General features: G+C 44.4%; 1 protein-coding gene and 1 pseudogene across 2 annotated transcripts; both read left to right on the top strand.

Annotated features, from left to right (window-relative positions):
- Nucleotides 1–17936: 17936 nt before the first annotated feature.
- On the top strand, nucleotides 17937–18887 carry LOC309558373 (olfactory receptor 8G17-like; the record flags this gene model as incomplete). The annotated part of the gene is made up of 1 exon (XM_082261449.1): nucleotides 17937–18887. One exon carries the CDS (start codon nucleotides 17937–17939, stop codon nucleotides 18885–18887), a length of 951 nt encoding a protein of 316 aa, XP_082117575.1.
- Nucleotides 18888–56739: 37852 nt separating this feature from the next.
- LOC309558372 (olfactory receptor 5B12-like) lies at nucleotides 56740–57716 on the top strand (annotated as a pseudogene). The gene has a single exon. The product of its transcript is annotated as an olfactory receptor 5B12-like (transcript).
- The last annotated feature ends 14373 nt before the right edge of the window (nucleotides 57717–72089 follow it).

Raw genomic sequence — 72089 nt, 5'->3', positions numbered from 1 at the left:
AAACATTACTGACAATACAAAAATGTGAAAAAAAATGTCATGGGGTCCCCCCTAATTAATACCAGGCCCTTTTGGTCTGGTATGGATTTTAAGGGGAACCCCTCACCAAAAATGAAAAAAGAAACGACATGGGGTCCCCCCCAAAATCCATATCAGACCCACACTATATAAGGCTGCTTACATGGCAGCCGGGTGTAGTCTGTTAGAGGACGAGATAGGGGTGAGATTAGGCAAGTAGATATAGGCATACCCCGTTTTAAGTACACTCACTTTACGTACACTCGCAAGTACGGACACAGCCTGGTCAGCTTGGCATGGCATTACTCCCAGTTTTTAACATTGGCGTCTATGGGAAATCTCGGTCAGCTTGACATGGCACTACTCCCAAACCATAGGTGACAGGGATACCAAACTTAGGGAGCAATGTGAGGAGACTCAGGACTACAACATATCCTATTTGTGGCCAGCCAGCTTGCCTAGGAAATGAAAAAAGGCATTGCTTCACTTTAAGTACATTTTCATTTAACATACATGCTCTGGTCCCATTGTGTACTTAAAAGCGGGGTATGCCTGTAGTGGATTGTGCGTATAAATCAACCAGTTCAGTGTATATATCAGCTAGTGCAGTATATATCAGCTAGTGAAGTATATATATCAGCCAAGTCCAGTGTATATATCCACCAGTGCAGTGTATATATCAGCCATTGCAGGGTAGTGTAGGGCTGATTCTTATGTGTACTGCAGTCAGTTTTATGCTGTGTTGTGATTGTAGTGCGGCCACTGAAGTGTATTGTATACAACACGTCTGTGTCACCCCACTGATATCTTTTTTTTTTCATTGATATATATATTTTTTTTTTTCTTTTCAATTTTTTTTTCAGCAGCATCAGTTTCTGTTGCTGCAATATTAGTACTCCCCATTCTTTGTTGCAGGTGCTAGTGCGTCCTTCTGCGTCAGCAGCAGGGTTTTTTTTGTGGCGCAGCAGCACTAATAATATTAAGGGCATCATTGCTGTACCCCCTTGTGCATCTCAGGCACTATTCCTTCTGCTCCAGAAGCGGGTGTTTTGTTTTGGTGGCACAACAGCACTAATAATATTTAGGGCAAAATTGCTGCCCCCCCTTGTGCATCTCAGACGCTATTCTTTCTGCTCCAGAAAAGTGGGTAGTTTTTTTTGTGGCGCACTGGCACTAATAAGATGTAGGGCATCATTTCTGCCTGCCCCCCGTTTGCGTCTCAGGTGCTATTCCTTCTGCTCCAGAAGTGGGTGTTTTTTTTTGGTGGCGCACCAGCACTAACAATATTTAGGGCACAATAGCTGCCCCCCCCTGTGCATCTCAGACGCTAGTCCTTCTGCTCCAGAAGTGGGTGTTTTGTTTTTTTGGTGACGCACTGGCACTAATAATATTTAGGGCATTATTGCTCCCCCCCCCTTGTGCATCTCAGACGCTATTCCTTCTGCTCCAGAAGTTGGTGATTTTTTGGATGGCCCAGCAGCGCTAATAATATTTAGGGCACAATTTCTGTGCCCCCCCACCCCCTGTGCATCTCAGGCACTATTCCTTCTGCCTCAGCAGGGGTTTCTTTTTTTTTTTTTTTTTTGCCTTTATTAATTTTTTTCTTTAGTAATAAAAAATATATAATAAAACGGTTTATAGTGCACCAAGCACAAAAGTATTGCACCCAAGCATCATATTTCCCTCCCACATTCTATAATAAAAAGTTATAAACCCCCCTAAAAAATCCCAATCATGTCCAAAAGGCAAACAAGGAGAGTCAGATACTCACAAGCCACTAAAAGAGGGCAAGCAGCCTCTGTGTCCACAGTGAAAAGTGGTGGTCACGAACATGGTGCATTCTCTGCAGGCGGGGCAGGCTTGTCCTTTTTTTGCAGTGCTGGCCGTGTTATTAAGCCACAACATGCAGAAGAGTTAGTGGAGTGGATAACTAAGCTGTCCTCATCCTCCTTGTCCTCTGTCACACAGGCTCATACTAGTTTGCCTTCCACCGCAGCTGCCAAAGCGGCCCTTTCTATAGGCTCCTTGTCTACAGCTACTCCTTCCATAGCCTCACAATCATGCAGGAGTCAACTGAATTATTTGATCATAGTGTCAGTTACATGATGCTGAAGGATGCGCAGCAATTTGAATGCTCTGATGTTGGTTACCAGGTTGATGAAGGGAATAACATGAGTCCAGAGAGAGGGGGTGACAATGATGGACAAGAAACTAGCAGTCATGTTGCCACAGCTGCAGCATACTGCCAAGTTTGCTCTAGTGACAAGGAGGGAGGGGATGATGAGGTCACTTACTGTACTTGGGTGCCTGAGAGAATAGAGGAGAAAAGTGAGGAGGAGAAGGAGGAGGTGACACAACTCCAACGAGGCAGGGTGTGTTCCAGGGGCATCCTTAAGGGTAGCCACCCTACTGCATCACACCGCAGAGCTCAACCAGTTCATTGGTGTGGGCTAATTTCAACACGTGTGCAGTAGGCCACAGTGTTGCTGTTTTGCAATCTTTGTTTGAAGCGGATCAAGAGTGGCCAGAACACCAGCTGCTTGGGCACCACATGCTTGACAAGACATATGATGACATGCCATGCAGTCCCTTGGCAACAGCACCTGAAAGACCAACATCATAAAAAAAGCATACTTCACCTTTCTCCTCACCTGGGATCTCAACCCCTACTATACCTCATGTCTTCTCAAAAACCTGCACTAAGAGGGGTGATGGTATAGCAATGAGTGCCACAGATACTTGCTCCCAGTGTGCTAGCAGTACACCACCTGTTGACCAGCAGGCAGATTTTGCTACCCCAGTTGCTGAACCGTAAAAAAAATAAAAAAATACTGTCCCAACCATCCAAATGCTCAGCATCTAAATGCTAGCTTGGCCAAATTGCTAGCACTACATCTGTTAGACTCTGCCCTCTTTCGTGAATTTGCGGCATGTATGTACCACAGTGGCAGGTTCCAAAAAAACATTTATTTTCGCATAAGGCCATTCCGGCTCTCTACCATCATGTGGAAGGTAGTGTTTTGGCCTCGTTGTACAGAGCAGTCAGCAGGAAAGTTTACATTTCTGCTGATACTTGGTCCAGCAGGCATGGACAGGGACATTACATTTCTTTCACGGCGCACTGGGTAACTATGCTGGCAGCTGGGAAGGATGCACGACAGGGTTCAGCGCTGGAGCTTGTTCTGCCACCATGCCTCCAAAAAGCTGGTGCTGATTTTGCCACATCTGTTTACTCCACCCCCTCCTTTTCTTCTTCCTCTATGTCCTCTTTTGCTGAATTGTCCTCTGAACAAGCAATGCTACCTAAGCCTTCAAGGGGCTACGCAAGCAATAAGGCTAAAAGATGCCATGCAGTGCTTCAGTTGGTCTGTCTAGGGGACAGTAACCACACCAGGGCAGAGATTCTGTCAGATCTGCAGGGGCAGGCTCTGAGGTGGTTGACGCCATAGCAGAGCAGCTTGAGTCAGGAATGGTTGTATGCAACAATGGCACCAACCTTCTCTCTGCCTACCGACAGGGACGCTTGGCACATGTCCTGAGTCTGGTGGTGCAGTGTTTTTCCTGAATAGGTACCCAGGCTTACAAGATCTTCTGAGGCAGGCCAGAAAAGTCTGTGGCCATTTCTGGCGGTCATACAATGACAGTGCTCAGCTATCTGACATTCAATGAGAATTCAACCTGCCCACCAACCGCCTCATTTGTGACATTCCCTCCAGGTGGAACTCAACATTGGCAATGCTGCAGCAGCTGCACATGCAGCATAGGGCCATCAATGAATACCTGTGTGAGTATGGCACATGGACAGGCTCAGGGGAGCTTGGCTTCTTTTCGCCGCACCAGTGGCTGCTGATAAAGGATGCATGCACTGTCCTGTGACCATTTGAGGAGGCCAAAAGGATGGTGAGTCACGAAAAAGCATGCATCAGTGGCACTGTCCCTCTAGTCTTCCTGCTGGAGCACATGCTTTGTGAAATCATGGACAGGGCATTTGAGGCAGAACAGCGGGAGGAAGAGGAGGACTTCCTTTCCTCACAAGTCCCCCTTTATGCAGATAACATTCCTGCAGGGCCACAAAACACACAGGAGGAAGAGGAGGAGCAGGAGGATTGTGGAAGCATGGATGTAGAGGATAACATACAGCAGTCTTCAAGGGATGGTTTTCTTTCCCAAGAAACCCCGGGAGTTGTACATGGCTGGGGAGAGGTTGCTCCTGACAATGTCATTCTTAGTGACCCAGAGGACTCAGAATCTCATGTCTCCTCAAACATACGTTGCATGGGCTCCCTGATTCTGCAAAACCTGTGAAAGGACCAGAAGATTTGTGGTATCAAGGAGAGGGATTATTACTGGTTGGCAACCCTTATTGATCCACGTTACAAGGGTAAAGTTGCAGAGCTCATTCTGCCTTCACAGAGGGAGCAGAGGATGAAACATCTTGAGGATGCCTTGAAGAAAAATTTGTGTAACACCTTTCCAGACGCTGGGAGGTTAACATTTTCTGGACGTAATTCTGAGGCATTGTTCAGCCATAGGAAGAGCAGTGGAGAAAGCGGACGGCTGACCGATGCCTTTAAACAATTATTTTTTTTTTTTTAAACAATTCTTTAGTACTGAGCGATACCCAGGGCTGTTAGGTTAAAACAGCCATCGGCAGTGTCTCCATAATATGGTGCATGATTATCTAGGGGCAAGAGCAGACTTGGAGACCTTTCCAACTGAGCATTCACTTGGTTAATGGGTCTTGAGGATGGACAACTGGCCAGAACTTGCTCAATATGCTACTGGTCTGCTCTGCTTCCAGTGTTATTTCCAAATGGACATTCAGTGCTGCTGGAGGTTTTGTGACAGACAAAAGAGTGCATCTGTCCACAGACTCTGTTGACCAGCTGACTTTTATCAAAATGAATCAGTCCTGGATCAACAGCAGCTATCAAGCCCCTGATGCTGATGTAACTGATTCAATTTGCTAGGGGTCTGCCATCCCTTGAAGACTGCACATGCTGCCTATCCTATTCCTGAATCTTGATTATGCTAGCTTCCAACAATGTTTTTAGCTTAGGGCACCACCAACACCCAAGGCCCAATTTTTCTGCACCTGTATGACAGGTGCATGCAATTTCAATTTTGTATCAAATTTTTACAGCAGGGCCCCTTTCTGCGCCCAGCAAGAGTAAATGCGATGGGTTGTGGTGTTCAGGCACCAAAAACACCGGAGGCCCAGCTTTTCTGCACCTGTATGACAAGTTCATGCAATTTCAATTTTGTATCTAATTTTTTTTACAGCAGAGCTCGTTCCGGTGCCCTGCAAGTTTTTTTCTTTTTTATAATTTTGGCGTACCAGATCCAAATCCATACCAAACCCGAAGGGATTGGGGGGACCTACACCATTTTTTTTTTTAAATTTCTTTTATCTGTATTGCTAGGAGCCGACAATAGAATACAGCCGCAAGCAAGTTTAAATTATATTTTTTCCTTTAGAAATGTCAATATTGCTGTAGCAAGATCTATACATCGTACAGATGTGCAACTTAGCAGGCACATTAAGGGGACCCCCCAGGCACATTATTTAAAGTAATTTTTCATTTTTACTTTAAGCATCATAAAAATCACTGCTCCCGTAAAAAACAGTTGTTTTAAAAAAACATTTTTGCATTGATACATGTCCTCCAGGGCAGTACCCAGACCCCCATACTCTTTTTTTGGGCAATAACTTGCATTTAAGCCTTTACAATGAGGACTTTTGATTTTTCTTGTTCGACTTCCATAGACTTCAATGGAGTTTGAATGTTCCCCTGTTCGCTGTGTTCTGGTGCAAATCAAACAGGGTGGTGTTCGGCTCATCACTAGATATGATCACCATGTATAAATACATAAGGGGGGATATGATCACTATGTATAAATACATAAGGGGGGATATGATCACTATGTATAAATACATAAGGGGGGATATGATCACTATGTATAAATACATAAGGGGGGATATGATCACCATGTATTATTACATAAGAGGGGATATGATCACCATGTATAAATACATAAGGGGGGTATGATCTGCATGTATAAATACATAAGGGGGGATATGATCCCCATGTATGAATACATAAGGAGTGATATGATCACCATGTATAAATACATAAGGTGGAATATGAGATGAAAGGGTAAAGATTAATAAATCAGTTATTTATTTCTAAAGGCCCAAGGCGTGTGTCGTTGAGGGAAAATTAATTCCGATGATGTTTGATTTTCTGTAGAGATTAATCTTACAGAGGATCCGTGTTTTAAATTAATCTCAGATGAACACAGAGCCGATCTCCCCCCTGTGTGCTCCGGGGGTGTCAGGGGGAATTTCTCTATTATAAATATATGAATGTGCGGAGAATGAAATTATATTGTGACCAGAAATGTCACATAGATTTTCTGATATTGTCATTTACCTTTCCTCATAAATATGTCTACATCGGACTTCTAGCACTGAGCTGAGCCTTCCAGAGGAGACTCCCCTCCCTTCCCCCCTCTTCTATCAGAATTTACCTCTGCCGGGGGGATCACTGAAAAATCTGGGCTAGGAGCTAAAACAAGGAAAATTCTTCATTTTACCAGTCTGGCCATTCACAGGTATTTATTTCCTTCATTATTTGTTGTACAGGTACGTTACATTTCACTCATTGTTTCATTTGTAAAACCGACTCATCCCAATTGTTGTCATCTGTAAATGTCTGAAATAAAATAATGGATACAGAATGTTTTTTTTTTTTACAGCTAAACTCCTTCATAATACATGACACCGTTTACATTGATTGATTTGGTCTCAGATCAGGAAATATGTTAAATATTTTTAAGATACAGGACAGGTAAAGAGTCACATTTTATTTTATTTATTTTATTTTTGTTACTATTGATCCAACACAATCATATTGTACATATCAGTAAGTGATTGACATAAGATGCAGTGTAACATATTGGACACATATTTTTTTTTTCATGTACAAGTTAATAATTATGATGCTATTGTCACTCTCTACACATTGTATCCTCATGTGTTCTTTGATTTATGGAAACATGAATTAATAATCTATAAAAAAGTTTAATTTCTGGGTTTTTATATCTCATGTGGTTATTTCCTGTGTTTAATCTTTCACTGGATATATAAATAAAGTGTTAAATATTTTATGGGATGTGACTATACCATTGTATTTAACTATGTCTTTATGTGCTATTCATGTTATAAGTTTATTTGTAATGTTTTTTTTTTTTTTATGAAAAACCAATGAAATTATTTTGGATTAAAAAAAAAAGTTTTAAATATTGACATGGGACTCATTTTATGTCCTTATTTATTTTTCATTTATACAGCTGCAAGAAAAATTATGTGAACCCTTTGGAATGATATGGATTTCTGCACAAATTGGTCATAAAATGTAATCTGATCATCATCATCTAAGTCACAACAATAGACAATCATAGTCTGCTTAAACTAATAACACAAAAATAATGAAATGTTGCCATGTTTTTATTGAACACACCATGTAAACATTCACAGTGCAGGTGCAAAAAGTATGTGAACCCTTGGATTTAATAACTGGTTGAACCTCCTTTGGCAGCAATAACTTCAACCAAACGTTTCCTGTAGTTGCAGATCAGATGTGCACAACGGTCAGGAGTAATTCTTGACCATTCCTCTTTACAGAATAGTTTCAGTTCAGCAATATTCTTGGGATGTCTGAAGTGAATCGCTTTCTTGAGGTCATGCCACAGCATCTCAATCGGGTTGAGGTCGGGACTCTGACTGGGCCACTTCAGAAGGCGTATTTTCTTCTGTTTAAGCCATTCTGTTGTTGATTTACCTCTATGCTTTGGGTCATTGTCCTGTTGCAACACCAATCTTCTGTTGAGCTTCGGCTGGTAGACAGATGGCCTTAAGTTCTCCTGCAAAATGTCTTGATAAACTTGTGAATTCATTTTTCCTTCGATGATAGCAATCTGTCCAGGCCCTGACGCAGCAAAGCAGCCCCAAACCATGATGCCCCCACCATGATGCCCCCACCACCATACTTCACAGTTGGGATGATGTTTTGATGTTGGTGTTCTGTGCCTCTTTTTCGCCACACATAGTGTTGTGTTTTTCTTCCAAACAACTCAACTTTGGTTTCATCTGGCCACAGAATATTTTGCCAGTACTGCTGTGGAACTTCCAGGTGCTCTTGTGCAAACTGTAAATGTTTCATTCTTTGTGTGTTATTAGCTTAAGCAGACTGTGACTGTCTATTGTTGTGACTTAGATGATGATGATCAAATCACATTTTATGACCAATTTGTGCAGAAATCCATATCATTCCAAAGGGTTCACATACTTTTTCTTGCAGCTGTATATTATTATCTTCATATTTAGTGATCTGAGCATTTTATTTTTTTCATTTGTAGAGTTTTGTAGAGTTTTGTAGAGGGAGGCTCTTAGTTACATTGATAATGATAAATAACACTTTGATCCCGACTCATTAAATTACAAACATTGATAAATACTGTTTCAGGCATTCTAAAATAAAAGGGGACCTGTCATGAGCGAATATGGAAGGCTGCTTTTGCTGAGTTCTTCTCTAACAATTATGCTGATGATTTGAATATGATTCTGAGTTGCTGACCCATAACATGTAGAGGGATAATTATTTCTGACACTCCTCTCATGATGCCTAAAGCATGCTTGTTCCAGGTCTGTGCTTTGTCATGTCTTTAGCACATTTTAATGTGGAAATAACTACTTCTCTCCTGTAGGATGTCATATGTCGTTGTGGACTTGATCTAGATAATGGGTGTGGCTACTGGCATTCTCCAGATACAGTGGGTACGGAAAGTATACAGACCCCCTTAAATTTTTCACTCTTTGTTATATTGCAGCCATTTGCTAAAATCATTTAAGTTCATTCTACTTCCTCATGAATGTACACATAGCACCCCATACTGACAGAAAAACACAGAATTGTTGACATTGTTGCAGATTTATTAAAAAAGAAAAACTGAAATATCACATGGTCCTAAGTATTCAGACCCTTTGCTCAGTATTTAGTAGAAGCCCCCTTTTGATCTAATACAGCCAGGAGTCTTTTTGGGAAAGATGCAACAAGTCTTTCACACCTGGATTTGGGGATCCTCTGCCATTCCTCCTTGCAGATCCTCTCCAGTTCTGTCAGGTTGGATGGTAAACGTTGGTGGACAGCCATTTTTAGGTCTCTCCAGAGATGCTCAATTGGGTTTAAGTCAGGGCTCTGGCTGGGCCATTCAAGAACAGTCACGGAGTTGTTGTGAAGCCACTCCTTCGTTATTTTAGCTATGTGCTTAGGGTCATTGTCTTGTTGGAAGGTAAACCTTCGGCCCAGTCTGAGGTCCAGAGCACTCTGGAGAAGGTTTTTGTCCAGGTTATCCCTGTACTTGGCCGCATTCATCTTTCCCTCGATTGCAACCAGTCGTCCTGTCCCTGCAGCTGAAAAACACCCCCACAGCATGATGCTGCCACCACCATGCTTCACTGTTGGGACTGTAGTGGACAGGTGATGAGCAGTGCCTGGTTTTCTCCACACATACCGCTTAGAATTAAGGCCAAAAAGTTCTAGTCTCACCAGACCAGAGAATCTTATTTCTCACCATCTTGGAGTCCTTCAGGTGTTTTTTTTAGCAAACTCCATGCAGGCTTTCATGTGTCTTACACTGAGGAGAGGCTTCCGTCGGGCCACTCTGCCATAAAGCCCCGACTGGTGGAGGGCTGCAGTGATGGTTGACTTTCTACAACTTTCTCCCATCTCCTGACTGCATCTCTGGAGCTCAGCCACAGTGATCTTTGGGTTCTTCTTTACCTCTCTCACCAAGGCTCTTCTCCCCCGATAGCTCAGTTTGGCCAGAAGGCCAGCTCTAGGAAGGGTTCTGGTCATCCCAAACGTCTTCCATTTGAGGATTATGGAGGCCACTGTGCTCTTAGGAACCTTAAGTGCAGCAGAAATCTTTTTGTAACCTTGGCCAGATCTGTGCCTTGCCACAATTCTGTCTCTGAGCTCTTCAGGCAGTTCCTTTGACCTCATGATTCTTATTTGCTCTGACATGCATTGTGATCTGGAAGGTCTTATATAGACAGGTGTGTGGCTTTCCTAATCAAGTCCAATCAGTATAATCAAACACAGCTGGACTCAAATGAAGGTGTAGAACCATCTCAAGGATGATCAGAAGAAATGGAAAGCACCTGAGTTAAATATATGAGTGTCACAGCAAAGGGTTTGAATACTTAGGACCATGTGATATTTCAGTTTTTCTTTTTTAATAAATCTGCAACAATGTCAACAATTCTGTGTTTTTCTGTCAGTATGGGGTGCTATGTGTACATTCATGAGGAAGAAGAATGAACTTAAATGATTTTAGCAAATGGCTGCAATATAACAAAGAGTGAAAAATTTAAGGGGGTCTGAATACTTTCCGTACCCACTGTATCTTTCTTTTCAGCCAGCAATTTCCTCACTTGTTAAAGCCATCCTAGTGGATGATTAGTTATTGGATTTTTTTACAGGTAGCGGGAGGGGACAATCCCCCTCCCACTGCCAAAGGGCCCCTCTCCGGGCTCTCTTGTGTGATCGGCGAGCTGGAAATCCGATCTGGCGGTGGGGAGTTACCATAGAGCTGACCATGGATCAGATGGTGCCTGGCCATCTCTATGATCCTGAGAGGCAAGAAGTGATGTCATGACGTCAATTCCAGAGCTGGCAGATGAAACACTGCTTTTTTTTCCCTGGAAAGCAGAGACTGATTATTTTTTTTTTTAATTCATGCTTTCCAGGGTAGACAAAATATCTGTGGTATTATTCCACAAGTGTGCACGTGTGTGACGTGTTTTGTAACTTTTTACTCAGTGTAACCCAAATTATTACTGACTGTGGAAACTTCACACTGGACCTCATGCAACTTGGTGTCACGGAACCATGAACCAGACGTACAACAACAGATAAGTGAAAATAAGAAAGCTTTATTGAAAAACAAGCTATAAAGCAAAAGTCCAAACGGATGGCGAAACCGATGCAGAGTCTTTGCGAAGCCAGGGGTCAGGAACCAGGAGGGTAGTCAGATGAAGCCGGGATCAGGAACCAGCAGGGTAGTCAGACGAAGCCAGGATCAGGAACCAGCAGGGTAGTCAGACGAAGCCAGGATCAGGAACCAGCAGGGTGGTCAGACGAAGCCAGGAACAGGAACCAGAAGCAGCAGCAGTCTTAGAAGCATGTGAACACAGGAGGACCAAGCAGGGAACTGAAGCCACAGACCTCCTATATATATGAGCTAGGCATCCAGCTCCTCCCAGTGGGAAGGAGGAGCCGCAGGGTGGGAGGCTACAAGAAACCCAGAAACCAAGATGGCTGCCAGCACATGTCAAACGAAGGAGAACAGCAAGAAGGTAAGACCATGACAGTACCTCCCCCTCAAGGGCCCCTCCTCCGCGGAGTAAAGAACGGTTTCTGAGGGAAGCGTGCGTGGAAGGCTCGGAGCAAGGCAGGAGCATGGACATCTGCGGAGGGAACCCAGGAACGCTCCTCTGGACCATAACCACGCCAATGAACCAAAAACTGCACCCGACCGCGGACCAGGCGTGAGTCCAGGATATTGCTCACCTCATACTCCTCACGATTGCCCACTCGGACCGGACGAGGCCGAGGAACCGAGGAAGTGAAACGATTACACACCAGTGGCTTCAACAGGGAGACATGAAACACGTTGGAGATCCGCATGCCAGGAGGAAGCGCAAGGGCATAGGCTACCGGGTTTACCCTGCGAAGCACTCGGAAGGGACCAACAAAGCGAGGCGCCAGCTTGGGAGTGGGCACTCGAAGGTTGAGGTTGCGGGTGGACAACCATACACGGTCTCCGGCCTGGTAGGAAGGAGCAGGCGCTCGTCTGCGATCAGCCTGGAGTCTCTGGCGCTGCGCAGAGACCTCAAGGGACTTCTGGATCCGTACCCAAGAAGCACGTAGGACGGAAAGGTGATCCTCCACAGCCGGAATATCCTGGGGAGAGAATACCTCTGGTAACACGGCAGGTTGGAACCCATAGTTGGCCATGAAGGGAGACATCCCAGAGGAAGAGTTCACCGCCGTGTTCCTGGCAAACTCAGCCCAAGGCAGGAGGTCAACCCAATTGTCTTGGTGATCGGAGACATAGCAACGAAGGAATTGCTCCAAGGCCTGATTGGATCGTTCTGCGGCCCCATTGGACTGAGGGTGGTAGGCCGAGGAGAAGGAGAGATGAATCCCCAACTGGGAGCAAAAGGCGCGCCAGAACCTGGACACAAACTGACTCCCCCGATCCGACACAATCTCCTTGGGCAAACCGTGCAACAAGAAGACCGCCTTGGCAAAAATCGTGGCCAACTCCTGTGCAGAGGGTAACTTCTTGAGAGGAACACAGTGGCACATTTTGGAAAACCGATCCACAATCATGAGAATGACCGTATGGCCTCGGGATGCAGGGAGGTCCACAATGAAATCCATCCCCAGGTGTGACCATGGGCGCTCCCCGGTGGCTAAGGGTTGCAGAAGGCCCAACGGAAGGTGCCGAGGGGACTTACTCTGGGCACAAACGGAGCATGCCGCTACATATGCGGCGATGTCGGAACGTAGGGAAGGCCACCAGAACAGACGTGAAACAGCCCAGGACAGCTGATTCTTTCCAGGATGCCCCGCGGTCTTGGAGTTATGGTAGGTTCGCAACAACCGAGTGCGCAACTCCTCAGGCACAAAACATCTGCCGTTGGGTCTCCCAGAGGGAGCACCAGATTGAGCCGCCAAAATCTGCTCACCCAGGGGAGAGGTCAGGCTGGTGCGAATGGCGGCCAGGATCTGATTCGGAGGTATGACCGAAGTCGGAATCGACTCCTCCCTGGACAGGTCGGAGTACTGCCGTGATAAGGCATCCGCCCTGATGTTCTTGGAACCGGGTAGGTAGGAGACCACGTAATTAAAACGTGACAAGAACAGAGCCCATCTGGCCTGACGTGGTGTCAATCTCTTGGCCTCAGAGAGGTAGGTCAGATTCTTGTGGTCCGTCAGGATGAGGACCGGAACCACCGAACCCTCGAGCAAGTGCCTCCATTCTTTAAGAGCCTGCACGATGGCCAATAACTCCCTGTCACCAATCTGGTAGTTTCACTCCGCGGAAGACAGTTTCCGGGAGTAAAACCCACAAGGAAGCAGAGGACCCTCTGGTGTTCTACGCTGAGACAGAAGGGCGCCTACTCCCGTCTCAGACGCGTCCACCTCGAGGACAAAGGGCAACCCAGGGTTGGGATGCGACAGAATCGGAGCCGACACAAAGGCGGACTTTAGAGCCTCAAAAGCTCGGATGGCCTCGGGCGGCCAGACCTGGGAATTACTGCCCCTCCTGGTCAGATCCGTGAGAGGCTTGGCTAGCATGGAAAAGTCCCTGATGAACTTCCGATAATAATTGGCGAAGCCCAAAAAGCGCTGCAGGGAGCGAAGACCACTGGGCTGGGACCACTGTAAGACAGCCGAAACCTTCTCAGGATCCATGGAGAACCCCTCAGCGGAAATGATGTAACCTAAGAAGGTTACCTGGGATCGGTGAAATTCGCATTTCTCAAGCTTACCGAACAGCTTGTTCTCTCGTAACCGTTGCAACACTCGTTTGACATCCAGAATGTGGGTCTCCATGGACTCAGAATATACCAAGATGTCATCCAAATAGACCACCACACACTGCTGCAACAGGTCACGGAAAACATTGTTGATGAATTCCTGAAAGACTGCGGGCGCATTGCACAGCCCAAAGGGCATAACCAAGGATTCATAATGACCGGTCCTGGTGTTAAACGTGGTCTTCCACTCATCGCCCGCCTTGATCCTTACGAGGTTATATGCCGCCCTCAGGTCGAGTTTGGTAAAGACCGTGGCCCCTTTAAGGCGATCGAACAGCTCGAAAATCAAGGGTATCGGGTAAGCGTTCTTGATCGTGATGCGATTGAGACCCCTGTAATCGATGCAAGGCCTCAACTCACCGCCCTTCTTTTTCACAAAGAAAAATCCAGCCCCTGCCGGGGACGAGGATTTGCGAATGTGTCCGCGTGAAAGCGCCTCCCTCACGTACTCCTCCATGGCCTCATTCTCCGCTACCGACAGTGGATAGACTTTGCCACGAGGAGGAACGGCACCAGATTGTAACTCGATGGCACAATCGTATGGGCGGTGCGGAGGTAGGGCAACCGCGCGCACCTTATCGAATACATCCCGGTACTCCTCGTATTCAGGGGGCAACAGAGAGTCCGAGGAAGTACACAGCAACTTGACAGGCCCATGGATGCAACTAGCCCCACACTGCGGTGACCACGAGAGGATCTCAGCCGATCTCCAATCGAAAGTCGGATTATGCTTCTGGAGCCAGGGGTACCCCAAGACCACCGAGTAGTGTGGAGACGAAATAACCTGGAAGCAGACCGACTCTCTGTGGACGGCACCAATGGCTAACCCCACTGGAAGGGTCTCATGAGTCACGTGTGGCGGCAGAAGGGGTCTGCCGTCTATCGCCTCAAGAGCCAGAGGAGAACCTCGAGCCTGCAGAGGAATGGAAATGGCGGCAGCGAACACACTATCAATGAACAAACCACCAGCACCAGAGTCCACCAACGCCTGGGTCGTCACCGAGCCCCCGACCCAGGAGAGGACAACAGTGATCAGTGGTTTGTCAACACGGGAAACCGGGGACGAGGAGACTCCACCCAAGATCTGCCCCCGACAGGATCTCAGGTGCGAGCGTTTCCCGGACGGTTCGGACATGCCAACCGAAAATGCCCACCGAGACCACAGTACATGCATCGGCCCTCGCGTCTCCGGAGTACCCTCTCCCCCTCGGACAGGCGAGCAAACCCCAGCTGCATGGGTTCACCCCCAGACAAGTCATCCCCAGGAGGCGTGGGAGGAGAGGGAGGCACGGGTGGGACAGCAAAGGTAGGCGCCAATCTGTTAGGAGGCCTCCGCAGACTCTCCTTAAAGGAAGGTCTCTCCCTGAGTCTGGTGTCAATCAAAATCAGGAAAGAAATAAGAGACTCGAGCTCCACTGGTAGGTCCTTAGCTGCAACCTCATCCTTCAAGGCATCCGAGAGACCATGAGAGAAAGCAGCGACCAGAGCCTCATTATTCCAGCCCACCTCTGCTGCCAGGGTACGAAACTCAATGGCGTATTCAGCTACGGATCGTGAACCCTGTCTGATGGACATAAGGAGCTTCGCAGCAGAGGCAGCACGAGCCGGCACATCGAATACCTTCCGAAGAGAAGCAACAAAACCGGAAAACTCGGCAACCACCGGATTGTTGTTCTCCCATAAAGGGCTGGCCCAGGCCAAGGCCTTGTCCGAGAGCAGCGAGATTAAGAAGCCCACCTTTGATCTCTCAGTAGGAAAGGCATGTGGCAGCAACTCGAAATAAATGCCCACCTGGTTAAGGAAACCTCGGCACTGAGTTGGCTCTCCCCCAAAGCGCTGTGGAAGGGGGGCAGAACCGGACATACCCCGAAACACCGCAGGCGCAACAACAGGTGTCGGGATAGACTCTGGCGCAACAACCGGAGCGGCAGTAGGAGCGGGCCCAGGAGCGACAACCAACCCATCGGCAACGGGAGCGAAATGAGCCGTGCGTTCAAGCAGGGTTTGCAACGCCACGGCGAACTGACCCAACAGGTGATCCTGCTGATCAAGTCTGGCAACCAGCGTGGGTAGTGAGGATGGCCCTGTACCGTCAGAATTCATGGCCTGTGGTACCGTGCGTTCAAGCAGGGTTTGCAACGCCACGGCGAACCGACCCAACAGGTGATCCTGCTGATCAAGTCTGGCAACCAGCGTGTGTAGCGAGGATGACCCTGTACCGTCAGAATTCATGGCTTGGTCCTAATGTCACGGAACCATGAACCAGACGTACAACAACAGATAAGTGAAAATAAGAAAGCTTTATTGAAAAACAAGCTATAAAGCAAAAGTCCAAACGGATGGCGAAACCGATGCAGAGTCTTTGAGAAGCCAGGGGTCAGGAACCAGGAGGGTAGTCAGACGAAGCCAGGAACAGGAACCAGAAGCAGCAGCAGTCTTAGAAGCATGTGAACACAGGAGGACCAAGCAGGGAACTGAAGCCACAGACCTCCTATATATATGAGCTAGGCATCCAGCTCCTCCCAGTGGGAAGGAGGAGCCGCAGGGTGGGAGGCTACAAGAAACCCAGAAACCAAGATGGCCGCCAGCACATGTCAAACGAAGGAGAACAGCAAGAAGGTAAGACCATGACACTTGGTTTCTGTGCCTCGCCACTCTTCCTCACATGGACTTCCTCACACAGTACTTTTTCCACAGTCAGTGATGATTGGGGAGCCATTTCATCTGCTTGTGTTGGTCCACTGTGTTTTATCAAGTCCAAAGTCAGTGCAGCCCTCTAGCAGGAAATTCTAGAGTGCTTCGTGCTTCCCTCTACTGACCAGCTTTATGGAGATGCTGATTTCATTTTCCAGCAGGACTTGCCACCTGCCCACACTGCCAAAACAAACTACCAATACCTGGTCACATGATCATGGGATCACTGTGCTTGATTGGCCAGCAAACTCGCCTGACTTAAACCCCATTGAGAATCTGTGGGGTATTGTCAAGAGGAAGATAAGAGACACCAGACCCAACAATACAGATGAGCTGAAGGCTGCTATCAAAGCAGCCTTAACACCTCAGCAGTGCCACAGGCTGATCGCCTCCATGCCAGGCTGCATTGATGCAGTAATTCATGCAAAAGGATCCCCCCACCAAGTATTGTATGCATACTATACTTTACATTAACCTTCCTAGCAGTATTCCCGAGTGTGGCTCAGGGTTAAATTTCAGTGCCTAAATCGGTAAGCCCGAGCGTTGTATCTTGGCGGTGTGCGGCGGCGGATCTTCCTCCCGATGCTCTCTATGCCACGGCTTCCGTCTCCTGCGACGTGACGTTCGCAGGGGGGTGGAACCGGCGGCAAATTCAAAAGTAAAACACACCAAACACACTGATACATTGCAAAATAAAATAAATTCACATTAGTTTGCCCCCCAGTGCCCTTTCCTGCAGTTTTACTGTACTTTTTATGTATGTATATATATATATATATATATATATTATATATATATATATATATACACATTTTAGTATGCCAACATTTCTGTATTAAAAATCTTTATCTTTTTTTATTGGTCTCATGTAATATTCTAATTTTCTGAGATACTGAATTTTGGGGTGTCACTAGCTGTAAGCCATACTCATCAAAATTAAAAAGAAATTTTGAAAGAAATGAAATGCTTGAAATGTATCACTCTGTGTGTGCGTAACGTATCTTTATACAGTACAATATGTGAGTTTCACTTCTTAAATTGAATTTCTAAAAGAATTAACTTTTTAATGACATTTTAATTTTATGAGATTCACCTGTATAATAATCATTTTTTCAGGTAAGGCCTAAGTCAAATTTTTTTTCAGATGCGGCAGGAATAGGTGACTTTTCTCTGTCTCTTGAATAATGGGCAATGGACATTACATTCTGCCAATATCTAAGAATTTCAGTGAAGAATTTTAACATTTAAAATCTCTGATAGCAGCAAGAAACGGTTCATGTTTTCAATGCCCAATTTCATTCAACATCTTAACTTCCGCTGAAAGAATTTCTCTCTTTATTATTTTAGATTTTTAAAAATCAAGTCTTTCTTTAAGTCACAGAATAGAGCCAATTGTATTTTATTTGCAGGTCTTCCTTATTGTTCCTAAAAACAAGAAGAAAGTAGAAATTCAAAATTAATGTCTTATTTCTGTAGTGTTTTGGATGATTAACAACTCAAACATATCAAAGTATAACTTTTATTTTCCTCTTTAAAACAATATATTGGAATGGGAAATCAGACAATACTGAATGAATTATTCCTCTCTGGACTGTCTGACCTTCCGGATCTTCAGCTCCCTCTCTTTCTCTTCTTCCTTTTCATCTATATTCTGACATTAATCTGGAATTTGCTGATCATTGTCCTCGTAGTCACCAGCTCGCGCCTACATGTTCCTATGTATTTCTTCCTTGGGAATCTGGCTGGTTTGGACCTCTGCTGTTCCTCAGTTACTGTCCCACGAATGTTATTTGACCTTTATGCTCAAAGAAGAAAGATTGCCTTAACAGCTTGTATATTCCAATTCTTTTTATTTTTTTTCTTTGCTTGTACTGAGGCTCTCCTTTTGACTATCATGTCCTATGATCGATATACTGCCATTTGTCAGCCATTACATTACATACAGATCATAAGCTGGAAAGTGTGTGTACAGTTGGCATCCATTGTTTGGCTTCTTGGTTTTACCCATTCTTTAGTTCACACAATATTTGCCTTAAAATTAACATTTTGTAAATCAGATATTATAGAAAGCTTCTTCTGTGACCTTCCCCAGTTGTTGCGGATCTCCTGCAGTGACATCTACATCAACATTCTGCTCATTTTTCTCTTGGGTGGATTAATTGTAGTTGGTGCTTTAACACTGACCATCCTGTCCTATGTCTCTATATTCAGAATTGTCATAAGAATGCAAGTTAAAAGTAAAATGAGTAAAGTTTTCTCTACTTGCACCTCCCACCTGACAGTGGTCTTCATATTTTATTGCTCTTCTGTCTTTACTTACTTCCGGCCAAGCCCTAATCATCATTTTGCTGGTGACAAAGTGGCATCTGTCTTTTACACAGTGATTGTTCCTCTCCTTAATCCTCTGATCTACAGTCTGAGGAACCAGGATTTCAGAGCAGCATTTCACAATGGTTTTAGGAAAATTGTCTCCATCACAATAGAAAATACATTCAAATGAAATCCCAATTTGTACAAATTATCAAGAAACCGAATTACCTTTGTATGACCTGTGTTGAAAATTCTGTAAAAAGCTGCTTACTTTGATCTGTTTCTCTAGGAAAAAATACTATTCTGAAGATTATTTTAGTTTATAGACTAAAGATTATTTTTGGAGTTTGAAATAATTAAAACCCAAGAGTTTTTACATTTATTTATTTTTTGTCCCATTGGTGACATTTTCCTTCATTTCTTGTGTCAGAGTAAAAAAAGAAAGTTAAAATAAATATTGCCAAAGTAAGAGGAAATCCACACATAGACATTTGTCTCCAGAACAGAAGATCCTATTAGGAGATAGAGATGTGCACTTCGTAAAAATGTATTTAGCTTTGTTTCAGATTTGTTCATAAAGTTATTATTTTCATTTCATCATATTCATTATGTTAGAATGATTTGTTTTTTAGAATAATTTCATATGTATTTCTTTTTTAAGGATATCCCATTAACTTTACCCTACTCTTCACCACAAAATCGGTAATCGCCAGGAAATAGCCAGTCATTTTGCAGACTACAATGGGGGACTTCATACTTTACGAGACCATCAAATGCCTTAAACCACAATTGAGGACACGCAAGACTTCTTCAGGCAGTTACACCATTCCGCACTCTCAGATTTCCCGACTCCAACTACTAAATGTCCCCTTTACAACTTCAGAAATTGAAAAAGTCATCAAGACCCTACCCGATGGGAAGTCACAAGGCCCTTATGGCTTCTTCAATTAATATTTAAACATTTTCATCAAAGTCCTGTCCCCACACATGCAAAGAGTTTTTGCCAAAGCTGCCCTTACTTCATTATTTTCCACGGAGATGATAAAACCTTACATTCTTACTTTACCCAAACCAGGGTAAGATCCTACGACACCAGCCAACTTCAGACCAATTTCATTTCTAAACACAAACATCAAAGTCTATACCAAACTTCTGGCCAAATGCTTAACAGACATAATTACTTCTTTAAAGCAACAAGACCAGATGGGTTTTGTAAGGGGTAGGTAGACCACAGACATCACCAGAAGGATCTTGAACATGCATTATGCTGTAAAAAACCGAACGCCTTCTCTGCTGCTTTCCATAGATGGGTTCATTGGCAATACATGTCACTGGTATTACCCAAGTTCGGATTTCAAGGGTCCATACTGTCTGCTATTTTAGCGCTGTAAGCTTTCCTGATGGCACACGTCTATACATCTGGCTTTCTTTCCAAAATATTCTACATTTCTAATGGAACTCGACAGGTTTGCCCCCTCTCCCCTACCATCTTCAATGTAATCATTGAACCCATGGCTGAGATAATTTGTTTGCACCCCCTTATCATGGGTTTCAATTTCTAGTCTAGATCACATCTGATCAATCTGTTTGCAGATGATGTTATCCTTATAATGACCTGACCAACCCGCTAACTTCCCTCTCACATGCTGACCAGGTATAATCAAGCTTCAGCACTGTATCTTATTACAGGGTCAACTTCACAAAGTACCTCATGTTAGATCTGGGAATTCAGATTACCACCAAACAAAAACTCCAACATATGTTACCTTTTACATGGAGCTCACAGGGGATACCTTACTTAACTATTACACTGACTGTCACCTCCTCCTCCCTAGGTGCGTTTAAATTCAAGCCACTCCCTGCAAAACTTGAAAGCCAACTTAGAAACATATCACAACATAATCTCTCTCGCTCAAAATTACAATTCTGCACCAAATCCTGTATGTATTCCAGGTCCTGCTTATTCCCATACTCACTCTCTATTTTATCACCCTGTCAAGACTTCTGCAGAAATGTATTTGGAAAGACAAAAAAGCCAGATGCTCCCATTCAAATCTGATTTTACACAAGTCTGTTGGAGGTGCATGAATGGTTGATATCCAAGACTACTATTGGGTGGACAGACTGGACCAAATACAGCATTGGTTCAGAGGCTCTGGCAAACCCCTGTGGCTACACATTGAAACAGCCATGGCTGTCACACACAACCTTCCTTTGCTTCTTCTGACCTACGGAGACAATGGGATATTTCTACTCTATAACCACCTTTCCAGACATCCCTACAGGCCTGGCATCACCTAAATAGACAAAAAAGCTGTGATCCCCATGCTTCTCACTAGTTTGCTTTACAATTACTGTCTAAACTATGTACAAGATTTCATACATGACTCCAGGCCTAAGAGTTTGGAGACTTTGGTCAGGGAATTCAGTCCTCCAAGATAAGTGCACTTCACATGCTCCCGTATTTTACACTTTTTACACAAACATCCCATTCCAGAACTATGCATCCATGATAAGGCATGGCAATTCTATACATGTTTTACTAAGTAAAACAATTTACAGTATAGGCTACTCTTTAGGAAGACAGGTACGATCTTAAAGTGATAAACCGATCAAAACACTTTCTTTACTCCAAATCAATGGCAATAAGCCTTCTGAGAAATCCATAGAGCGATGCATTGCATCAATTACTGGGAGCTGATATTTAAAATTGTCAATGGATGGTACCTCACACCTTAAAGGCTAGCCAAACTCTTCCCAACCACTTCCCCCTATGCTGGCATGGCTGCGACCAGGTAGAACACTTGCTATACGCTTTGTGGGATTGCCCTAGCCTAACAAGCTTTTGGAATCAGGTCTTCCAAATAATCTCCTCCCTCACTGGAATTCTTTTATCACCAAATCCAGGTATTGCTATACTACATATTGGTATAGACTCATACCCTCACTCCTTTAGGCCAGTAGTTACACATGTGCTGTTAGCAGTCCAAAAACGTATACTTAGAAAATAAAAGTCACACAACCCCCTCAACATTTCATAAGTTTTGGTCATGGTTCAGTAAAACTATACTTATGAACATTAGAAATGGAAGGATTGGGAAGCAAGGATTTCGGGCACACTGATTATAAAAAATCACTTTTATTTGACAATTAAATTAAAAACATAAAATATTCCAGGCGGATATATTTTGTGCATTGAAGACAAAAACCACAAAAGTGGTCTACATTATAAAGTGCATTGGCTCATAAGATAGTGAACCTTGGTTTACATATGTAACGCTCCTGCGTTTTTGTTATAGGCTGGATTTACAGCTGCAAAATCTCCACTCAGTAGTCATGTAGAGATGTGTTGAATACCAGATCCAACTCTCCAGGACTCATCACCGTGGGCCTGTCAGCTTCAACATACAGATATATACACACTCAATGAGATGTTCCTGGAGTGATAGGATGTATATGATAGTATGAAGGTGATGTGCTGAAGGGACAGGTGTGAACAGTGACAAGGATGGTAAGCACTTGATAGGTTTGTACAGGAGAGTTCAAGATGGTATTTAGGAATGCAGATAGGTTAGTATCGAGTATGCTAACAGGTGGTGAGGACAGCAGATGACAAATACAGGATAGACTAACCCAGTGCAAGGATATATAGTAGTAGACAGGAGAGCTAGCAATCTATGCAGCAGTGCAGATGATAGATGGTAGTAGACAGGAGAGCTAGCAATCTATGCAGCAGTGCAGATGATAGATGGTAGTAGTCTCAAGAGCTAGCAATCTATGTAACAGTGCAGATGATAGGATAGTATGGATAGGTAGTAACAGTCCTTAATGCAATAGTAGTAGTGTAAGTTATGGAGGTTTCCCCTGCGGGGTACTTATCACTATAGTATAGTAGTAGAAGGGTCCGGTGATGAGGAAGTGATCCAGTAGCGAGATACAGGGATCAGTAGCGAGGTTCGGGTCTGAGGAAGTGATCCTGGTAGCGAGATACAGGGATCTGTAGCAAGGTTCCACATCGAGACACGCTTGTAAGTATAGATGCAAGGCAGGTGGAACGAACATGTGAGTGAGAACGCCGGCGGTTGAAATAGCCGCTCTGTGGCGCTCAGTGATGACAGCATCGGTCTTAAAGGTGTATGCGCACCTACCAGAAGAGAATGGTGGGACGCATACACGGAATGGAAAGTGGAATAAGGGTACCAGAGGTACCAGAACATTACAGTACCCCCCCCCTTAAGGCCGGCTCCGGAAGGCCTCTAGAACTGGTTTTTCCGGGTATTTCGAGTGAAAATTGCGAATCAGTCTAGGGGCATGTATATCAGAGGTATCCAGCCAGGTGTCGTCTTGGGGCCCATAGTTCTTCCATCGTACTAGATATTGGAGTCTTCTTCTGTGGATACGAGAATCCAGAATCTCCTTTATCTCATTTTCTTCTCCGCCTTCAACTTGTACAGGAGGTGGAGGTGGGATGGTAGGCCTTATTCCTTGGTTAGGAACATGTGGCTTCAATAGCGACACATGGAAGATGGGATGGATCTTGAGATCTGCTGGTAAGGTGAGCTGTACTGCAGCTTTTCCAGTTAGTTTCCTGATTGGGAAGGGTCCCAAGAATAAAGGCCCAAGCTTTTTGCTAGGGATCTTTAATCTTAAATTTTTTGTTGATAGCCAAACGAGGTCCCCAATAACATACTGAGGAGAAGGTCTTCTACGAAGGTCGTAGTACCTTTTTTGTTGACTATGAGCGTGTGATATGGTAGTATTGAGTAAACCCAAAGAGTCTTTTATTTGGGTAAGGTAATCCGAGGCTACTGGGTTACTCGATGGCAGGATGCGTGGTGGAAGAAGAGTGGGATGAAACCCATAGTTCAAGTAGAACGGACTTTGCTTCGTAGTACTGTGGGTTGCGTTGTTGTAAGCAAATTCCGCTAGAGGAAGGAGATCCACCCAATCATCCTGCAGGTATGATGTGTAGCAGCGTAGATATTGCTCAATGCACTGGTTGACTCTTTCAGTCTGTCCGTTGGTCTGAGGATGGTAGGGAGAAGTGAGCTTTCGCTCAATGCGTAAAATTTGACAAAGTGCTTGCCAAAATTTAGAGATAAATTGTGAACCACGGTCGGACAAAAGAGTCTTTGGAATTCCATGCAACTTGAACACATGTTTCATCAGTAGTTCCGCTGTTTGTTTGGATGAAGGTAGTCTACGGATAGCGATGAAATGTGCCATCTTTGTCAAGTGGTCCACTGACACTAGGATGGTATTAAATCCTTTAGAAGGTGGTAGTTCTACTATGAAATCTAAGGACACAACTTCCCATGGAACCTGGGGTATTGGTAGACTACAAAGTAGTCCAGATGGTTTTGTAGTGTCAATTTTGGACCTTGCACAGATGTCACATGAAGAAACAAATTTTTGTACAGACGTCTTCATATCAGGCCACCAAAACTGCCTGGTGAGCAAATTAAAGGTTTTCGTCATACCCATATGTCCTGCCATGGGTACATCATGCTATAACTCCAAGATCTTGGTGCGCATAGTAGGGGGTATGTAAAGTTTGTCATTGTAATAGAGGAAGCCTTCTGCATCAGTACTTAGTTGTGGTGGAGGTGAATCCATTCCTATACTGTGCAAAATCTCTTCCTTCAAGGATCGGACAACACCAATAATGCGTTCATAGGGTATTATGGGGATGGAAGGGATTTCGGCGCAGTTATCTTCGGTTAGTCGTGATAGCGCATCCGCTTTTTTATTTTTGTCTGCAGGCGTATAGGTCACTAAGAAATTAAATCTTAAAAAGAATAATGACCATCGTACCTGCCGGTGGGAAAGAGTCTTGTTAGTCTGGAGGTATTGAAGATTTTTATGATCTGTATATATGAGTATTGGTAACTGGGTACCTTCGAGCAGATGTCGCCAATTCTCCAGTGCCAATTTTATGGCAAGCAACTCCTTTTCACCCACTGGGTAATTCACCTCTGGGCTGCTTAGTGATTTTGAAAAGAAAGCAACTGGGTGGAGTGATGAAGTGTTTGTTGGTCGTTGGGAGAGAACTGCTCCTACTGCCATATTTGACGCATCTACCTCTAGAATATATTGGAGGGATGGGTCTGGATGGCGTAGTATGGGAGCAGAAGTGAAGCTTGATTTTAACAAGCAGAAAGCTTGATTTGCTTCTTCTGACCATTTGAATGGTTTTTTTATACTTGTCAGTTGTGTGAGAGGTCTCACAATGGCGGAAAAGTTCTTGATGAACTTCCTATAGAAGTTCGAGAATCCTAGGAATCGCTGTAGGGCCTTACGAGTTGTTGGTATAGGCCAGTCTAGAATACAGGATATCTTACTCATATCCATCTAAATTCCAGTTTTGGATATGAAGTATCCTAGAAATAATATTTCCTCTTTATGAAATAGGCATTTTTTTAATTTCACGTATAGACTGTGTGAGAGCAGTCTGGACAACACAAGTCTTACATGTTTTATGTGTTCAGGCATAGATCGAGAATAGATAAGTATATCGTCTAGGTATACTACAATACAGACATCAAGTAAGTCTCTAAAGATGTCGTTTATGAATCTTTGGAAAGCTGCGGGAGCATTACATAGCCCGAATGGCATCACAAGGTATTCGAATAGTCCGTATCTGGTTCTGAATGCTGTTTTCCACTCATCCCCGTCACAGATTCGGATTAGGTTGTATGTCCCTTTCAGGTCTAATTTGGTGAAATAAGTAGCCCCACGCACTTGTTCAATAAGTTCAGGGATAAGCGGCAAAGGATAGCGATCCTTTATCGTAATCGTGTTTAATTGCCTATAATCGATAATAGGCCTGAGACTGGAATCCTTATTGCGGACAAAGAAAAGTCCTGCAGCAGTGGAAGAAGTAGAGGGTCTAATGAACCCTTTTGTCAAATTCTCATCCAACTATTCCTTGAGATGAGAAAGTTCATCCTGTGAAAGGGGATAAACATGACCGAAAGGCAATTTGCTGTTAGGGAGTAGATCGATAGTGCAATCGTAATCCCTATGGGGAGGCAACACTTGAGCATTTTTCTCAAGGAACACTTCGGACAGATCCTGATAGCATAGTGGTGCAATTTCATCTGACACCACAGACAGAATCTTCCCATAAGATGGGAGGTTACACGTTTTCTCACAATAGTGAGAAGGGAAAACCAAAGTCCGTTTTTTCCAATCTATGATTGGTTGATGTGTGTGTAACCAGGGAAGTCCCAAAATAATAGGAAAATGGGGTGAGGATAGTATATCAAAAGTGATGGTCTCCACATGTGACTCGTTGGTAGTGGCAAGGAGTGCCTGTGTCTGGTTGGTGATTGGACCAGAAGACAGTGGAATACCATTAATGAAACTAACAGAAACAGGCTTAGATTTTGAAATAATAGGTATTTTATTTAAGGTAACAAAGCGTGTATCAACATAGTTTCCACAAGATCCAGTGTCGACCATAGCCTTGGTGGTGATCCTAGTTTGGTCCCACTGTAATATTAAATGAACAAAAAGATAGGGGTTAGAAAAGGAAGTCGTTAATCCTCCCAGCAAGACATGTGAACACTCACCCTCTTTTTTGCGAACGAGGGGACAGGTGTTTATCAAATGATCCGGGGATGCGCAATACATGCAGAGATTTCTGGATGTTCTTCTAGCTCGTTCAGTAGTCGTTAAAGGTGGGCGTATGGTTCCTACATCCATGGGAGTAGGGTCAACGGCCGAAATCCGAGAAGGACTAGACAATGGCATTCCCATCTTTTCAGCCCTTCTTTCTCGCAGTCGTCTGTCGATGTTGATACTAAGTTGTATCACGGCCTTAAGGTGCCAGGTAAATCCGCTCGGGCGAGCTTGTCTTTAACAGCTTCCGATAACCCGAGTCTGAATTGAGTTCGCAAAGATGTGTCATTCCACCCTGAATCAAGGGTCCATCTTTTGAACTCAGATACAAAGTCTTCTACAGGTCTCCTTCCTTGTTTCAAGGCCCTCAACTGCATATCAGCAGTACTCTGCCTATTGGGGTCATCGTATAAACTAGTGAGTTCCGCTAGGAATAAAGAATAGGTGTTGAGAATCTGATCATTATTCTCAAAGAGAGAGTCTGCCCAGGCCCGTGGATCACCCGTCAAGTATGAAATAACGGTACAGACTTTTATTTGATCAGTGGGGTATGTACGAGGCTTTAACAAAAAAAGCAATTGACATGCGTTTTTGAATTCCCAAAATTTTTTCCGGTCGCCTGTAAACACTAGAGGAGGGTTTATTTTAGGTTCAGGAGGCTGAACAGCAGTAAGCCGTGAGAGCTGGGTTACCTGCTGTGTTAGAGTCTGATTCTTTTCTTGTACGTCAGTCAGAGCAAGTATTAACGCTTTTACTTGTTGTGTTAATTGTGTCACTTGAGTGGGTAATTCTGCTGAATCCATTTTTAAGGTTCGTTCAATCTGTAACGCTCATGCGTTTTTGTTATAGGCTGGATTTACAGCTGCAAAATCTCCACTCAGTAGTCATGTAGAGATGTGTTGAATACCAGATCCAACTCTCCAGGACTCATCACCGTGGGCCTGTCAGCTTCAACATACAGATATATACACACTCAATGAGATGTTCCTGGAGTGATAGGATGTATAAGATAGTATGAAGGTGATGTGCTGAAGGGACAGGTGTGAACAGTGACAAGGATGGTAAGCACTTGATAGGTTTGTACAGGAGAGTTCAAGATGGTATTTAGGAATGCAGATAGGTTAGTATCGAGTATGCTAATAGGTGGTGAGGACAGCAGATGACAAATACAGGATAGACTAACCCAGTGCAAGGATAGATAGTAGTAGACAGGAGAGCTAGCAATCTATGCAGCAGTGCAGATGATAGATGGTAGTAGACAGGAGAGCTAGCAATCTATGCAGTAGTGCAGATGATAGATGGTAGTAGTCTCAAGAGCTAGCAATCTATGTAACAGTGCAGATGATAGGATAGTATGGATAGGTAGTAACAGTCCTTAATGCAATAGTAGTAGTGTAAGTTATGGAGGTTTCCCCTGCGGGGTACTTATCACTATAGTATAGTAGTAGAAGGGTCCGGTGATGAGGAAGTGATCCAGTAGCGAGATACAGGGATCAGTAGCGAGGTTCGGGTCTAAAGAAGTGATCCTGGTAGCGAGATACAGGGATCTGTAGCGAGGTTCCACAGCGAGACACGCTTGTAAGCATAGATGCAAGGCAGGTTGAACGAACATGTGAGTGAGAACGCCGGAGGTTGAAATAGCCGCTCTGCGGCGCTCAGTGATGACAGCATCGGTCTTAAAGGTGTATGCGCACCTACCAGAAGAGAATGGTGGGACGCATACACGGAATGGAAAGTGGAATAAGGGTACCAGAGGTACCAGAACATTACAACATAACAGTTGAATGTACAAAAAGGTTTGCAGTTACATATAGATCACAAATATACTTTGCATCAGGAGATTCCTGCCGACGGATACCCGAAATGTTGAGGAGCCGGTCAACAGGGTCAACTGAACTTATAGCTGATTTGCACCATACATTACTTTGCGTTTTTTGCTCAACATGTTTCGCTTTGCTACAAAAAGCTTCATCTGGAGCATATTATTTGACTCATCTGTACATTGTATGATGTGGCATACAGCTCAAATTCTCTGATAGTTAACGAGGAGGACTATTGTGTGTTCAGAAAGCTCATCTATTGGTAAACGAATATTCACATAAGAGTGAGAGTAATCACCCTATGTGCCGTATCAATATTTCAACAGTAAGGAGCCTACAGTATCGGGCTTTTGTACCCAACCTAAAGTATTATATTTATGAACACCTATTAGCCATCAATGTCCTCACCAACGCAACATCGAGCGCAACTGGGCGATATGGACTGATACATTTCTAAGATTCACTGAGATTCCATTTTTTTTTTATGTATACCCCTCCTCCTGTTTTCACTGGTGTAAACACCCTGTATGTTTGTATACCCTATAATTTTTCAATAAACATTATTTATATAATCTTTAAATTTGTTTTGTATATTCAGATTTGTTTGTATTTTCCTTGTTCCAAATTGATTTGCATTTATGAAGTTTGATTCTTTTCATTTCACTGTGTTATTTTGTTATTTTTGGGAGATTACTTAGTAACTCAGTGACCAGTTGTTTGGCAGTGTGCCGCTCAGGCTCAATAGATGGGGGGTAAACAAACTAGTTCATCCACAATGGCTGCCAGAAGTGCACACAGGGGATGGAACGCATCCTGGCTCTTACAATAGACTTAGGAGGAAGAGGGGTGACCCCTAAATGCCGTACATCTATATGTCCTGTGAGGTTAATGGAGTGGCAACTTCAGCCTGGACTTCAACCAGGCCATGCCCGAACATGTTTCACCCAGCCCCCTCACAGGACACCTCAATGTGCGGTATTCAGGGGTCACCTCTCTTCCTACTTAATAACTCTGTTTGAGTTGGATGGATCCATCAGAATCTCTGAATCATAGCGAACATAAAAAAAAAATTACTTTGAAATCATAGATTTTTTGATGATGTGGAGATTTTGATGGATCCACTTCCATCCAACCCCAAAACTGATCAAAACGGATCAAAACCTGATGTGAAAATGCCCCAAGGTATAAGAGGGAAATTAGGTAATGATTACTACTGTATTTGTTACAATATCAAAAAGGGTACAACGCTTTTGAAGAAGAAGCAGATGTGGATGGAATTTGTGAAAAAAATCCAAACAGAACCACCACCAACACCAAACACACTGCCTCTTACCCCAAGATATAGACCCCCTATTACGAAGGGTCAGATGAGCTTGATAATAAATCCCTGGCTATGTAGCCACAGACATCCCTCAGTTCCTCAGATGGTCCACTTCGGTATTTCTCCAGAGATATGCAAAGTTCATAAACAGAAAGAGGACATCTCATGGGGTAGTAAGTTCCAATGAATAAACTTATTTAATAAAACAACACTCACATTTGGTCACGTCACATTTGACAATGTCAATGCTGACGAAACGTGTAGGGTGGAGACAAAGTTTGTGAAGTCATTGCGCACCCGTTTGTAGCGGCCATATGTTTGGTTGGAAACAATCAGTTTCCAGGTCACAACTGCTGCTTGTTAGCCGACCAAATGTGAGTATAGTGAAATGCCGTCATTCCTGCATATGTTCTAGCAGCTGGACTTTTATAATTACAACATCTGAGCACAGTTTTTTTGCTTTATTTATTTGTTACAAGATGTTTCCATTTTATAGGTAGTGCATTTTTTATTATAATGAAAAATGTTAATGCAACATAAAAACAAAATGGATCCAAATCTACTTATATCTTTTTCATTATGTCATTACATTATTTGGATACTTCAAATATTAAAACATGAATGAATTCATAATGAATATGAATACATTCCATTGTTTTGTTAAAAAAAAAATCACGTTCCTTGACATTTATTTCTATTGTGATTCAGAGATTTGGATACATAAAGTCTCCAAATAACAAAAATTGTGTCTGAATTTTGATTTGTAATGAACAGAATCACATACGTCTAATGGGATATTTTCTCCCACTTCCTTTTCTTGTGTCAAGTGCACATGTGTGGATTTCCCATCATTCTCTGTCCTGGTGAAGATATTCACCAAGAGAAATGCCACATACATATTAAGCTGACAAAGGCTCTAATTACTCTACATTTCATAAAAAAATTTCAGGGTGATGTGGCCGTAGGGATTTATTATGGATACAATAAGAAACCTGGGAATGGGACATAAGATGGTCCGATGGATCCAAAATTTATATAACCACCCTACAGCCTTGGTAAAGGTCAATGGAAGTCTGTCACCATCCTTTGAGATGTTTAACCACCATCCTTCCTGCCCAGGCCAATTCTCAGCTTTCAGCACTGTCACACTTTGAATGACAATTGCGCAGTCATGCAACACTGTACCCATATGAAATGTTTATAATTTTTTTTTTTTCAAACAAATAGAGCTTTCTTTTGGTGGTATTTAATCACTACTTGGGTTTTTCTTTTTTGCTGAACAAAAAAAAAAAAATATTTTGAAAAAAAAAAAAAAAATAGTTTTTATAGTTTGTTATAAAATTTTGCAAACAGGCAATTTTCCTCCTTCATTGATGTGCACTGATGAGGCGGCACTGATGGGCCCTGATAGGCACTGATAGGCTGCACTTATGGGCACTGATCGGCTGCACTAATGGGCACTGATAGGCTACTCTGATGGGCACTGATTGGCTGCTCTAATGGGCACTTATAGGCTGCACTTATGGGCACTGATAAGGTGGCACTGGTGGGCATTGATATGGTGGCACTGATGGGCACTAATAAGTTGGCACTGATGGGTGGCACTGAAGGGGACTGGTAGGTCGCACTGAAGGGCACTAATAGGTGGCAATTATAGGTGGCACTCATAGGTGGCACTGATGGGTGCTGATAGGTGGCACTGAAGGGCACTAATAGGTGGCAATTATAGGTGGCACTCATAGGTGGCACTGATGGGTGCTGATAGGTGGCACTGATGGGTGGCATTGATGGGCAATGCTAGGCACTGGTAGGTGACACTGATAGGCAGCACTGATGATGGGGCACTGATTGGCACTGATAGGTGGCACTCGTGAGCATTTATAGGTGGCCCTGGTGGGCACTGAAAATTTCAAATGTACTTGTCATGCAGGTGCAGAAAAATTGGTCCTTGGTTGTTGATGGTTCCTGAACAGTTACTCTTGCTGGGTGCAGGAATGGACCGTGCTGCTAAAAAAATCCATACAAATGTTAAATCGCATGTACTTGTCATACAGGTGCCAAAAATTGGGCCTTTGGTGTTTCTGGTGCCCAAACAACGTAACCAAGGCCTCACAGTTACTCTTGCTGAGTGCAGGAATGGGACCTGCTGGTAAGAATGCCATGCAAATTTGAAATCGCATGTGCTATACAAGTGCCAAAAATTGGGCCTTTGTGGAAGCTGGTGCCTGAACACCGTAACCAGGGCCTCGCAGTTACTCTTGTTGGGTGCAGGAATGGGACCTGCTGGTAAGAATGCCAAGCAAATTTGAAATTGCATGTGATGTACAGGTGCCAAAAATTGGGCCTTTGTGGAAGGTGGTGCCTGAACACCGTAACTAAGGCCTCATAGTTACTATTGCTTGGTGCAGGAATGGGACCTGCTGGTAAGAATTCCATGCAAATTTGAAATCCCATGTGCTATACAAGTGCCAAAAATTGGGCCTTTGCCGTACGTGGTGCCTGAACACCGTAACAAAGGCCTCGTAGTTACTCTTGCTTTGTGCAGGAATGGAATATGCTGGTAAGAATGCAAATTTGAAATCGCATGTGGTATACAAGTGCCAAAAATTGGGCCTTTGTGGAAGGTGGTGCCTGAACACCGTAACTCCTCACGGTTAGTAGGGCACAGGGACAGGGCCTGCTGTTAAAAGTGACATACAACATTTAAATTATATGCACCTGTCATATAAGTGCTGAAAAATTAGGCCTTGGGGGCTGGTAGGGAACCTAAACCAAAAACATTGTTGGAAGCTATCAGAATCAAGGTAGAGGAATAGGATAGGCAGCATATGCAGTCCTCAAGGGATGGCAGACCCCTAGCAAATTCAATCAGTTACATCAGCATCAGGGGCCTGATAGTTCTTGTTGATCCAGGACTGGTTCATTTTGAAAGTCAGCTGATCAAAAGAGTCTGTGTCCGTCACAAAACCACCAGCGGCACTGAACATCCGTTCGGACAGCACGCTGGAAGCAGGACAGACCAGTAGCTCCATTGCATATTGAGCAAGTTCTGGACAGTAGTCCATCCTCAAGACCCAGTAAGCCAGTGGATGGGCAGCTGGAAATGTCTCCAAGTCTGCTCTTGCACCTAGATAATCATGCACCATATGATGGAGACACTGGAGATGGTTGCCTAAACCTAACAGCCCTGGGAGCTGCTGAGGACAAAATAACTGTTTAAAGGCATCGGTCAGCCGGCCTCCTTCTCCAACGCCCCTCCTTTTTTGACTGAACGATGCCTCAGAAACAAATCCGGAGAATGTTGACCTCCCAGTGTCTGGAAAGGTGGTACACAATTTTTTTTCAAGGCCTCCTCAAGATGTTTCATCCTCTGCTCCCTCTGCGAAGGCAGGATGAGCTCTGCAACTTTACCCTTGTAACGTGGATCAAGAAGGGTTGCCAACCAGTAATTATCCCTCTCTTTTATAACACTAATCCTTGGGTCCTTTCGCAGGCTTTGCAGAATCAGGGAGCCCATGCAACGTATGTTGGAGGAGGCATGAGCTTCTGAGTGCTCTGGGTCACTAAGGATGACATTGTCAGCAGAAGCAACCTCTCCCCAACCACATACAACTGCTGGGGTTTCTGGGGAATCCAAACCATCCCTTGAAGACTGCTGTATTCTATCCTCTTCCTCTACATGCATGCTGCTGAAATCCTCATCCTCCTCCTCCTCTTCCTCCTGTGTGTTTTGTGCCCCTGCAGGATTGATATCTGCATAAAGGGGGCCTTGTGAGGAAAGGAAGTTCTCCTGTTCCTGCCGCTGTTCTGTCTTAAGTGCCCTGTCCATGATTCCAGGCAGTGTGTGCTCCAGCAGGTAGACTAGCGGGATAGTGTCACTGATTCATGCATCGTCCCGGCTCACCATCCGAGTGGCCTCCTCAAATGGTGACAGGACGATGCATGCATCCTTAATCAAAAGCCACTGGCGTGATGAAAAAAAGCCAAGCTCCCCTGACTATCTGTAGTGATCTCTATTCACACAGCTATGTGTCCCCTATAGAAAAAAACACAACTGTGTGCAAAGGTTACGGTGGCTGATATCTGCAGTGATCTCTATTCCCACAGCTATGTGACCCCTATAGATAAATCCACAACTGAGCAAAGGTTACTGTGGCTAATATCTGCAGTGACGTCTATTTCCACGGCTATGTGACCCCTATAGAAAAAAACACAACTAAACGCAAAGGTTATGGTGGCTGATATCTGCAGTGATCTCTATTCCCACAGCTATGTGTCCCCTATAGAAAATAAAACACAACTGAGCGCAAAGGTTACGGTGGCTAATATCTGCAGTGATGTCTATAAAGATTTTAGAATGTTGCAGAAACTGACCGATAAACAATACTGGTACTGGTATCTGATTTAAAGAAATCAATCTATCCCTACCTCACACAGGAACCTCGCCCTCCCTACACTGTCTGATATGATGTAAAGAAATCAATCTCTCCCTACCTCACACAGGAACCTCGCCCTCCCTACACTGCTACAGATGTCTCGCTGCACTGTCTGACTAAAAAAAACCTACTCTCTCCCTGCATGAATCGCATGCCTGTCCCTGTCTGATCGCCGCACAATGAAACTACACGCTGCGGCTGCGCGAGCAGCCCTTTATGTAGTGTGGGGCGTGTACTTGGCCCCTGAGCCATGATTGGATAAAGGCAGCCTGCCTTTAGTCCAATCATGGCAGAGATCATTTGATTGACCAAAGCATGAGGTCAGGGTGCATGCCTTGGCCAATCACATAATGCGCTGCACGCGTGGCGCACGTGCAATGCATTATGAGAAACTCAAATTTCCCAGCGAAGAAGCACATTTGTTCCTCATATGACGAACGTTTCAACGACCGATGTTCGAGTCTAACGTTGCCTCGACTCGAACTCGAAGCTCATCCCTAGCATGTTCAAGACCTTTTACATGTGTGTAGTTTACATTTTGTTATATACAATGCCTGGTGAAGACACATAGGCCGGGGCGGGGATGTCAGAAAAGGACTATCTATAAAGATTATAACATTGTTTCACCAATATTTTACCTTACAAAAAATGGTTCCAATATTTTTATCTATTTGGACATTTTTTCTGGGCAATTTCCCTGTTTATTTTTTTTTTAATATTTTGATGGAAAGTAAATATATTTTCACAAACTGCAACATGCAAAGAATATGAATATTTTATAAAGACTTATTTTTTTAGATTTAGATTAACACTCCTCAGATTCATCCATTTTCATTGTTTCTTTTTCTTTTTTTTTAATGTGTTTCCATATTTGGTCAGTTGTTCTACTTTTAAATCGTAACTCTACTTTTGTTGCGAAAAAAACATTCCCCTCTGGGTGATCTCTGTACATTGCAGGGATTTTAACAAACTTTGTTGCAGATTCCTTCCTTTTGTTATTCTGAAGAAATCATTGTTTGTGCTGAGTGGGTCTAATGGGAGTGGTTTATAACGTATCTATCAGCTGTGGCGGCTGCAGGGCTCTAATGAGGAAAGCTGCTAGGATTTCATCCCTTTAGACGTGTTCCTATTGGGGGTATCTCACCAAGAATGACATTTTTGTTGCAGGGATGCCAGAAATCTGACTTTTATCTTTGCAGACTTCTGGGAAAATTGGTGAGCCAATCACACAAGCAGGAAATGATGTTTCTGGGGGTGTGGTCAGTATACATTCTGTGTACAGAACAGCTCCAGGCGGCCATATTGCATTGCATTTTCAGAAAATTACAACAGCTGCAGATTGAAAAGGAAAGGTATTTTTTTAATAACATTCAATCACAATATGATTTGTGTCGCAATTGTATACGCTATATTGTTTTTTCTTTATCTGCTGACTTTTTTCCCCACAAAAGTGGAGTCACTCTTTAACCACTTGCCGACCACTCACTGAGCTGGTACCGCGGCAAAGTGGCTCGTTATCGTCTGGCGACGTAGACCTACGTCACCAGACTCTCCCCTCTCTCTGCGGTGTGCGCACACTGTCGGAGGCTCGCTCCCGCTGTATTCAGACACAGCGAGAGTCGGGCCAGGGGAGGAGAGGTGGTGATCACCGCTGCTCTTCCCCGATCGTCGGGGATCGAGTGAGGAAATCCGCCCGCTTGTGTAAACAAAGCAGGCAGATCTCCTATGTGACAAACAGAAAAAGTGTGGAGACTGGCCGTGTATCAAGGAGAAAAGGAGTTAGGACACCCTCGTCCCTTTGCTTGAAGTAGATACAAAAAAGAGGGAACCCCCTAGTTTGGGACTATAACGGATGCTAAACTCGTATTTTAAATTTCAAATTTTATTAAACATATGATACAAAAAATATATTGAGCAATAGAAAAATGTACAACAATATTCAAATACAGCAAAATATTAAAATATAGGGGACTAGATATGGTTCTGATGATTGTGTGACAATAACATGAAGGAACCTGGGGGGCTGGTCCTGGGGACCCGACGCGTTTCAATTAAGTCTTCCTCAGGGGTCTTTTAGACCAGAAAGTTCCAAATTACCATATTCTATAATGAAAAAACATATTTATTTATAATAGATTCATTGTATGTAGTCTTGTATATAGAACAAAATACTGGTTACAGTGTTTAGAGTACACATACCATGTCTTACGTCACAATTTCAAGCATAATGTCGCCTCTATTTAAAATCCTAGATGATCAGCCCCGCATTCATCACCACATACCCGGAATAGCTCTGGAGGATCCATACAGAAGATCACCTTCCCCCACACACCACTAATGGACAAGTGTGGGGTGGCACAACAGTGAGTGTGAGTGTAGGGGGAGAAGGGGGGCAATAAAGAAGGGGAGGGCTGTGACAAACAGGGACAGATTACAGGATTCAGCATAGTTGAACCTGTGATCTCTGTCTGTGTCACACAAACCCCTTGATCACCAATAAAGTTAACCCCTTCCCTGCCAGTGTCATTATTACAGTGACAGTGCATATTTATAGCACTGATTACTGTAGTAATGTCACTGGTACCCCCAAAAGTGTCAAAAATGTCAGTTAGGGGTCCGATCTGTCCGCCGCAATGTCGCAGTCCCGCAAAAAAACCGCAGATCGCCGCCATTACTAGTAAAAATAAATAAACAATAAAAATGACAAAAATCTTTCCCGTAGTTAGTAAACGCAATAACTTTTGCGCAAACCAATCAAAATACACTTATTGCGATTTTTTTTACCAAAAATATGTAGCAGAAAACATATTTTTTTTTTGGGGGGGGGGGGATGTTATATATCAGAATGTAAAAAATAATGTTTTTTTTTTTTTTTTTAATTGTCGCTCTTTTTTTCAAAAATTAAAAATCGCACAGGTGATCTAATACCACCAAAAGAAAGCTCTATTTGTGGGGGGGGAAAGGAAACAAATGTAATTTGGGTACAGCGTCGCACGATTGCGCAATTGTCTGTTAAAATAACGCAGTGCCGAATCGCAAAATATAGCCTGGTCAGGAAGGGGGTAAAATCTTCTGGTCTTAAAGTGGTAAAAAATACGCTCATTGAGAATTTTTTTGTCAAAGACATGTAGCTAAATACATTTTGGCCTAAATATATGACACAAATTGAATATATTGGATATTTTTTTAACTGTCAAAGTAGAAAATGTAAATTTTTTTGCAAAATTTTCACAGTTTTTTTATTAATATTGCAAAAAATGAAAAGCGCAGAGGTGATCAAATACCACCAAAAGGAAGCTCTGTTTGTGGGAAAAAAAGGATGTAAATTTTGTTTGGGTACGGCGTTGCATGACCGCGCAATTGTCAGTTAAAGTCGCGCAGTGCCAAGTTGCAAAAAGTGGCCTGGAGGTAAAGCAGGAAAATCCTACGGTGGTAAAGTGGTTAAGCACTTCTTATTGTGACATTCTATCAGCATCAAAACTTCTCATTTCAGACTTGAGCAAACCTACTTTTACCTAAAGGTGCTTAATTATCAGAAGGGCAATGTTGTGTGTCATGGAGGAATAAATGAATCCCAATGATGCTTTATTTTTTGTAGAAATTACTTAGAGGAATACAGAACCAATAAACAGCTCTGTGTGCTCCGGAGATGTCAGGGGGGACATTTCTGTATTATAAATATCTGTATGTGCTTCTAGTAAAATGTTATTGTGAGAGGACATTTTAAATGGATTTTATATCACAGTAATGGAACATTCTTCAGCAAAATATATTCACGTCAGAATTTCTGCTTCTGAACTGACCCTTCTATAAAACACGTTTTTATCACCATTTACTTCTGCTGGGGGTTTCAGGGAAAAGAGACAAAAAAAAAAAAAAAATACCATTTTACCAGTCTGGAATTTTTCAGGTATTTATTTAAATTTGTAATTATGTGTATTTTATTGATACCAGGCATTCTAATTTTTTATTATCATTATTTTAGGGTACAAAAAAAAAAATAGATTATAATGGATAAAAATATCAAAAAGTTGCGCTAGGATAACGTGAATTGTACACATAACATGTGATCTCTAAAGTCCGGCTGCAGGAATATCAGCATAAAAATAAACAATAACAAAGAAAAGCGCAGCGCTAAAATTAAAAGTCCAACAGATCTAATGAGATCAAATAAACAAAATTCTACCAGACTTGGGCATGTTGGTTGCACTTCCGAACCACAAACCAATACACAGAACATTAAGACGGGATTATCTTACAACAAAGATAACACATTTTACAAGAAATCCACATATAGCTTAGGGGTAGTATACTTTATCCCTCGTGAAATTCAAACTCTATCTTTACATGGAGATATCCCCCCCCCCCCACACCAGGGATGTGTGGGGCTATCTTTCCTCAAACAAATTAAAATACAGTTTTAAACATCTTTGATCCAAATTGTCACATGAAGAGCTATGTTGTATCTTATAAATGATGGTCTAAATTGATCCTGTATTTCTTCTTGCCTTTCTTTCACACATCCCCAACATTTGTATTAAGTTTTAGAAACCTATGCTAATAACTTCACTTGTTTATGTACCAAGAAGAGTGTTACTTTCTATGTATTCAATGTATGTTGATTATCGCTGCATTGTTGTTCATTTAATTTGAATAAAATAAAACTTTTATTGGAAAAAAAAATCAAAGAAGCAAGTGTGAGGGCTGATTAAGTAGAAGTCCAAGGAAAGCCACCACCAACACCGAACACACTGCCTCTTACCCCAAGATCTGGACCTTCAAGATGTTGAAAAGGATTATACTGTACCTGCACTATGGAGTTTGAAAAAAAAAAAAATTGTGGCTTAAGCTGCCACCAACCTACCACTGAGGTAGTATGCAAATAAGGGATATAGGTTTGTTGGTAGACAGCGCTACCACTATTTTTCCATCTTAACCTCCCTGGCGGTATGATTCTGTCAGGAATTCTGTACCAAAAGCGGTACAATTTTTTTCATGGAAATTTGGCGTTATGTATTATAGGCCTACAATTCTTAGAAATTACTGACTTAAACCTGACCAAAAGAAGACTCTAGTAGACATCCCAGATGTGATAAATTTGAAACACAAACGCATGAATTATAATCGAATCAATAATATAATTTTATTATATTACATATAATATAAAATATATATATATATATATATATATATATATATATATATATATATATATATATATATATATTATATAATAAAATTATATTATTGATTAGATTATAATTCATGCGTTATATTAAATGTATATATATATATGTGTGTGTGTATATAAGTAGATAAGGTGTGTGTATATATATATATATATATATGTATATATATATATATATATATATATATATATATATATATATGTGTGTATGTATGTGTGTATGTGTGTGTATATATATATATATATATATATATATATATGTGTGTGTGTATATGTATATATATATATATATATATATATGTACATACATATATATGTAATATATATATAATGTAAATGTTATGTGTGTGTTTGTGTTTTGTGCAACGTTCAATGTTTGAATTTCCCTCCCTAGTTCCGCTCCCATGCAGCATTGCTGCTGCAGGGAACAGAACTAGAAAGTCATCACACCGACGGAGGATGGACGAGCGGCGTAGATCTCAGACGGCTGGCGATCACAGCAATGGGAGATCATCGCTGGATCGCCAGGAGAAGGTAAGACACCGCTGCACGCTCTGCCCATCCACCCAGAGCGTGACTTTTCAGCGGGAACGCGGGGGAACGCAGTTCCGGCACCTCCAGGACTGAATGTATGTAATGGAAAGGGGTGCTGGAGGTGTGCTCCAGGGTCTGTTGATGCTGGTTGCTGAGGATCTAATGTCACTGGAGGGAATCTATTATTGCAGGGGGGTCTGTTGCTGGGGAGATCTGTTGTTGCTGGCAGGGGATCTATTGTTGCTAAGGGTGGGTCTTATGTTGCTGGGGGTCAGTCGTTTCTGGGAGGGATCTACTGTTGAGGAAGAGGTCTATCGTTGCTGGCTGCTGGAAGATGTGCTGTTGCTTCCAGGGGTCTATTGTTGCTGAGGAAGGGGGTGGTGTTTTCTTGTAGGTGGTCCATTGTTGCTGGGGGGAGGGGGATCTATTCTTCCAGAGGGTCTGTTGATGCTGGCTGCGAGGAGATCTGTTGTTGCTGCTAGGGAGGGGGGTGTTTTGTTGTGAGTGGTCCATTGTTGCTGGCTGCAGGGGATCTATTCTACTGCTTTTCTTGTTATCATTAACAAGCTCAATACAAATTAGTTAGTACCACAAATGTTACTGTATTATCTAAAAGGGGTGGTCTTGGGAGGTGGGTAATGGGTGGAACCAAGAAACGGTGCTCAGAGGTGGGTAGAGGCGGAGACAAGGGGTGACTTGAAAAGGGGGAGTTCCTGCACCTATTCTCTGTGAAAAAAAGCCCTGCCGATAACAGCATGGAAAATCCACCCCGAGTCCCGCTCGGGGATACCGCTAGCCAGGTTAATGATCATAAAACCATAAAATCCTCATAAAAAGCTGAAAAAAACTGTGCCTGATGCTAAAAATACTCTTTAGGCATAAAAGAACCTAAAATCACATAAGAGCCAATTGGATATATTGGGTCTTAGAAAAGTGCACAGTGCTGTGTGAAAAGGTGTTCGGTGCTGGATATTAAAATTCTGGTGCTATGTGGGTAAAATGCTTAGGTATCAGGCACAGTTTGTTTTCAGCTTTTTATGAGGATTTTATGGTTTTATGATCAGTAAGCTGGAAAAATAGTGGTAGCGCCATTTACCAACAAACCTATATCCCTTGTTCGCATACTACCTCAGTGGTAGGTTGGTGGCAGCTTAGGCCACAAAAAAAAAAATTCAAACTCCATAGCGCAGGTACAGTATAATCCTTTTCAACATTTCATATCAATTCCAAACTGATACATTTGATGACATTGTCACACGCTAAGGCCCCTTTCACACGAGCGATCAGCTTTTCAGGCGGACCTGATCAGATGCCCGATGCATCCCTATGGGGCAGCGGATGTCAGTGGAGACATGTCCGCTGACACCCGCTGCTCTCCAATCCGAGCCTGTCTGTGAAATCCGGATGGATGGAAACCCTATTTTCCATCCCTCTGGAGGATCGGATTGGATGGGATCAGATGAGAGCGGACAGGCGATCCATTGTCATCTGATCTCCCCATAGAGGACAGCGGGGATCTGACAGCTCCATCTCTGCACACAGAGTGGAGACGGAGCTGTCACCTGCCTGCTCAGCATGGATTGGTGGATCAATCCCCCTCTGAGCAGAATGGACTCCGTCGGGTGGTGCGCCGTGTGAAAGAGGCCTAACACACATTGTAAATGCTCATCAACTTTTTGGATTGATAGAAATCAAATTAACCATCTGTTAAATTATTTAGTAACATGAATTCCTGTATTGGATATTTCATTGATTATATCAATAAAAGTATTAATATATTTTTAATTATGTGTTAATTATTTTCTATGTAAAGTATTCAGATTATTAATAATTAAGCAAATATTTGAATGTGCTACAAGAGTTTGTATTTCTATCTGTACATCTTTGTGGAGGAGATATCTGTATACAATATTGCAAAATGTGACCCCCATTTATTATGCTGCATAGTTACTGTATAAGGCGTACTGAAATATTACTGAACCCCTTCAGCCCTCGCAGCGGTACAACCCCTGCCAACCAGAGATTTCTTTTTTACTTTTTCTAATATGGCCCTGTTTATTCTGCAATAACTTTGTAATTTTGTAAGAATAATAAAATGTATACAGTGCCTTGATATGCAGCACTGATGGGCACTGATATGCAGCACTGATGGGCACTGCTATGTGGCACTGATAGGTAGCACTGATATGCAGCATTAATTGGGCACTGATAGGTGGCACTAATGGGCACTGATAGGCAGAACTGATGGGCACTGATAGGCGGCACTGATGGACACTAATAGGTGGCACACGTTGGCAATATTGGGCACTGGTGGGCAGCACTGATAGTTGGCAATGATGGGCACTGGTGGGTATCACTGATTGATGGCAATGATGGGCAGCACTGATGATGAGGGCACTGACAGGCTCCCTGAGCACTTATGGGCATCCTTGGTGGCATGGATGGGCATCCCTGGTGGCCATGGGTGGGCATCCCTGGTGGCCATGGGTGGGAAATCCCTGGTGGCTCTAGTGGCATCCCCCAAGGGTCTGCACTGGTAATCAATGCTCTGATTACCAGCACAGACCTCCCCCTGTCAAGAAAGCTGATTAACAGCACTTCCTATTTAATATGTGACCAGCTGTGATTGGACACATGGTAAAGAGCCTACGTCATAGGCTGACAGCTGATCACGTGGTAAGGGGCTGAGACCAGCCTCTTACTCCGATCTGTGATCAGCCGATATTATTTACTCCCTGATCACAGAGTATGCTGAGTTCACCTGGCAGGGAGCAGGCAGGCAGCTCATGCATGTGAGGACGTAAATGGATGCCCTCCCGGCAATTTAGGTCTGCGCTGTAGTGCGGGCAGGAAGAAGTTAAGCCTTAAAACAGAAAAAGTAGAAAATATTATTTTTTTTTACCATCCTCTATTTTATTTTTTTCAAAAGATAATGTTTACAGTAAAACATAGCAAAAATAATATTGCTCATATACATGAAGGAACATCACAGAGAGTATAATTAAGACAGATCGTGTATGGTAATAATATGAGGTCTCGCTTGAAGGTTGGTCAAGCATGTTGGAAATAAATAAAGTGGTTTTAAAGGCTGAAGGTTTTTTACCTTAACACCTTCTGTGCATTGATGTAAAAACCTATTGTGCTGCAGGACCCCCCACCCCCCCCCCCCCCGATACTTGTGCCTGATCTCAATCCAGCCATGTGCATGAGAGCAGAAGCTCTCGCCCTGCCTCCTTCCTGACTGGGCAGATTGATAGCACCGGGTGCCAATGCCTCCCACTTCTGTCAATAAATGGCAGTGATGAGGAAGAGGGAGGTAGGGGCCAAGCTGCACTGTCTGTGTCAATAGATGCAGACAGGGCAGCTAGGGAGTGAGCCCGCATGAGTACCACCATAGAAAGCAGCTTTCTATGCGGGCACTCACTGAAGAGGAGGAGCGAGGAGTGCTGGCGGGAGAGCCCAGGAGATAAGGATTGGGGCTGCTCTGTGCAAAACCATTATACAGAGCAGGTTAGTATGAAGTGTTGATTATTTTATTAAAAAACGAAGGTTTAATAACACTTTATACATACATAATACATATATAAGAAGCAGGAAACGTGTTAAATGCAGGAATGAGAGCTCTAATGTGCTCAATTCTGTTCCTGTTTCTCTCATTTGGTCTGAAGAAGGAGCTAGGGGGCTCCGAAACATGTTGCCACCCACTTCACCGCCCACTGTGTGACATTATTACAGATAGACGCCGGTTGGTCACGCTCTCTTCTGGCTTGTGTTCCAGCCTAGTCACGGCTAGCCACTGCACACAGTTTCACCATTCTCTCCTCCTGTGACAGCCCAATCTCCACACTGTGCTGATATCTCCGGACTTCCCATCTCAGGGCTTACTCCACTCCTGGAGTCTCAGAGCTGCCCACCCACAAGGCTAACACCATACACAGACAAGCATTTGTCACCTCACTAGGATTCAGCAGGAAGCAGACCCCAATACAGCCATAGGATCCACGGGATTGTCATCTGGCACATCCGGAGGAGGACAATGAACTTTGCTAGCCCAATCTCCACACTGTGTGAGTGAAATCCATTTTATTACATGTGTTTTGAGAAGAAACAGATACACTTAGAAGGCTGCGCCCTCTTGTTTTTTGGAATCCTTCAGCTTGAAAGTGAGCCCGCACGAGTGCCACCATAGAAAGCAGCTTTCTATGTGGGCACTCACTGAAGAGGAGGAGTCAGGAGTGCTGGCGGGGGAGCTCAGGAGATAAGGGTTGGGGCTGCTCTGTGGAGAAACCATTATACAGAGCAGGTAGGTATGCCATGTTGATTATTTTACTAACCACTTGCCGACCGCCTACCACAGATATACTCTGGCGGGCTGGCTTATGGGTACGTTGGTTTATGGGAGCGATCCTGGGGGCTCGTGCGCCCTCTGAGGTGCGAGCCTGCCCCTATTAGGAAGCAGGGAACATTAGGAAGCAGGGAAGCCGATCCGTGGGACCAGCGGCTGCGATTGCTCCCCATGGAGAGAAAATGACAGTCAGCTGTTGTAAACACAGCAGACCGTTGTTCTCTCTGGAATGAACGCAGAGCGCCTGTGATCCTCCTATTTAGAATCACAGGTCTCTGTGTTGATTCCACAAGTCCCTCCCCCATACAGTTAGAAATCACCCCCTAGGCTCACACTTAACCCTTTGATCACCCCCGGGTTAACCCCCTTCCCTGCCAGTATCATTAGTACAGTGACAGTGCATATTTTTAGCACTGATTACTGTAGTAATGTCACTGGTCCCCCCCAAAAGTGTCAAAAACGTCAGTTAGGGTTCCGATCTGTCCGCTGCAATGTCGCAGTCCCACTAAAAATCGCAGATCACAGCCATTACTAGTAAAAACAATAAATAAATAAAAATGACATAAATCTTTCCCCTAGTTTGTAGACGCGATAACTTTTGTGCAAACCAATCAATATACGCTTATTGGGATTTTTTTTTTTTACCAAAAATATGTAGCAGAATATATCTTGGCCTAAAATGATGGAAAAAATGTGTCCAAACTGATCCTTTTCCGGGCCCCACAGCCGGCTTACCCTGCAGCCACTGATACCCGATAGCCTCGCGGACTCCCGGAACTTATACCTGCCTGTACACCGGGTGATGCCGCACCGCAAACAGCGGGAGGAAGCCGCAATGCCAGGAATCCAAGAAGCCACCACACCGAGCCTATCACAGAAATCCATTAAGGGAGACAAGCCTGCGAGTTCCAGCAAAGTCAGTAAGCCGCCTAAATCTACTTCTAAGGAAGTGCAGCGTGACATGCGTTTTTATACACAGAAATCCCCCATTCCAGCGGGGAAGGAGGTGAGTGCGGGGGCGATGCATGGATTGGGCCTAGTGGAGCCCTCAGTACAGGGAGGGAGCGAGCGAGCCCATGGACACTGCTATTGATACTACAGCAGTGGGGGTGCAGGATGGGGACCCTGGGGACATTGAGCAGCCCACCCTAGGTGATATATTTCGGGTAATTCAAAAATGCAATGCTTCTGTGGATCATTTACAGGCCCAATTTTGTAACTTGACTAAAACAGTCTCCTTGATCCGTCAGGATCTGCAGAAGGTCAGCGAACGCACAACTGCAGCTGAAAGCAGGATAAAGGACTTAGAAGATCAGTTGCATCCTTTGACCAAGGATTTTTAGGACACTGCTCGGCTGACCAGGGCTCTGGAAGCAAGGGCCGAAGACATAGAGAATCACCTTAGACAAAATAATGTCAGGATTCTGGGTCTCCCGAAAAAGGTGGAGGGCAGGGACCCCACGGGTTTCATTGAACATTGGTTGACTGACATTTTTGGAAAAAAAGTTTTTTTCCCCTCTCTATGCAGTTGAGAGAGCTCACAGGGTCCCCTCTCACCCCCTGCAACAGGGCCACCCCCCGCGTACTATGCTTGCACGTCTTCTTAATTACAATGATAAAGAGACTGTAATGCGTCTCGCAAGAGAATGCCGTGATGTGCAATATAATGGAGTAAGAGTTTAATTTTATCCAGACTTCTTGGCGGAGGTTCAAAGGAGTAGAGCGAAGTTCTCTGCAGTTAAACAACGCTTGAGGCAAATGCAGGTGATATATGCCATGCTATATCCAGCTAAACTGAGGATTACTGCAGGGGGCCAGAGTCATTTTTTTGAAAATCCTACGGAGGCCTCTACCTGGATTGACCGTAATGACCGTCTCCTGTGCCCTCGTCCACCTCCACCTGAGGGTGACGGTTGAATTAGGCATATCTATAACTGTGGACTAATGGACAGGCTGAAGTGGTGTATTCTTATTTATTTATTTTTTCTTTCTCTATTACATGTACCGCTGTGGAACCATGATGGGAACTTTTACTTATTTTTTTCTATTTTTTGAGCTCTGGGGATCTGACCATTCCGCGGACCTTTGGTTCAATTAGTTATATCCATTTTTCACACAGACTGTTGTTTAACATCTTGTCTTTGATATGCAACTGCTGGGTATGGTAGTTAGGAAAAATGAGGTGCAGCTTGTGCTGGAGAGTTCTCCGGTCTTGATTGCTTTTGTGCTGGGTGGACTGGGCCCTGTGATTAAGGGCTTGCTTTGCAGCCCGGGGCACATCCCCCCTAGCACTTTTGAAGACATTCGTTTTATGTTATGTTTATTGGCCTTGATTGCCATTACAGTTGTGAGTCCGACCGAGGCCCACCTCGGATATCTTCCATGCATAGATGGATATGCTCCCTTTTATATACTTTGTAATTTGATGGTGACAGGATGGGACCTGTATTTCAGGCCCCATCTTTTCATTGCAAAGGTTGCATTCCAGCCACCATGACATCATTACCAGTGGTATCATGCAATGTAAGAGGTTTGAACGCACAATGGTCTCTTCTGTGCTCTGGAGGCATTTACACTTGTTCACTACAAGAGACTCATCTAACTGCAGATTCTCAGTCTTGCTTACACTTTGCTTGGGTAGGGTGGGAATATCATTCTACACATACCTCCTATTCTAGGGGGGTCAGTGTGTTGATCCACAGATCCCTGGATTATCAGGAACACCACTCTAAGGTAGATGGGGAAGGGAGATATGTTTTTTTTATATTGTAAACTATACACTGTGCATTGTATATTGGCTTTCATTTATGTGCCACCACCCTTTCCTAGTGGAATCCTTCGGGAGCTGGTGGCATATTTAATGAAACACCCTGAAGTCCCGTTGTATATCATCGGGGACTTTAACCACTTAAGCCCCGGAAGATTTTACCCTCTTCCTGACCAGGGGGTTTTTTGCGATTTTTTTTTTTACTGCGTGATTTTAACGGACAATTGCGCAGTCGTGCGACGCTGTACCTAAACGAATTTGACGTCCTTTTTTTCCCACAAACAGAGCTTTCTTTTGGTGGTATTTGATAACCTGTGCGATTTTTTGATCATGCGCTATAAACAAAAAAAGAGCGTCAATTTTGCAAAAATAACAATATTTTTCACATTTTTTATATGAAATTCCCCCCCAAAAAAATGTAAAAATCAAAATTTTTTAACATTTTCGGCCAATTTGTTTTATGCTACATATGTTTGGTAAAAAAAATCGCAAAAAGCGTATTTTGATTGGTTTGCGCAAAAGTTATCGCGTTTACTAACAAAGGGAAAGAGTAATGGCGGCGATCTGCGATTTTTTTTGCTGGACTGCGACATTGCGGCGGACAGATCAGACCCTTGACTGACATTTTTGACACTTTTGTGGTTACCAGTGACATTACTACAGTAATCAGTGCTATACATATGCACTGTTACTGTAAAAATGACACTGGCAGTGAAGGGGTTAACTGTATTGGAGAGGGAGGGGTTAGGTGTGTCCTAGGGGCGTGTTTCTAACTGTGATGGGACAGGTCTACTAGTGTAAAAACAGAGATCAACGGTTCTACATAGTAGAACCGTCTGATCTCATTTTTACACAGGGGAGAATGACAGGCGGCTTGTTTACATAAGCCGCCTGACTTTCTCCCTCTCTACCGACGATCGCAGTGTGACCGGCGGACCAGATGTCACACACACGGACTCTTCAGTGAACGAGCCGGGGCGGGCGCGCGCCTCAGCGGGCGTGCGCTCGCCCGCTATTGGCTCACTGTAATGTTCTGGTACCTTTGGGTACCCTAATTACTCTTTTCCTAAGTGTATGCGCCCCACCATTCTCTTTTGGTAAGGTGCTCATACACCTTTAAGACTGATGCTGTCATCACTGAGCGCCGGACTGAACAGCTATTTAAATCACCAGCTTTCACTCACATGTGTTCGTTCAACCTGCTTTGTGCCTTGATGCTAACCTGTCTTGAAGCTCTCATGCTTGCAGGCATACCTCGCTGTCGGAACCACGCTGCGCTGATCCCTGTATCCCGCTACCGGATCATCCGCTCTTGCCGAACCTCTCCTCTGCTACATTGCTACTAGTGATAAGTACCCCACAGGGGAAACCTCTATAACCTTCATACTAAAGCTTACACTATCTAGCTCTGCATACTAAGGACTATTATTACATCTGCATTATCTAAGATTGCTAGCTCTTGAGCCTACTACCATCTGCTCTTGCACTGGGTTGGTCTCTCCTGTATGTTCACCTGCTACTCTATCATCTGCTACCATACATGATTGCTAACCTATCTGCATCCCATCTGCTACTATCTTACTTTCAAGAACATTTCCTTTCAAGTGTCTGTCATCCACCATCTCTACCCAACCTGTCTCTTCAGCCTATCATCACTGTGTTACTATATACATAAGTCACTCTAGGAACATCTTATTGAGTGTGTGTATTTACTTGCTGAATTGAGATCATCCACACATGATGAGTCTTGGGAGTTGGGATTGGTGTCTCAGCGTTTCTCTACATGACTACTGAAGTGGAATATTTCTGCAGCTGTAAATCCACATCATACATAAAACGCAGGAGCGTTACACTCACAAACCGGTGACAGGCTAGTGACGTATATATACGTCACTTTGCCTGGCCGGGGCTGACCGCCGCAGTATATCTACTTGCGGCGGTCGGCAAGTGGTTAACTGTGTATGTGACAACAATTTAGACAGACACTCTGTCGCGGCGGGGGGCGGGGGCACAGGCCGTACAATATTGGCTAAAATTGCTGAGGAGATGGGTGTGGTAGATCCTTGGCAGCTTCGATGTCCGGCCAAAAAAGTTTCATGCTTTTCCAAAACGCATATGTCGCTTTCACGTATTGACCTGTGCCTTTGCTCCACGGATGCGCTCATATATGTCTCCAATATTATATATGGACTGAGGAGTGTGTCAGATCACTCCCCACTCATCTTGAACTTAGCGGCGCGACCTATTGCCACTTTGCGGAGGGCTTCATGGAAGCTGAATGCTCTTTGGCTAAACCTGTTCCCGTCCAACGATAAAGTGAGAACTAAGCTTCAGCAGTAATGGCATGTGAATATAGGAGAAGGAGATTTGGGTATTAGGTGGGAGGCCTTTAGGGGCATACATGAGGTGCTTATCCATAACGGACGTGCAGTCCATCAAACGAAGTACAGCTGCACAGCGGGTTCAGGCCGAGCAATTAGTTGGTCGCCTGGAGGCTCGGTTTATTGTTGACCCCTCTGAGACAATCGCGATAACTGGGTAGCGTCGCAGGAGGGACTCCTGCGTATTAATACTGCTGGGGCTGAAATGAAGCAATTTTTTAATCGGCAGGCATTTTAAGAGGAGGAGGAGTGTACAGGCCGCCTTTTAGCTAAAATTGCCCACTCAAATCAGTCCTCTTCCCCTATAGGTGCTCTAAGGGGGAGTGGGGGGAAGATGGTCAGCACCCTGGACGCTGTTATGGAAGTTCTAGTATCATACTACTCTACACTGTATCCAGTGGTGGGATTCAAAAATTTTAGTAACCAGTTCCGACTTTCCCAGCAGAATGACCAGCGTGCCCCCTTTCAATGCACAGTGACCAGCATGCCCCTTTCAATGCACAGTGACCAGCGTGCCCCTTTTAATGCAGAATGACCAGCGTGCCCCCTTTCAATGCACAGTGACCGGCATGCCCCCTTTCAATGAACCGTGACCAGCGCTGCGTGCCCCCTTTCAATGCACAGTGACCAGCGTGCCCCCCTTTCAATGCAGAGAGACCAGTGTGCCCCCTTTCAATGCACAGTGACCAGCGTGCCCCCCTTTCAATGCAGAGAGACCAGCATGCCCCCCTTTCAATGCACAGTGACCAGCGCTGCGTGCCCCCTTTCAATGCACAGTGACCAGCGTGCCCCCTTTCAATGCAGAGAGACCAGCGTGCCCCCCTTTCGATGCACAGTGACCAGCGCTGCATGCCCCCCTTTCAATGCACAGTGACCAGCGTGCCTCCTTTCAATGCAGAGAGACCAGCGTGCCCCCTTTCAATGCACAGTGACCACAGCATTGCCCCCAATCATTGCAGAGTGCCACAGCATTGCCCCCAATCATTTCAGAGTGCCCACAGCATTGCCCCCAATCATTGCAGAGTGCCCACAGCATTGCCCCCAATCATTGCAGACTGCCCACAGCATTTCCCCCAATCATTGCAGAGTGCCCACAGCATTGCCCCCAATCATTGCAGAGTGCCAGCGTTTCTCCCGCGAGACCCGTCCACCTACCTCACGGATGGTCATGGCAGCTTCTCTTCAGTCCCCGGCTCCCCTCGTCTCCTAAGTCCTCCCGCCTCCTCGACCAATGGCACAGGGTTTGCCTTTCGGCCAGGAGGACCCGCTCCCTGATTGTCCGTGTGACAATAGTGAATTTTCATTCGCTATTGTCACAGAATGGGCCGCCATGTCATTGTACTGCGCTGAGCTTAGAGGGAACAGTCGGTTCTGCAAACTTGCAGAAATTTAGTAACTGGTTCTATGGAACAGGTGCGAACCGGCTGAATCCCACCACTGACTTTATCAGTCTAGACAGGCCCACTCGGGGATGGACCTGCTGGAATATGTGGAGGCTATTCCATTGGTGTCCCTCTCTGAGTTGGAGAGGGAGATTTTAGATGCCTCCTTGACTCTAGAGGAATTGCAACATGCCACCTCTTTATTCCCTAACACTATGGCCCTGGATGAGGATGGAATCCTGATTGAAGTTTATAAGACATATTCAGAGGAAAAGTTACCACATCTCCTGGAGGTTTTTCAGGAGGCGAAACAGACCAAGCGACTGCCTCCCTCAATGCATAAAGCTAATATTATCCTTCTTTTAAAACCAGGTAAGGATAAGCCGGATCCAGGATCATACAGACCTATATCACTGTTGCAAAGTGACATCAAAATATTAGCGAAAGTGCTGACGTTACTTTTGAATAAGGTGATTGCCTCCATTGTCCACTCGGATCAGGCCGGGTTTATGCCCCAGGAGTCTACCTCGATTATTCTTTGCAGACTTTATTTGAATCTGCAATCTCCGGTGGATAATGGTGGCAATTGTGCATTGCTGTCTTTAGATATACGATAAGCATTTGACAACGTGGAGTGGGATTAAATATGGTTTGTCATGCATAGATTTGGGTTTGGGGAAGAATATATCTTCTGGGTTCAACTTTTGTATTATTTACCGGAGGCAGCTATTAGGGAAAATGGGCGTGTGTCCTCTCCATTCTCACTATATAGGGGCACTAGGCAGGGGTGCTCTCTATCCCCACTATTTTTTGCAGTGGCTAAAGAGCCTCTTGCCTCCCTTATTAGAACTAACCAGAAGATAATGGGTTTTAGGTATGGTACAGTGGAGGAAAAGATACTGCTCTATGCAGATGATACCATGCTGTTATTAGGAGACACGTCCCAATCCTTAGTGGAGGCGATGTCTGTTATTACGGACTTTGGCTTTTACTCTGGCCTTTTGATTAATTGGACAAAGTCCTCATTGATGTTTATTGATGAGGTAGGCCCTCACCCGATACGGGTATTCCCATGTCGGAGGAGTTCCGATATGTGGGTATACAGATTACTCCTAAATTGCTAGATTTTGTAGGCCTTAATGTGACCCCCTTGTTGGTTAAGTTTCGGGAAAAAGTTAGGGTTTGGTCCCAGCTTCGCATGTCACCAACCTAATTAAAATGATCCTTATGCCACAGTTGTTATATGTTCTTCATAATTCCTCAGTGGCCATACCTGTGAGAGTATTTCGTATTATTAATTCTATTTTTAGGTCCCTTCTATGGTTGTATAAGAACCCTAGGATGAAGCTGGAGTATCTCCAGCGACCAAAAGATCTTGGGGGGCTGGCACTCCCAAATTCATGGCTTTATTATTTGGCATCTCAGTTGCAGCATATAGCCAGGTCTATGGGATGTTGGAGGGGGGAGTCCGCTGCCCTACTTATGACCCATACAGTGGGCCCAGGTGGGTTGGCTGCTCTTCTGGAATCCCAAATTGACAGCAAATCTAATAAACTCTTTCCCACGTATGCTCTTATCCATAAAATATGGAACAAAACTCGGCAGCTTCAGCAGGTGGTAGGGTTTACTGGTTTCAGCCCAATTTGGAACAATCCCAGGTATTCTGAACTGGCCAAGGTGCCCCATCGGGCTAGGTGGCAGTTGCATGGTCTTACCCTCCTGAAACAAATCATTTGCAATGGCACCCTCAGGTCCTTTGATGACCTGAGGGAATCATATCACCTACCAATATATGTGAAATTTTACTATTTGCAGCTTAGGCACGCAGTTAAAGCCCAGGGAGGGGTGGATATATGGGTGCAGTCCCCCACCCCTGTCTTTCATTTTATGTCAGAAGTGGACTATCTTAAAGGGTTTATATCACACTGCTACTCATTGTTACTGGGTTCCTTTCTAGATCAACACCCTTTGTGTATGATTGCCGCTTGGGAACGGGATGTGCGATCTTTAGAGGAAGAGCAGTGGGAGAAAGCTTTGCAGGCAGTACAGGCGAGTTCTTTGAATGTGGCACAAAGGCTGTCTCAGCTGTATATACTTCACAGAGCTCACTATACTCCTGCACGATTGCATAGAATGGGTAGACGTGACAATGCCCTGTGCACTAGATGTCTGAGGGACCATGGGGATTTGATACATCTATTGTGGAGGTGCCCAAAGCTTCATATATACTGGAGGGAGGTGCTTAGTACATTGTCGAGGGTGTTTGGAATTACATTGCAGCAGGATCCTAAACACTGTTTGTTGGGTATTTTGGGGTAGGTACAAGTTCCTGAGATCACTAAACAGGACATTTTGCGGGCACTGTTTCAAGCCCGGAAGTTGATCTTGAGACACTGGATCTCTCCAAACCCTCCGACGGTCAAGGAATGGATCACTCAGGTGGTGGAAACGATAAGGCTGGAGAAGTATATCTATCAACATAGGGGAAATCTGGGCAAATTCGACAAGCTATGGGCCCCCTGGCTAGCTATGCCGGGGTTGGCACCGATGGATTTGGTATTAGACAGTGGTGGGATTCAGCCGGTTTGCACCGGTTCCGTAGAACTGGTTACTAAATTTCTGCAAGTTTGCAGAACCAGCTCTTCCCTCTAAGCTGCGCGCAGTACAATGACGTGGTAGCCGGGGAGCAGAGCAGTGCGCCCAGAGCCTGCCCATTCTGTGACAATAGCGAATGAAAATTTGCTATTGTCACACGGATCCTCCTCCTGGCCAATCATGGAGCGGGTCCTCCTGCTTCCTGATTGGCGGAAAGGCAAACCCCGTGCCATTGGCCGAGGAGGCGGGAGGACTGAGGAGACGCGGGGAGCTGGGGACTGAAGAGAAGCTGCCGTGACCGTCCGTGAGGTAAGTGCACGGGTCTCGCGGGGGGGACGCTGGCACTCTGCAATGATTGGGGGCAATGCTGTGGCACTCTGCAATGATTGGGGGCAATGCTGTGTAGAGATGTCACAAACCTAAAATTTGCCATTCGCGAACAGCGAACGCGAACCTCCGCAAATGTTCGCGAACGGGCGAACCGGGCGAACCGCCATAGACTTCAATAGGCAGGCGAATTTTAAAACCCACAGGGACTCTTTCTGGCCACAATAGTGATGGAAAAGTTGTTTCAAGGGGACTAACACCTGGACTGTGGTATGCCGGAGGGGGATCCATGGCAAAACTCCCATGGAAAATTACGTAGTTGACGCAGAGTCGGGTTTTAATCCATAAAGGGCATAAATCACCTAACATTCCTAAATTGTTTGGAATAACGTGCTTTAAAACATCCAGTGTGTGTATACGATCAGGTATGATGTTGTATCAATCAGGTAGTGTAAGGGTTACGCCCGCTTCACAGTGACAGACCAAACTCTGATAGACCAAACTCCCCGCTTAACGCACCGCAAACAACCGCAAACAGTCCATTTGCAGTGGGTACTGTACAGTCTGTGGACCTGACACTCACTGGCAGCCGGCAGGCAACTGCAATTATGACAGAGGAAAAAAATATATATTTTTTAAACTGCAAGGTACTGTGCCACCCAATATGAGTGTGGTGGGCACACAGTACAGTCTGTGGTGGGTCTGCGGCCTCTCACACACGGCGGGCAGGCAACTGCACAATAGATATATATATATATATATATATATATATATATATATATATATATCAAAAAAATTTTTTTACTGAAATACCAGCCCTAAAAACGGCTTTTTGGGGTGCTGTCAGGATGCTGTCCTTACAGCAGGAGTGGACCGAGAACACTATCTAACAACTGTCCCTATTAACAGCAGCAGCAGCAGCACTCTCCCTGCTCTCACTAACACACTGCTTCAGAATGATCTAAGATGGATGCTGCCCTTGCTTTTTTATAGGAGGTGGGAGGGTGTGGGAGGGAGGGTATGCTGATTGGCTGAAATGTGTCTGCTGACTGTGAGGTACAGGGTCAAAGTTTGCCTCAATGATGAAGTATAGGGGGCGGACCGAACATCGCATATGTTCGCCCGCAGCGGCGGACGCGAACAAGCGATGTTAGCCGGGAACTGTTCGCCGGCGAATAGTTCGGGACATCTCTAATGCTGTGGCACTCTGCAATGATTGGGGGAAATGCTGTGGCACTCTGCAATGAGTGGGGGCAATGTTGTGGGCACTCTGCAATGATTGGGGGCAATGCTGTGGCACTATGCAATGATTGGGGGCAATGCTGTGGCACTCTGCAATGATTGGGGGCAATGCTGTGGGCACTCTGCAATGATTGGGGGCAAAGCTGTGGGCACTCTGCAATGATTGGGGGCAATGCTGTAGGCACTGTGCAATGATTGGGGGCAATGCTGTGGCACTCTGCAATGATTGGGGGCAATGCTGTGGCACTCTGCAATGATTGGGGGTAATGCTGTGGGCACTGTGCAATGATTGGGGGCAATGCTGTAGGCACTGTGCAATGATTGGGGGCAATGCTGTGGGCACTGTGCAATGAATGGGGGTAATGCTGTGGGCACTGTGCAATGATTGGGGGCAATGCTGTGGGCACTCTGCAATGATTGGGGGCAATGCTGTGGGCACTCTGCAATGATTGGGTGCAATGCTGTGGGCACTCTGCAATGATTGGGGGCAATGCTGTGGCACTCTGAAATGATTGGGGGCAATGCTGTTGCACTCTGAAATGATTGGGGGCAATGCTGTTGCCACTGTGCATTGAAAGGGGGCACGCTGGTCTCTCTGCATTGAAAGGGGGGCATGCTGGTCACTGTGCATTGAAAGGGGTGCATGCAGCGCTGGTCACTGTGCATTGAAAGGGGGGCATGCTGGTCACTGTGCATTGAAAGGAGGCATGCTGGTCACTGTGCATTGAAAGGGGGGCATGCTGGTCACTCTGCATTGAAAGGGGGGCACACTGGTCACTGTGCATTGAAAGGGGGGCACGCTGGTCACTGTGCATTGAAAGGGGGCACGCTGGTCACTGTGCATTGAAAGGGGGGCATGCTGGTCACTCTGCATTGAAAGGGGGGCACACTGGTCACTGTGCATTGAAAGGGGGGCACGCTGGTCACTGTGCATTGAAAGGGGGGCATGCAGCGCTGGTCACTGTGCATTGAAAGGGGGCATGCTGGTCACTTTGCATTGAAAAGGGGCACGCTGGTCTCTCTGAATTGAAAGGGGGGCACGCTGGTCACTGTGCATTGAAAGGGGGGCACGCAGCGCTGGTCACTGTGCATTGAAAGGGGGGCATGCTGGTCACTGTGCATTGAAAGGGGGCACGCTGGTCTCTCTGCATTGAAAGGGGGCACGCTGGTCACTGTGCATTGAAAGGGGGGCATGCTGGTCACTGTGCATTGAAAGGGGGCACGCTGGTCATTCTGCATTGAAAGGGGGCACGCTGGTCATTCTGCATTGAAAGGGGGCACGCTGGTCACTGTGCATTGAAAGGGGGCACGCTGGTCACTGTGCATTGAAAGCGGGCACGCTGGTCACTGTGCATTGAAAGGGGGGCACGCTGGTCATTCTGCTGGGAAAGTCGGAACTGGTTACTAAAATTTTTGAATCCCACCACTGGTATTAGATAGGCTGTGGGTGGATAATGGGTAAATGTAGGAGAAAACCTAAGTGAAAGAGGATGCTGATGACCAGTATGGTAGAGGAGGACTGGTAGGGCTCGACACTGGGGGTTGTTATTTGATGAGGCAAAAAGGGGAGGTGTTAGTTATTGCCACTATGTATAATTGTTGATTGGGTGTTGGAGGGAATTGATATTTGTAATATTTGTATGAAATGAGGGGGTGAATCGGTCTTGGACTCTGTTACTGTTATGTTTTCTATGTGAATGCTTAATAAAGTTCTTCTTGATAAAAAAAAATGTATGTTAGGAAGTCGACAAATTTTTATTTCTGATGTTGCAGTAAAATCTGACTTTTCTCTGTATGTTGGATACAGGACAAATTAGATTTCACTCTGCTCTGTGTATTCTGAAGGAACTTCGCTTTCTAAAGAAAATAGGAGATTTCTGGTAAAGAATTTCAACATTTGGCATTGCTGATAAGAAACTGGCCTGTGATTTCTGCACCAAATTTTCTGTCAACATTTGGAGTTTTCTATATTTGATTCTTTGGATTATCATAAATCAAGTCCTATAATGAATTGAAGAGATGAATTTTGCTTTATTTATGAATGTTTTCATGATGAAAAAAATATGAATACAAATATTATAATGAGGAATCAGACAGCTGAATTCTTTCTCTCTGGACTGTCTGACCTTCCGGCTCTTCAGCTCCCTCTCTTTCTCTTTTTCCTTCTCATCTACCTTCTGACAATAATCTGGAATTTGCTGATCATTGTCCTCATAGTCACCGACTCTCACCTCCATGTTCCTATGTATTTCTTCCTTGGGAACCTGGCCGGTTTGGACCTCTGTTGTTCCTCGGTCACCGTCCCACGAATGTTATTTGACCTTCACACCAAGAGTAGAAAGATTGCCAAGGGAGATTGTATAACCCAAGTTTTCTTCTTTATATTCTTTGCCAGTTCTGAGGTTTTCCTGTTGTCCGCCATGTCCTATGATCGATATACTGCCATTTGTCAGCCATTGCATTACATACAGATCATGAATTGGAAAGTCTGTGTACAGTTGGCCTTCACTGTGTGGTTTTCCGGTTGTACTTATTCTTTAATTAACACACTTTCTGTCCTAAGATTATCATTCTGCAGATCGCATGTTATAGAAAGTTTCTTTTGTGACCTTCCGCAATTATTTCAGATCTCATGCAGTGACATCTTCATCAACATTCTGCTCATCTTTCTCGTGGGTGGCCTCCTTGGAGGCGGGTCTCTGATACTGACCATCCTGTCCTATGTCTATATATTCAAAACTGTTCTTAAAATTCAAGCTAAGGGCAATAGGAGTAAAGTTTTCTCTACTTGTACCCCTCACCTGACAGTGGTCTTCATATTTTATTGCTCCTCAGTGTTTACTTACTTTCGGCCAAGCCCTAACCAGCATTTTGCTGCAGACAAAGTGGTGTCCGTCTTTTACACAATACTTGTTCCTCTCTTCAATCCTTTGATATACAGTCTGAGGAACCAGGATTTCAGAACAGCCTTTCTCAATTTTTTTTATAGAAAAATCTTCCACCTTCCACCCATAATATAGAACCTACCTTAGGTCCTTCGCAAACATACACATACTAGGCCTAATTTATACAGGGGCTAACTAACCTACCACCCTCACTCCATGTAATTCACAGAACAAGCAGAGAAAAATGTCAGCCATCGCACTCCATACAAGCCCAGTGTGTAACAGTTGATGGCAGCCTCAGCCTAACTCCATCTAGGTCACACCCCTGACATGTTTCACCCCCAGATCTCCATGACTAAGCTCTCGGGTGGGGAAAAACAAGCTGAGACTGCTATCACCTATTACATGCTGGACTTGTAAGGTGTGCAGTGGCTGACATTGTTCTCTACTTTTTCTGTAGGTAGTATCACTGTCGGGACTTAAACTGAGGACCCCTACTAAGACCCAGTGGGGGACACTTATTCCAGTGACACGTGTCTAAGGAGGAAATGGCCTCACACTGAAGAGATGTCCTCTGATTTTTTTTTTTTACTTTCAATACTTTTTATTAAAGTTTTGTAAACAGATAACAAATGAACAAGAGCATACAAGGCATGTTAAAAGGGAGTCTACAGAAGAATTGTTGTGCGGAGCAGTACAGGAGAAATATCAATTACAGGCATACAATGCAGTCATAATCAAAGAAGGGTTCCTCGTAAGCTCCCCGGTCAGATTTTGGGCATAGAAACAATCCTATATTTCGGTGTCAATTTAGAAGCTAGCCTAGGTCCTATTTTATCCTGCGTAGCCAGGATGCGAGCATTCTGCCACTGTAAGCTTTTCGCTTCCTTGGTAGTTAGAGCTAAATTAAGGGAAAGCTTGACAGCATCAAGCTCACCCAGAGATTCCGAAGTCAGGTCGCGTTTGTGTGCCATGCTCAGTCTTTTGTATTCCCGTTTGAGGTTCTTAATGTTAGCTTGTCTTTCATGCTTAAGCTTAGCTCCTAATTGAATGAAATGGCCTCTGATGACTGCTTTGTGGGCTCCCCATAGGGAGGAGGGAGTTATGTCCTGAGAGTCGTTAAAGGTAAAGTACTCCTGGATCAGCTTTTCTATTGTGGGTTTCCACACCGGTTCGTTCAGAAGAGACTCATTTAGACGCCAAGGAGACAGACCTGCACGTGAGGAAGCACTTGTGATTTTAAGCAATACTAAAGAATGGTCCGACCAGGGTATGTCCCTGATGACTGATTTTAGCGCCGAGGGGATGTCCGAGGTGGGGACAAAAATATGATGGCCAGTGTGTTGTGAGGAGCTGAGAAGTGGGTGTAATCCCGGGTGGAGGGGTTGAGTTCCCGCCAAATGTCCACCAAGCCCAATGAATGGATGAGCTTGGCTACACGAAGGCTGTGTTTAGGGGATCTGCGCAAATGTTGCGGTCCCTTCCTGGATTTATCTAGGATGTTGTCAAAAGCTAAATTTGAGTCACCTCCCACAATGAGTTTACCCTCGAAATGGGTGGAGAGAAGGGGGAGCACCCTGGAAAAGAAAGTCGCCTGACCCTTGTTAGGAGCGTAGAAGGAAACAAAGGTATATAAAATACCACCAATAAAACCTTTAACTAAGATGTACCTCCCCTTGGGGTCCGCAATTGTGTGAGTGTGAGAGAATGCTACTCTCTTTGAAAAAAAATAGCCACTCCCTTCTGTTTAGAGGGCGCATTAGCCAGGAAAAAGACTGGATATTTATGGTGGAGGTATTTAGGCCGGTATGACTCCGGGAAGTGGGTCTCCTGAAGTAGGAGGACCTCGATTCCCTGGGAGTGATAATGTTGGAAAGCCTTTCGCCTCTTCAAAGCAGAATTGAGACCCTGGACATTGTGTGATGCCACCTGCAGAGAGAAATCAGTACTCACGGTTGCCGTCATCGTGGAAGCGAGAGTTGTGCGCTGCAGGTATATCGGTAAAACGGTGTAGGAGGGACTCGTATATGAGTCTGGATAGAAGCGGAGAAAAATAGACGACTCGACTCAATGCTGGGATCGGACCATGGGATGCTGAAAAATAAAAAGAGAATTAGAAAGGAAGGAAAAGGAAGAGCAAGGATGGCAAAGAAAAGCAGGAGACATGACAGGGCAGAGCCTGTCATGGTGTTAGGGTGGCAGGGGACAAATCCCATGCCCCCTAACTAGGTGAAGTGGCACCCTATGCCAGATAAGGTGCAGTCCTGTAGGGACGAGGAAAATCAAAAAACTTTTAAGCACCTACGGGAATGGGCGCATTAAAACCTCTCCGGGCATGGGCCCCCACCTGGACACAATAAAGAAAAACAAAAAAATAAAGGTAAAACTAACATCTTGTGCACTCCGATGTAAGGCAGAGCAGAACAGGGGGAGGAGGGCAAATGGAGTGAGGAGGAAGGGGGAAAGGGGCAGGTAGGAGGAAGGAAAGGCAAGAGGGGAGGGGGATACTGCTGCTACTGCGTTACATAAGAAGGCAATGCTAATATAAAATGCATGATCTCAGCACAAAAATGCAGGACCGGTCGGTAGAAAAAAAAACCTAAACCGGTGCCCTAAATTGAACGATAAAATGGCATAAAGAGGCAAACCACATTCAAAACAAAGGTTCAGATAGTCAATTTCTGTCAGAAAAGAAAATCATCAAGTAAGCCAAAGATAAAAAATATATATAAAAAAAAAAAAGGGGGAAAAATGTGGGGGTTAATGGTTAACCCGTTCCAGATGAGGGAGGTGATTCCACCAAGAACGAATGGAGTGACACTCTGGAGTGCCTAACGGAATCAGGGAGGCTTGACATCACGGTGGCGTTTTGATTGCTGGCTGTTCCAGACCGACGACAGTGGGCTTATCGGAGGGGGTCACTTCGAGGATTCCCGTCTCGAGTTAGTGGAGGTGGGGGAAGGACCTCTGGAAATGATTCCCAATTGAAGGAGTAGATGCTCGCCATCTTGAAAAGACGAAAAGCCATGGGTTGTGTTCTGGAAAAGAAAGTTCAATCTGAAGGGAAAGGACCACCAATATTTTAGGGATCTAAATCTTGATCTTGAATCTGAATCTTGTGACCTTGGATGGAGAGGTCCGCTTTGTCCCTGCTCTTCCACATGAGCTCCTCTTTAACCCCATAGTAGTGGGTCTTAACGATCACATCCCTGGGAAGGCCGTCCTGACGGGGTGATAGGAGGGCTCTGTGTGCTCTATCGAGCTCCAGGCTGTGGTCCGGAATATCTGGGATAACGTCCTTAATAAATGTTTTAACTGTATCAGGAATATCCTTAATAGACTCAGGGATCCCCCTAATTCTGAAATTGAGACGGCGACTCCTGTTCTCCAAATCATCGATAGAGCAGTGTCCAACTGTTCCTGAAGGGTCCGAATACAGGTGGTATTCTGATTGGTTCTAGTCACAGTTTGGTCAATAATATTTTCTATGGCCTCAATCCTGCTGCCTATATTTTGCAGATCAGCTTTGATAGAACGGGTGATCTGAGAGGCAGTGTGAGCAGCCAGCATCTCAGAAAGAAAATGTAGTCATGAGGAGAGAAATGTCAGGGAAGTGACCCTGAGAGTGCAGGCCTAGGTGATGCTGCAGAGCCAGGGTCTCAGGTGAATGTACTTCAGTCAGTCCAGGGGTCTGCTCCATGGCTCTGCTGAGCAGTGACTCTGTGGAGGCTGGAGAGGCAAATGGAGCCTGGGAATGATAGATGGGGTTGCAGGGGAAGGCCAGGGACCTGGTGTGGCTGGTGGTATGTTTGTGAGGGCTGCTGCTGCGTCTCCTACCTCCTGGCTGCCTCCAGTGCCTGAGGAGAGGGAAGGGGTGGTCGCCATCTTGGCCGGATCCCACTGTGGGGATAAGAAGTGAAGCCGCCGGGAGACCTCTCTCCAGGGGCCTGCCAACATGCAGGGCCGGATCACACAGCGTCGATACACCAGTGGAGCAAGTGGCGGAGCGCTACCGCTGATTATACCGGAGCGGGGGCCCGATGCTTGCTGGAGAGGCGCGGAGCTCCGGGACTAAGCCACCATCTTGGAGCTCCCGCGCATGTGCAAAGATGTCCTCTGATTTAACCACGTGCTTACTGGGCACTCATATCCCCTTCCTGTCCAGGCCAATTTTCAGCTTTCAGCACTGTCACACTTTGAATGACAATTGCTCAGTCATGCAACACTGTACCCATATGACATGTTTTTTTTTTACACACAGAACTTTCTTTTGGTGGTATTTAAGCACCACTGTTTTTTTTTTCTTTTGTTTTTTGTTTTTTTTAGCTTTTGCTAAATAAATAATGATTGAAATTTTTTTTTCCATATTTTGTTATAAAATTTTGCAAACATATAATGTTTTTCCTTTACTGATGTGTGCTGATGAGACGGCACTGATAGGCTGCACTGATGAGCACTGATGAGGTGGCACTGATAGGGGGACTGATATGTGGCACTGATGGGCACTGATGAGGTGGCACTCATAGGTGGCATTGATAGGTGGCACTGATGGGCACTGATAGATGGGACTAAAGTGCACTGGTAGGCAGCACTGATGAGTGACATTGATGAGGAGGCACTGATGGACACTGATTGGCACCTCTGATGAGCACTGTGTGGAAACAATGTTCCTCTAACAGAAGCAGATGTCAGATAAGTAGCACTGGTGGACACTGATTAGCAGTACTGCAGGGCACTGTGTGGGACCAATGTTCCTCTAGGAGAAGCTGGATAACAGCTTTCTTCTTTTCTTCACGCTGACAGGGTGAGGGGAAAAAAAAGCGGACGATCAGCTTCTGTTTACTTTCGTGATCAGCTGTCATTGGCTGACAGCTGATCATGTGGTAATTGGCCCTTTACCTGATCTGTGATCAGCCAAGTCCCAAGGACATCTTAAGCCCACACTGTAGCCATCTTTGGGCTATAGTGTGGCCACCAAGTAGTTAGAGGAATTCTCACTAAAGGGACTCCGATGCCAAAAACAAAATGTATCCATTGCCTACACATTTATAACAAAATAATACAATATTGTGTCACTGACCACAGAGGAAAAATGGGAATGCTTTAGAACAATATTAAGCAAAGGCATCTTGCAGTGCATTCCTATGGGGAATAAATTTAGAAGAGACAAAGCCAAACCTGGCTTGCTAAACCGTAGCGTTAAAAAACTTATTAGGGGAAAAAAATTGGCCTTCAAGAAATATAAATCAGAGGGCACAGTATCGGCCTTCCAGCAATACAAGGAGGAAAATAAGAAGTGTAAACACGAAATCAAGATGGCTAAAATCAACTTTGAGAGACAAATAGCGGAGGATAGTAAAAAAAACCCAAAGAAATTCTTTAAATATATCAACAGCAAAAAAACTAGGGCAGAGCATATTGCACACATAATTAACGATGATGGGAGGATGGTTACAGAGGACACTGAAAAAGCAACCGTGCTGAATTCTTTTTTCTCGTCAGTCTTTACGCAGGAAAAGGAAGGGTACACTGACCATGACTGTATGGTTAGTAGTAATACACAGGACTTGCCACTATGGCTAACAGAGGGGGAAATCAGGGAAAGACTGGATAAACTTAACACAAACAAATCACCAGGCCTGGATGGCGTACATCCGAGAGTGCTCAAGGAACTCAGTAAGGTTATATCCAGACCACTGTTCCTGATCTTTGCTGACAGTATTAGGACAGGAGATGTACCAGGGGATTGGAGGAAGGCTAACGTGATTCCGATATTCAAAAAGGGCCAGAGACATATCCCGGGAAATTATAGGCCTGTCAGTCTGACATCAATAATATGTAAACTTCTGGAGGGGATGATAAGGGACTATATCGTAGAGTATGCTAAAGACAACAACATCATCAGTAGTAACCAACACTGGTTTACAAATGGGCGTTCTTGTCAAACCAATCTCTTAGCATTCTACGAGGAAGTGAGCTGTGAGCTAGATAGGGGGAGACCAGTGGATGTGGTGTACTTGGATTTCGCTAAGGCGTTTGATACAGTTCCCCACAAGCGCTTAATTTATAAAATAAGGTCTGCAGGTATCGACAGCAGGGTTTGCTCTTGGATACGGAATTGGCTAAAAGGCCGTGTCCAAAGGGTAGTAATAAACAGCGCATACTCAGACTGGTCTGAGGTAGTAAGCGGGGTGCCCCAGGGCTCAGTCCTGGGACCAACCTTGTTCAATTTATTCATAAACAGCATTGAGGAAGGGATCAGTAGTTCGTTATCAGTTTTTGCAGATGACACAAAATTAGGCAGGGCAATAACTGCACAGCATGAAGCAGATATCCTACAGAATGACCTGGACAAAATAACGGAGTGGGCAACGACATGGCAAATGAGGTTTAATGTGGAGAAGTGTAAGGTTTTGCACTTGGGGACCAAAAACATAAAAACACAATACACGTTAGGAGGGGAACCCTTGGGGGAATCAAAAATGGAGAAAGATCTGGGAGTCTTAGTTGATGATAGATTAGGCAACAGCATGCAATGCCAAGCGGCAGCTTCCAAAGCCAACAGAATATTAGCATGCATAAAGAAAGGGATGTATTCCAGAGATAAGACTATAATCCTTCCACTTTATAAAACTCTGGTCCGACCGCATCTGGAGTATTCTGTCCAGTTCTGGTCGCCAGTCCTCAGGAGGGATGTGTTGGAGCTGGAGAAAGTCCAGAGAAGGGCAACTAAACTGATTAGGGGGTTGGAGGACCTTACCTATGAAGAGCGGCTGCAATCGCTCGATTTATTTTCCCTGGAGAAAAGACGTCTGAGAGGGGACATGATAGCAATTTATAAATATCTTAATGGGGATCTCAGCTTAGAAGAAAAGCTGTTCATTCGAAGGAATTGCATGAGGAATCGAGGACATACAATGCGATTAGAGGAGAAGCGTTTTAACCTCAGGCAACGTGGGGGGTTCTTTACTGTTAGGGCTACAAGATTGTGGAATTGTCTACCACAAGAGGTGGTTTCTGCGGGTAGTATGGTGACTTTCAAAAGACTCTTAGACTTACATCTCAAGGATCAGGAGATTGAGGGCTATGTTAGATGATTACAGTCACACACACCTACACAGGTTGAACTGGATGGACTATTGTCTTTATTCAACCTCACCTACTATGTAACTATGTAACTATGTGGCTTTATATACTGTATAGTTTACTGAATCTCTATACTCTGAACGATAAAATGTATGAAAATGATAGAAAACAGTCCATTAGAAGTGTATCTCTTATATGTATAAACTGGATACAATGGTGGATAAACTGGTTTATTTGAAAACTGCATGGTAAATGAGGTGTAAAGTTGATAAATGTAAAATTCAGACTTTTTACATTACATCATTTTACATTTAATCATCATGTACTGTGGAAAATGTTGCATTCAATTTGGAAATAAAGGTCCCAGAGTCTGGAGGAAATGTGGAGGCACAGAATCTAAGTTGCATGAGGTCCAGTGTGAGGTTTCCACAGTCAGAGATGATTTGGGGAGCCGTGTCATCTGCTAGTGTTGGTCCTCTGTATTTTATCAAGTCCAAAGTCAGCGCAGCCGTCTAGCAGGAAATTCTAGAGCTCTTCATGCTTCCCTCTGCTGACCAAATTTATGGAGATGCTGATTTCATTTTCCAGCAGGACTTGGCACCTCCCACACTGCCAAAGTACCAATACCTGGTCACATGATCATGGTATCACTGTGCTTGATTGGCGAACAAACTCACCTGACCTAAACCCCATAGAGAATCTGTGGGGGATTGTCAAGAGGAAGATGAGAGACACCAGACCCAACAATGCAAAGGAGCTGAAGGCCGCTATCAAAGCAACCTGGGCTTCCATAACACCACAGCAGTGCCACAGGCTGATCGCCTCCATGCCACGCCACATTGATGCAGTAATTGGTACAAAAGAATCCCCGACCAAGTATTGAGTGCATCCTATACTGTACATGGACAGACTTTTCACTAAGACAAAATTTCTCTATTAAAACTCCCTTTTTCTTTTTAATTCCCTTTTTTTTATTGGTCTAATGTAATATTCTAATTTTCTGAGATACTGAATTTTGGGTTGTCACGAGGTGGAGGCCATAGTCATCAAAATTAATAGAAAGAAATGCTTAATTACCTTTTTGAATTGAATTACTGAAATAAATTAATTTTTAGATGATATTCTAATTTTATGAGATGCACATATGTGTGTGTGTATGTGTGTGTGCGTATCTATATATATATATATATATATATATATATATATATATATATTATATATATATATATATATATATATATATATATATACAGTATCTCACAAAAGTGAGTACACCCCTCAAATTTTTATAAATATTTTATTCTATCTTTTCATGTGACAACACTGAAGAAATGAAAGTTTGCTACAATGTAAAGTAGTGAGTGTACAGCTTGTATAACCAATAGGGCTGATCGAACTTTTGAAAAGTTCAGTTCGACCAGAACACCCGAATTTCCCGAAAGTTCGGTTCGGATTCCCAAACCCCATTGAAATCAATGGGACCCGAACTTTGTGAATCAAAAAGCACCATTTTGAAGCCCTAAAACCTAATAAATGCTCCTAAAAAGTGCCTAGGGTTCTGGGTCATGCCCCAGGGACTATGAATCAGGCAAAAAAAAGTTCTAAAAATTGTCGTTTTTGATAGAGAGCCAATTATTGAAAAAATTATTGGAAAAAAAAAATGAGATTTCTTTGGATTTAGTGTCTGGGGGGTCTAAAAAGTGTACCTGTGAAGTTTCAGCTCTGTAGCATGTCCAGAACCAGAATTATAGCATACCAAACCTTCAAAAATGACTTTTTTGCTTAACCTTTTTTTTGCTCCTAATAAAGTAGATGTGTGTGATGCCTTTTGCAGTGGACTTAACGCTTACAACAAGAACAGGCGTTAACTTGTCACTGAGGCTTTAAGTCCACTGCAAAAGGCTTTGCTACTCTGCGTCACACACATCTGCTTTATTTAGCGACAACTTTGAGTTGCATAGCAGTGTGCGTCTTGCAGGTGATTTTCACATTGCACAGTTGATAAAGCCTCAGTGACATCAATACATAAATTAAAATTCATCACAAAAAAAACTGATGATTTTTCTTAGAATTTCAGTAGCACAGGGATGGTGTCACCCTCCTTTCATAAAGTGCAAATAAATAAAGTGCATAAATTGCATAAATAATCCAAAACATCCAACTAAGCAAGAACAGAGTCCTTCAAAAGTCTTTGTTTATGTAGTGCCAGAGCAATACACAGTGCCTTTAATGCAGGGTCATTGGTGTCAGTTATAGGAGCCACCGTACAATGTCACCACCACCAGCTCTGGCACTACATAAAGCTTACAACAAGAACAGCCGTTAACTTGTCACTGAGGCTTTGGCAACTCTGCGCGGTGAAATTCACCTGCAAAAGGCACACTGCTATGCGATCCAAAGTTGTCGCTAAATAAAGCAGATGTGTGTATCGCTGAAATGTATTTTGCACAATAGCTGACTAGCAAGCACGTATACCTGCTGTAGATATATCAGCAGTGCAACGTGCTCACTAGACGGAACCCTGACACTTAAAACTATCCCTACAAAAACTAGATTGTTGAATCTAACTATAGTGGTATATAGAACCCAAACTACACTGCATATCCCTTTCCTCACACTAAAAGAACAGCTCCATACAGCAGAAGATAATTTCTAACTGACACTGTCCCTTTACATTTTTTTTTTCTAACTCAAACAGCACAATCGCTGTATTTCTTTTTTTTTCCAAAATAATTTTTATTGGATTTAAAGCAACACATACAAGAAATGCATTCAACATGTTCATGTAAAACAGATTAGAGAGATAGATATACAACAAGCAAAGTAGGCGTATCAAATCTCAGATCATATGTAAGATATACAAACAAAAGGAAAGAAAAAGGGGGCCAACAACTATTTGTCATTCCAAGTGATCCAAGGTTCCCAGTGTTTAGAGTGTTTGGTAAGGGAGTGTGAACGTAGTGCTATTGCCTTTTCATGTTCATATGTAAGCGACACCGAAGCTACCACTTCTGATAGGTTTGGAGCTTCCAAGTTTTTCCATCTTCTAGTGATGGTGGCTCTAGCAGCCAGTAGTATGTGCGATACCACCCATCTTGCCTTACTAGGTACAAGCTCAATATCTAGGTTGAGAAGCGCCAAAGCTGGGTTTGGTGCAATTTGTGACTGCGTTATTGAGGAAATAAGGCCAAAGACTTGGTTCCAAAAGCTAGTGAGGTTTTTGCACGTCCACAGTATGTGGTATAGATTTCCTACTCGGCTGCAGTCCCTCCAGCATAGTGGGGACTGTGCCGGGTAGAATCGAGACAGCCTATATGGGGTAAAGTACCATCTGGAAATTATTTTCTGCGACAGTTCCCAGTGTGTAACACATTTCGATACCCCATACGCGTGTCGAAAGGCTTGGGTCCACTGCTGCGATGAAAAAGATCTTTGAAGATCTTCTTCCCATTTTATCATTGGATTCGATTTATGGAAAGTGGTTTTAGCATGGAGTCTATTGTAGAAGAAGGTGATGCCTTTCTTTGGCCCAGCAGGGCCAGTAAAGAATTGATATACCGAGTGTGGAATGCTGATGGCAGGCGGAGGGTGTTTGGTCAAGAAAGATGAGATACATGTGTAACTGTACGATTCTGCGCGCGGGATATGGTATTGTTGAGTGAGGGATGCAAATGGCTTTAGTTGGTCATTGCTAAAGAGGTCATCTATCCATTGAACGTCGTTGTCTCTCCATTTTAAAGTGGAGAGGCAGGGGATCATGATATCTAGGAGACCAATAGGTAGTCGTTGTTTGCAATGGGCTTCTTCCACATTAGTATGTTTATTCAATCCTCTCCAGGCTATGATAGACGTTTTGGTCGACACTAACATGTCTGACATGGCACGAGGGGACCAATTGTCCGCTAGTAATAGGTGGTGTAAGTGGTCTACCTTGTTGTACGCCGCTTCTATTTGGGACCAGTGTATATCCGGAGTCTCCGTGAACCACTTATGTAGGTGTGTGAGCTGAGAGGCCAAGAAGTAATCATGTAGCTGCACCATACCCGTTCTCCCCACTGTTTTATGCTTAATAAGATGAGTCCAGGGGCACCTGGCGTGCTTGCCTTGCCATATATAATGTTTAAGTACGCGGGTCATAAGTTTGAGCAGTTGCGCCGGTAGTGGGATCGGGAGAGTACGGAAAACGTACAGGATTTTGGGGAGGGCCATCATTTTGAAGGCTGCCAGTCTGCCCAGCCAGGACAGTTCCTGGTAGGGCTTCGTTTTGAGATCCCTTTGTATGTCAGCAATGAGGGGTTTGTAGTTGGCGTCTGCCAATGAAGAGACCAGTGGGGTCAACTTTAGGCCTAAATAGGAGATTTCTTGGTCCGTCCACACGTACGGTAGAAGTGTTTCTAGGTGCTGTCTGGCATGTGCTGGGATTCCTAGATTAAGGATGAACGATTTGGTGAAATTCACCTTGTAATATGAGAGGGATGAGAATGACGTCAGTAGTTGGTGTAAAAAGGGCATAGACACTATGGGGTTGGTGATGGACAGGATGACGTCATCTGCAAATAAAGTAATTTTATGCGAGACTCCCTTGATGCGAAATCCTGAGATATGGGGATGTGACCTTATGTGCACAGCCAGAGGTTCCATCATCAAGTTAAATACACTCGGGGAGAGTGGGCAACCCTGGCGGGTGCCATTGGTGATGGCGGAGGGTCTGGAGAGCACACCCGAGATAAATACCTGGGCGGAGGGAGTAGAGTATAAAGCCATAATGGCAGATAAGATCTGTCCCCGAAATCTGAACTTCTCCAACACCAATAGCATGTATTTCCAATAGACCCTATCGAACGCTTTTTCTGCGTCGATCGACAAGAGAAGAGAGGGGGTCTTTGTTAATTCAGCATAATGTATCAAGTTTATGACTCGACGCGTTGCATCCGACGCCTGTCTGTTGGACATGAAGCCTAGCTGGTCGTTGTTAATCAGGGTGGGAAGGATGTTGGAAAGACGATTGGCAATGATTTTGGCATATATTTTAACGTCCGAATTTAACAGGGATATTGGACGAAAATTTGCTGGGGTGTCCGGAGATTTACCTGGTTTAGGGAGGGCCACTATATGAGCTTTAAGCATCTCAGGAGGAAAGGTACCTGATTGGGAGACGGTTTGGTATAGGCGCAGCAAGAATGGGGACAGTATGGACTCAAATTGTTTGAAGTATTCGTTGGTAAAGCCATCCGGGCCAGGGGATTTGTCGTTGGGAAGTCTATCTATGGTTAGTGATAGTTCCTCCGGTGAGACGGGGGAGTTCAAGCGCAGAAGTTGCTCAGCAGACAGGGTAGGGAGGCAAATGTCGTTGAGAAACGCTTTTATGTGTGATTCTGATGGGGTAGGGCAGGAGGGGTCTTCTTTTAGGTTGTATAGCGCCCCATAGTAATCAGAAAATGCATCCGCTATTTCCTGAGGTTTTAGCAGTTTTTGTTTAGTGAAGGGGTGGACAATGTGTGGGATTTTACTCTTGATTCTCCGGGCCTTTAGGCGATTCGCCAAGAACTTGCCAGCCTTATTATGTTGGGAGTAAAACTTCAGTTTGAGGGAGCGCATGGCTTTGTCATGGTCCTGGATCAATAGTAAGCGTAGGTCGTGTCTGAGTTTAGTGAGAGTGGACGAGTTTGTGGCCGTGGGAGAGGCCTTATTGGAGGTCTCCAACTTGTGGATGTCCGCCAATAGGGAGTCTATGGCTGTCTTGTGGGATTTTCTGTCTCTCGATTTGAGTTGGATCAATATGCCCCTCATAACTGCCTTATGGGCATTCCATAGTACCTGGGGAGAAATGTCGGGGTCATCGTTTATCTGGAAAAAGGTCCTCAAGTGGTTTTGGAGAGCTACAGAGTGTTGTGGGAGTTGGATCAGCCTATTATCACACCTCCAAGAGGAGAAGCCAGGCCCTGGCTTATCCAGGTGGAGTACAATGGTAATGGCCGCGTGGTCCGACCATGTAATGTCGTGAATCGTGACCTCTGAAGTACGGTGTAGTAATCAAGCATCCACAATGAATAGGTCAATGCGTGAGTATGATCTGTGGCGGGCCGAAAAGAAGGTGAAGTCCCTCTCTTCCGCGTGGAAGCATCGCCAAGCATCGTATAGCTCCTCTCGGCGAAGCAGGCACCCCAAAGCAGCGGAGCGCCTGCCGCACCCAGAGGTGGTATCGATACTCGGGTCAGGAGGTAAGTTAAAGTCACCGCATAGAATGAGGCGACCCTCTCTTAGCGCCCTAACCTTTTTGAAAACTTTGCGGAGAAAGTGCAGTTGCTTGGTATTAGGTGCATAAACCGAAACTATCGTCAGTGGTACATTATCAATTACACATATCAATATCACATATCTACCCTCCGGATCTAGATGAGATGACTTGAGGGAGAACACCACAGAGTCTCTGATGGCCACCAGGATTCCATTCTTCTTAGTAGGCGCTGAGGCAAAGTAAGTGTGGGGAAAGTTCCTGTGTTGGCAATATGGGGACGCATTTATCTGGAAATGCGTTTCTTGTACCACCAGAATGTCCACTTTCTGTGAGACTGCATCTTTCCAGAGGGTCCTCCTTTTGGCTGGATGATTGAGTCCATTGGAATTGATTGAAAGGATCTTCAGACCCATGGCGGAAGAGGAGGAGGAGATGGTGGTATCCGTCTGCGATGCTGGCATCTGGGAGACAAGTTGCACACATAGCGGCACATCAGGGTGAAGCTGGAGGAAGTCACATGTTGGCAAAGGAAAAAACAAATGTTGAAAGGTTCACAAGTGGTATGAAACACTGGGTCTTGGGCGTGATGATCATGCGAGTTGCCGGTAGGATACAAAAGAACAAAAATTGAACGCTGCTTATTCATAACTGCAAGCCCCAACGGGGGCAAAAAGGGTACCCATTCCTGGGCATAAAAAATAGAATTCCTCGAGAGGGATTCGAGCAGGAGGACCTGCAACATTTATGAGGGAAAGGTACGGTAGTGTGTACCAAGGCACCGGACCAGGGAAGTCCGTAGAGTAGAAATAGAGCATTGTGAGCCCTCAAGGTTTGTTGCGGTGGCGCGTGGAGGGTTTAGACCACCCCAAGGAGGTATTCGCTTTTCGTGGTTGAGTGGATTCCGGAGGATGAGGGGGTATGATATCCCAGGTGCGCAAAAGTTCCAATCCAGCTTCCAGGGTGTGGACGGTTTTGGTGGAGCCCTCTTTGGTTATGATCAAGCTCGCTGGATACTTCCACTTATAGGGGATATCGTGATTGCGCAAGGCCTTGGTTACGGTCATCAAGTTGTTGCGGCGTTGCATCGTGTAGCGAGAGAAGTCTGGAAACACTTGAAGGTTCCTCGCATGTTCAGGGAGCTGGTCTTTCTGTTTAAATGCAGAGAGGATTCCTTCTTTGGCCTGGTAGTAGTGCATCTTCAGTAAAACATCCCTAGGCACTT

This window comes from Pelophylax lessonae (genome assembly GCF_965119305.1).
Source record: "Pelophylax lessonae genome assembly, chromosome: 6".
NCBI classification, from domain to species: domain Eukaryota; kingdom Metazoa; phylum Chordata; class Amphibia; order Anura; family Ranidae; genus Pelophylax; species Pelophylax lessonae.
This window is presented reverse-complemented; position numbering and strand designations above follow the sequence as displayed.